The following is a 72,089-nucleotide window of genomic DNA, read 5'->3' on the forward strand; positions in this document are numbered from 1 at the left end:
GGTGCCCCGTGGGTGAACTGATGGTTGGGGGGGGGGGGGGGGGGTGCAGTGAACGGGAGTTGGTGACAGGGTCAGATGGTGCTGTGTTCCCTCAAGCTTCTGCATGAATATCAAGGTAAAATGCAACACATCAGATTTAAACACTACAGTAAGGATGTAGTGGATCATCTCTATTAATTTTATACTAACTATGTAATGGGCCCCCTGACACATCAGCTCTGGTTGGTTGTTGTGCCTGTTGTACTAATTGATACACCAGCCTTCAGTGTTTTGGTGCTCCTGATCTTTCTCTGAAAGGCAAGGAAAGTGCAGCTGAAATCAATACAAAAATCCTCAAACCTCAGGAAAATCCATCTTAAAACATGGGAGCACTAACCCTCTGAACTACAGAAGATTGCAATAAAATATTTTAAGTTGTACTCATTATTTCCTTTTGTATGTAGCCAACTTCCAATCGAACATGGGCTTTAACAATGATTTTACCACTTAAATAAAGCTTAAATTTAAGATAGCCAAAAAAATCTAACAGCAGATGATATAAAAGAATTGTGAGTTTCATAATTTACACAATTAGAGGTGATTTTGATTCCCCAATTAACCCAAAGGCTTAAGTTTACTTGAAAACATTACTTGAACACCTTTGAAACTTCGGCACTGGAAGGTCCCCTTCAATTCTCACTAGAGGCATTATTTGAGCTGAACCAAGGTATTAAAGACCAGCATTTATCTAACTCCTTTCATGGCTGAAGCCAATTAAGCATTTCTTAAACTATTGGATATGATTGAAAATGTAACAGTCAATGAGAGAATATTGATTGATAGATAAACATAAGAAGGACACCAGATTATCCCCACTGCTTTTCACCTGAGCCACAACATTTTTACTTGTGCCTTTAATTAACTTTATTTCCAAAAGAGAACACACTTGAGTCCTGAAAAACAGTGACAGCTTTGATTACTTTACTCAAGACATAGGAGTGGAATTTCAGTTGGACTCTCCATTGAAATTAGTGTGGTTTTGCATCCATCACCAAAACAGAGCACCAGCACAACTAGGCCAATGGAGATCCAGAGTGTTGCAAACTTTGTTTCAGCTCCCAAGTGTGCCACTGAGTGCAAAACTCTCAACTCATGCATGCTAGACAAGGTTTACTTCAGTCTGAATGGGTGAATATTGATGCTGTGTTCAGAACTGTCAACCAAGCTGGCACATTTCAACACACTGAGTACCCTGGCTGGTGTAAATTAGCACTATTACTGGACAGAAGCACAGTTGTCAACAGTTCCAAGAGCATTGATAAGATAAACAACACAAACGGTAAAGAACCTTTTGGCCTCTTCCTCACCAACCTACCTGATGCAGATGAAAATGCATCTGCAAAAGTGAACAATGTCATCTATTATTTATTCATTGAGGGGATAAGAACATCACAGGCATGGCCAGCACTTACTGTCCATGACTGAAACTCCTCAAGGGTGATGGTGATGGTGATCTTCCATATTGAAGAGGTGCATTCCTTCTGATGGTGTTATCTTGCCAGCATGCGAAATAGAATAAATTCATACTGTGCAATAATTAAGTATCTACAAGGTAACAGCAAAACTATATTCCACCAGAAGCAATAACCTCACGTCCTAATATATTCAACCTACTGAAAGCTAAGTGTCACCATGATCAGAACCAGCTGAATCAGTCAAACACATACAGTGGCAAAAAGAGCAGGTATCCAATTGTCGTCCCGAAATTAATTTTCCCCTTCTGTCCGCTGTAAGTAACACAGTGCCACAAGGTCGATTGGAACAAATACCTTTATTAGCAGTGCACCGCTAGGAGAATTCACTTCAGCACTCACACAGAGTCGCTTCCCGAGTTCTCCCCACACAAAGGGCAGACAGACATTTATACAGGAATTCTCACGCACATCCCATGCAAACGGCGCCGCGAGTTTCTGTCAAGCTATAGAGATCCCGAGACAGCCATCACACCTCTTGTCTTAGTATAATTGAGTTATAATCAAGGCTTTCAAAGGCAGGTATCACCCTTCATTGTTTAGACCAAGCCTCGACCTCAACGTTAATTACACCCAGTATCGCCACCGTCTGACATATCGGAATTGTTCGTTACCCGAAACAAACATACTTAACATTCCAACCTAACTAGTGGGTCAGCAGCTTGCTAGAGAAATATAAATGCATATATATACACATATATTTTTGTTTACCAGTTATGGTATGGTTGCAATTCTTAACCCTTCACTTCCTCATTGCCTCCTTTATGTCATTTCATGACAAACCACAGCAGCGCTGAGAACGAGGCCGAGAGCTTATTAATAAGGACCTTGCAACAAGTATTTAGACAGGCCAGCAGCACTCAGCATACCATTATAATCACGATTAGTCCCACAGCTCCATGCAGCAGGTATGATGCCCACGACCCTCCTAGTAGCCACCCCAACGAACTTGTCCCTGTCTGAAGCTATCTATTTGCCTCTGAATGTCCTGAATGACATGGGAGATGTTGTAGGACTCGTCTCTCACATTGGTGATACATTTGTCCCCTCCTCTGGCATATACTCCTCCTTGCTGAGCCAACTGGTAGTCCACAGCATGCCCGGTCTGCTGGGAATAAAGTCGAAGCTCCGCAAGTTCCCGGTTCACTGCCTTCAGGCCCTCCATAGTACTGTTCCCAGTGCAGACAGTCACAAATAAGGTAGTTCCTGCCGAACCCCCCAGAGACAGGGAACTCAGGATTCCATAGCCTAACGATGCTAAGGGAGATCCCAATGACACAGGATCCCTCCAGTCCTCACAGAACTCCTCACTAACTGACCGCACCACAAGTCTTCGTCGGACATGAGCCTTCTGGGGACAGGGGACGGTGACCGGCCCGATCGTTCCTTTTGCAAACCAGGCTGGCAGAGTGGGGGTGGCTGTGGTGTAAGTGCCACTAAAGAGGAACACATACCCTTCCTTAGCCCGGTAGCAGGTTACATTACCCGATTGCCGTTGACTGGGCATCTGAGAATACCAAGAGATCCCAGCAACATTTCTCCCATTCTCCCTCAGGTAGTTCTCCCTGGTTAGCCATTCTAAAGAGACATTAGACAATCTCACGTGGGTCCCGTTCCTCTTCCCACAAACCCATCGCTCTCCTTCAAGTAACGTAGCACACCTAGTGGCAGCGCACTCACAGCTAAACCATCTCCCTTTAAACCCGCAATTCCTTTCTGTACAGGTAGTGGCGGCCCATGCTATCGTATGCTGTACAATCGTTAGCCCACAACCCCACCCTGTGCCGGTGAAGCAGTGGGAGAAGGACTGGTGGTGGGCTGTACTACTAGGTCCTGTTACTGTTCCTTGCAAGCGTTTACCCGGCAGCCCCCTCCTGTAAGTTCCCGTCTGCCCAACACACTTTGTTTTTCAAAATTCATACTTTAAGAGGGCCCTGGGGCTCCAGCTTGGCGTGGCTACAAAAAGGCCTTCCACTGACTCTGCCAAGGGGTAACTAACGATGCGATTCTCATGCAGCTGCATATGTATTTTGTAAAACAAAATATCCTCTAAAGCCCACAAAATAGTACCAGTAATGGAAGGAGTCCGAATTTAAGAAGTATTATCTTTCTTCCGGCGGCCATCGTTTAAAGTCGTTCAGCGTTCCTGGTCTCTTCCTTTCACGGCTGTCGGTGTTTGGAGTAGGGTGCTCCCAATCCGGTATCAGTACCGAGTCTCCGATTTCCAGGTCAGGCAATTCGGTGTTCTGCCCTTCAGGTGGTTTAAAGGCACTCTCCACCTGCGAATGAAGAAACTTTAAAGACAATAGACAATAGGTCTGCACCGCCATTTTGAGATCATGGCTGATCCTCAACTATCAATATCCTGTTCGTGCCTTGCCCCCATATCCCTTGATTCCCCTATCTATAAGAAACCTATCCAGCTCCTTCTTGAAAGTGCCCAGTATAATTGGCCTCCACTGCCTTCTGAGGCAGTCCATTCCACAAATTCACGACCCTCTGGGAGAAGAAGGTTTTCCTCACCTTTGTCCTAAATGGCCTAACCCTTATTCTTAAATCATGCCCCCTGGTCCTGGACTTCCCCAACATCTGGAACATATTCCATGTCTCTATCTTGTCAAGGTGTCTGAAATACCTTTGTAGTTCATCCCCCATGATATTAAGGTCAACCTGTGTGGGAGGTTGGGTGTCAGCGTCCCATGGGGTTCTTCCCGGACGCCCATAGACGATTTCGGCAGCCGATACCCCGGTGGCTGAGTGGGGGGTGATTCTCATATGGTATAATGCTAAGGGGAGAACCTTCAACCAGTTTAGACCTGTCTCCGACACTAATTTGGTTAGTTTATCCTTAAGGGTGCTGTTAGCTGTTACGGACTCAGTGAAAGTCCCTTTAAGATAGAGAGTGTGTGTGTATGTGTGTGTGGGGCGTGCTTACGTCAATAGAAGATAAAGGGCGTAATGACGTGGATGAAGAAGCAGAAGAAGAGGAGGAAAGAGAGAGAGAGAGAGAAGGGAGAGAGACACCAGCCTGCTAGTTTTCTCTATCGATGGATGAGAAACGATAACTGTGTCTGCCACTGAATCCATGTATGGAAGTTGGAAGTAATCCGGTGGAGTTCACTTTGTTGCTGACCTGTAGAAGGAAACAGGTATTTGTGTGTGGACGACCACGATTCGGATGCTTTTCGGGGTGAGGAAGTCACTACCGAGTAAACACTGAAGTGTCATTTGGGTTCCATCGTGGAACATTTGGATTTCGTATGTACTCTCTATGTTTCTCTACGTCTACGTCTTATCTTCAGACAACGGTGGTTGTTGAAGAAGCCCTTGCTCATGTTTCACCTTATGGCTTGAAGAACTGAACTTTAAGAACCATTCCGGAACTTGGAGTTTGGGACTTTGTCACACACACACACGACGAGTTTAGTTTTGGGGTTAACGTTCAAGGTTTAACATTTTTGAATTCTAACATACTAACATTTTTACTTTTATTTTACGTATTATCATAAGTAGTGATTAATAAAATAGTTTTTAACACTGAATCATGCTCAGTGTGTTTCTTTTGTTGCTGGTTCGTGACATAGCTGTCTCTACTACACCCGCTGATTGAGGGTGGTAGGTGCAGTGGAACTGCTGTTCTATATGCAGTGCCTCGCACAATTCCTTATTTATTTTCCCTATGAAATGGGGGCCTTTGTCAGAACTTAACCGTCGGGGTACCCCAAACCTTGGTATAACCTCTGTAAGTAATAACTTTAGCACCGTTGAGGCCTTATTGTTGGTGGTTGGAAAAGCTTCAATCCATCTACTGAATACATCAACAATAACGAGACAGTACTTGTAACAACGTACACGCGGTAATTCAATAAAGTCAAGTTGTACACATTGAAAAGGACCACCTGGCAAGGGGGTTATGCCTGGGGTGCACTTCACCCCTTTCCCAGCATTGGTTTGTTGACATATCAAACACGATCGTATTTTGCCTCGTGCTGCTTCCCCCAATCTGGGGTGCCACCAGGTACGTAGTATAATGTTACTCATTCCCTCCTTGCCAAGGTGGGTGTCAGAATGTAGGCAGTCAATAAGCATCGGTAACAAAGAATCAGGTATACATACTTGACCGACTGGAGTAACCCAGAGGCCGTGTAGCGCACAGTGCGTGCACCCGTGCGCCTTCCACATTTGTTTCTGAGTCAGGGGCGTCCCCCTGTAAGTGCTGCACAGTGACCATGTCTGGGGTGCCCGGCGTTGCTATCTTTGGCTTGCAAACAGCTGCTTGTTTTTCCATAGTGGAAACGATTTTAGACCCCTGGCGTGCTGCCAATTTCGCTTCTGTATCTGCCCTGTTATTGCCTTGGGTTATTAGGGAGACATCTGAAAGATGAGCGGAGCATTTAATGATGACCAATTTGTTTGGGAGGAGGATGGCTTGGAGGAGGTTCTTTACATAAGCCGCATTCTGTATGGGGCTACCTGTAGAGTTCAGAAATCCCCTGTGTGCCCGGAGTTGGCCAAAATCATGGGCAACTCCAAAAGCATAGCGGGAGTCAGTGAAGACCTTAGCTACTTTTTCCTTGGCTAAAATGCAAGCTCGGGTCAGGGCAAAGAGTTCTGCTTTTTGGGCAGATATTGGGGGCTGCAGAGATGCAGATTCCATATTCTGGGAGTCGTTTACCACGGCATAGCGGCTAAGGCGGGTGGCCTCTTCAGAAATGTAGGAACTACCGTCGACGTACAGGTTTAAGTCGGCTGACTTGGATGGCCTTATCTGATAGGTCCGGACGGGGTGCAGTTAAAAAGTGGTTACGCATTAGACAGTCATGAGGTGGATGCGCAAGATCCTCAAGTGGGGCCTCTAGGAAGGTCGCAAGATTAATGATCGTACAGTAGGCAAAAGTGAGGAGTGGGTTTTTTTCAGGATTGCTACCTCGTATCTGTTTAAGCGGGCCTTGGTAAGGTCTTGCGTCTGGTGAGAGGTTAAGAGTGCCGTTACGGTATGGGAGGAATAAACTACCACTGCCTGTTGCAGGGTTATATTGCAGGCTGCTGTTACTAGGGAATTAATGGCTGGAAGCATTTGTGAGAATGGTGGAAGTCCCCTTGCGTCTGGTTCCAGCCGAGTGGAGTAGTATGCCACCGGTCTTTTCCTATCCCCATGGATTGAGTAAGGACGGGTGTAGCGCAGTTCTCTAGGACGTTCACGAAGAGCTGAAATGAGCGGTCATACAAAGGGCGTCCCAGGGCCGGGGCGTTGGCAAGGGCCTGTTTGAGGCTATCAAAGGCCTCCCTTTTTGTTCCTTCGTAATTTCAAAGGTTCGCACAGACTGGCTTGAGGCCAGGGGTGTGAGGTGCTTAGTAAGGAGCGCCACGTTAGGTAGCCGCTGCCTGCAGAAATTTACTATACTGAAGAAGGTGCGCATACACTTTGGGGTAGCGGGAAATGGGGTGGCAATGATGGATGCAATATGTTCGGGAGTGAGCCGCCTGTCGGTAGCACTTAAGAGAATGTCCAGAAATTTCAACTGGCGCTGGTTTCGTTTTACTTTCTGTGGAGGTATTACGTATCCCTAAGGGTGGAGCACGTTAAGTAGTCTATTCATGTCCGCAATGTTGGCTCCGAGGGGCTTGCTAGTAAAAGGTCACCTACATACTGGACAACGGTGAATTTATCAGAAAGGTGCAACCCTTAGAGTTGTTTATGTAAAAGGTGGGAAAAAATAGTCGGAGAGTGTATAAAACCTTGCGGGAGGCGCGTCCAGGTGTATTGCTCACCTGGGAAGGTAAAAGCAAACAGGTACTGTCAGTCGGGAGAGAGGGGAATTGCGAAAAATGAATGCTGCAAGTCAACATTGGTAAAAACACAAAAGTCGGCAGGGATACTGCTGAGAATGGTAGCTGGATTCGGGACCACGTGATGTAGTGGCTCTACTATCTCGTTGACCTTACGTAGGTTTTGTACAAGGCGCCACTCTGTCCGTCCGGGTTTGGGGACGGGTAAAATGGGGGTGTTACAAGGTGATTGACGAGGGACCAGGATGCACTGTTTGCAGAACGAATCTATTAGCTGGGATATTCCGTCGACTGCCTTTCCCCGAAAGGGATTCTATGGGACGGAAGGCAGTTGTGCTCCCGGTCTTACACGGATCTGGACTGGGGTCACTTGGGTGTACCCTACCTCGGACTTCGATGAGGCCCATAAATCGGGGGTGGGCTAATCTGAAGGGAGTCGATGGGGCCGATGATGGTGTAAACAGCCCATCACCGAGAAAGGGACGAGGTAATAAGTCAGGGACCACCCTGACAGAACCTGAGGAACCTGGAAAGGCCTTTGTCTGCCTGTACCTCAAGCCGGTGGGCGAGGAATCCCAGTTCCTTCGGTCTATGTCCCTCGTTAACTGACAGGGTGATGTGAGGGGACATCAAGCCTGGCTGATTCCACAATTCATTAAGCACTTGGACGAGAAGTGCTGCCACCTCCTTTCCCACTACTTCCCCTAAAATAGTCACAGTCACCAGGAGAGGAGCATACAACCCTTCCAGCTCTCTTGAGGCCTCGGTGGGGTCATAAGCTAGAGTCACATGCGGGTCAGTGGTTTTCAAATGTGGGTCAAAGTCGCTGCTCGTGAAGTTCTCCGTCCACCACTGAGGAGGCTGGTGAATCTAGAGGATCCTATGGGTTTTAAGACCAGTCATGGCATTGTATTTTAAGTCGAAGGGAGCAGAGAATGTCCCTCCCGGTTTGGTTAATCCCCAGGTTTGTGGTTACCGCAAACTGGATCAGGCATTCACGATTTTCAAATTTAACTTGAAAGGGTTCAGTTAAGGGGTAGGATCTTTCCTGTCCCTCCAGCCCGCTCAATGGAACTGAAGCAGTGGACAGTTTAAAATCATGCTGGATAATACAAGGGGCTTCAAGGGTCGAAGTATTTGCTCCCGTGTCTATCATAAAGGGAATCGGCTTTCCTTTAACTAAGAAATTGACGATGGGTTCATCGTCCGGGTTATCGGTGAGGGAAGGGTACATGGAAAGTCTACTCTCCACGGCTAGTCAGGCAGAAAACTGGTTGTTGGTTGAAAAAGGTTGTCGTCTGCCGATGACGGTAGTGGGGGCAGTCCCTCTGCCAATGTTTAGGTGCCCCACAAAGGTAGCATCCTGTCGGCCTGGTACTCGCCGATGCGGGTTGTTGGGGTCCCTGGGGCCTAGGTAATGACGAGAGTGTGGTGATGGTGGCCCACAAGGGGGCCCGTACACTGGGGCTCTTAAGTCATTGGGATACAGTGGGTATCCTTTACCGGACCGGTCAACCCCTTCTGGAACACAAAATTGCCGCTCCATTTGATAGCCCGCATTGTCGGAGTAGGAACGTTGGAGCTGAGGGGGGTCTCTGGACCATTTCCTGTTTTACCTTTGTGGATTTCGAATCGCGCCCGTTACTCCAGAAGTGGACTAGCGCCCTCCTCATGGCTTTGTGTGTGGTCAGGCCAGTTCATGTTGTTAGTGCGGATAGCTGAACGCCATTCCCTCAGGGATGCATTGTAATAGCAGGGTGTTAAACTGGGGGGAGGCATTGCCTCTGCTGTAGGCATCGTCCCCCGCATAGTTTCCGTAAAGTGAACAGAAACGGTCCCAAAAGTCTGGGCCGTCCTCATCCTGTTTCGGTCGGCATTCTAAAACCTTAGTTATGTCAATAGGCTGTTGAAGGGTTTTGCGAAGGGCAGTTCTAATAGTGGCCACCTGGTCCTGAGGCCGGACGGCCGCCTGAAAGGCTGTCCATTCGGCATAGTTCCCCAGGTGTTCTTTCCACTGTGCCGCTTCATTAGTTGTAAGGGCCATGCGACAAAGACTGAAAAGGTCTTGTGGGGCGGCCTGATACATCTGAATTGTTCCGATCACATAATCTATGAAATCCTCCTGGTTGGTTTTACGGTTGGGCGCCTGACTCATGATTAAGCCCATCTGCTGAGGTTTCCAAGGTCTGTAAATTTGGATTGTAGGATTAGCGTTGGCTTGGGCTGGATGGGGATTGGGAACACTCCTGTTGGGGAATTGTTTCTTAACCTTGGCTCCTTTAACCCCGTTCAACATGGTGGTGGGCTGGGATCTGTAGGGTCGCCATAATCAGTGGTAGAATCAGAGTCGGTGTCCGTCTGAGAATCTACTGAAGGACTGTCCCCTGCCAAAAAGTTTCGTCGCTTTTCTGTGGCCCGTCTGTGGGCTTTCCCTTCGTCTAAGCTGCATCCTGGTTCGGGACGCAACAGGGCCATGGATCTGTCGCGGAGGCGGGTCTTGGCCAGCTGTCGCTGGTGATAAGGGCGGGACGGCTGGCGGGCTAACCGCATTATACGGGGCGGAAATGGAACGCGGGGGGGGGGTCAGGTAGGGGCTGGGCAGGTAGGGGCTGTGGGTCATACCATCCAATCCTCCTCCTCTTCGTCCGTATCATTACTTTGGGACAACAGGGGAACGCCAGACATGCCGGGAGGTACCTCCACTTTATCCTTATTTTTTCTATATTTTTTCCTGTATGTTTTCCCTTATTTTCTGATTTACCCCTTCTGCGCGCATTATGTTCCGAACTGCTCTGTTTAGATTTATTTGTTAGGTCTTCGGCTGTTTTTCTCCAATTCGACATTAATGTTTTCCATTTTTCCCCTGTATTCCGCTCCCAAATTGCCTTTTCTGCCTTTAGGCATTGATCAACGTCCCATATTACACCCCCCCCCCCCCCCCACCAATAGCCATATTTCGTTTCCCAATTTCTTGTTGATGCAGATAATTTACGGGAGTTACTCTCTTTTTCGGATCGTCTTTACATAGATAGTGGGGTATTGGACCCAGGCTTATCGAGAGTTTGTCCCATTTTTGTATTCTTCCCGATCAGACAGTACGAATTGCTGCCATTACCTATAAGATCGGTCTCTTTCCTTCACCAACTTTAGGTTCCTGACCTTCCCGTGGGGGATTTCCCCTCTTAAGAACCGTTCTAAGGCAGGGTGGTAGTACCGGAGAACCGATCTCAGAACTTAGAGCTCAAAACCTTGAAATTCTCAAACTTAAAACCCCGAACCTGAAACTGGGGACTCGAACCCCGAACAGAAATTAACCTAACTTAAGTGGGAACTCGAACCCCAAACAGAATTTAACTTAACTAGGGACTCCTTCTTTTTCGTGGCACTCGGACAGGTCCGCGAGGAGTCCGTCAGACGATTTTCGAGAAGCGAAGGGATCGATCAGGTGTCCGACACTCTGAAAGGGATCAAGGTGAATCGGACCTTGTGGGCCCTTCCGTCTCAGGTGGCCGTTATTGCCCGTCGGTCGCTCACGCCTCTTTCGAAACCTCGTCTTTGACTCCTGGCTGTCTCGCCAAATTGTCGTCCAGAAATTAATTTTCCCCTTCTGTCCGCTGTAAGTAACACAGTGCCACGAGGTCGATTCGAACAAATACCTTTATTAGCAGTGCACCACTGGGAGAATTCTCTTCAGCACTCACTAAGAGTCGCTTCCTGAGTTCTCCCTACACAAAGGGCAGACAGACATTTATACAGGAATTGTCACGCACATCCCATGCAAACGGTGCCGCGAGTTTCGGTCAAGCAAAAGAGATCCAGAGACGACTATCACACCTCTTGTCTTAGTATAATTGAGTTATAATCAAGGCTTTCAAAGGCAGGTATCACCCTTCATTGTTTAGACCAAGCCTCTACTTCAACGTTAATTACACCCAGTATCGCCACAGTCTGACATATCGGAATGGTCTATTACCCGAAACAAATACAGTTAACATACTTAACATTCCAATTTAACTAGTGGGTCAGCAGCTTGCTAGTCGTTGCTAGAGAAATATAAATGCTTGTGTATATACTTCTTGGTTACCAGTTATAGGTGTGGTTGCAATTCTTAACCCTTCACTTCCTCAAAAGGAACGGAGCCAGTTCTGATAATTTTGAAAACTGTCATTTATATGAATGACCTGAGTGAAAATATCGGTGGTCCAATTACTTAATTTACACAAGATACGAAGCTAAGTGGAGTCGCAGGTCCTGCGAAGAAATTACTTGGATGATGAAGCGCGTCATATGTTGTCTGAAAATTTGAGTGGAACGGTTGAAACTGGAATTTAATCCAGACGAGTGTGAAGAAATACACCTTGGGAAGTCAGATAATGGGAGGACGTACGCAGTAAATGGCAAGGATGTGTGGAGCGTTGGTGATGGAGGGACCATGGTGCACCGATATGGCAGCCTGAAAGTGGCATTTTGTATGCTTGCTCTCATTGTGCGTTACATATCCCAATCACCCGCTGACTGAAAATGTTCTTTCTCAGAACATCTATAAAATTGTTACTCCTCACTTTGAACCATGGTCTTAGGGCCATCTGCCATTAGACAGTTTCTTATCGTCTACCCTACATATACCTCTCATAATTTGTGGCCTCACTAACGTTGAAGAAATGTGTTGCAAGGCGTCTCCAGACTTCTCTTTTGTTCCCCACAGACAGAAAGCAAGCATTTTACCTGCCTTGTTCACCATCCCATCTCTCAGGACTGCCACCTTCAGCGATCATTGTCCCAAATGAACTCGACAGCTGCCGTGTTCATCCTTCCTGAATACAGATAAATGTATCAATTGAAGATCTTGTCACGTCCTCTGCCTCTACATTTGCCCCTTTGGTTCCACCTGGACCCCACAGTTTTTCCCGGTGAGTCTCCTCCTCTGTAATTCTCAGGGCATTTTCCAGAACTCCATCTTCCAGTGATACTTCGTGGTCACTCTTTGTCCCTGCTGTTTCTCATTTGAACAAAATCTGCAGCCCCTTCACCCTTTATACTCCGATGTAGCCCTGACTGGTTTCAGTAATCTTGACCGACACCTGGTTCATATTGAACAATGCACTCGCGATATCCCTGGAGATGCCGGGTCCCCTGTGTTAGGCATTCAGTGGTTATCGAATTATGTGAACATATCAGAAATTAATCCAAAGGACAGCCAGTGTTCAGTTCTTCATGTAAATTGCAATCATAATCAGTTTGAAGTTAATAAGGACTGCTTTGTGAAGAGTTCTGTCGATGGAGCACAGACTGCTGGCCCACTGCAGGGGGCTAGCTGCTCAGGAGATATGGTTTGCAAAGTGATACGACCATTCTCGTTTGCATCAGCGACACCTAAGACAATGGGGTATGTTGATTGGCCAACATCAGACCAGACAACAATAGCAGAGTTGTTTTGCAGCACAGCGACCGAGTTCAAGGAAGGTTCCAGCATCCAATTAGATCTGCAGATACGTCCAATCCATTTTGATACTTCTCGGGACATCCAGTCCGCAGGTCTCCGACCCTTTTCTTCATTTGCTTTGTGAGCCTGTCGTTGTCAACGAATCCATTTGTTCCCAGTTTTCCATAAGTTTCTGAAACCTTTGGAAGATTCACTATTTTTATGACTTTTGATGTAAATGTGTGTGTGGGGGGGCGGGGGGCGGTGGGGAGCGATTGGAAAGTTTGCAGCGGACACACAAATTGCCGGAGTTTTGGATCGTGAAGTAGGTTTCTCGACTCGTCAATTCTGCCAGTTAATTAATGTTTCATTTGCTGTATGTGTCCCCGTTGTCCTCTGATCTGCAGCAAAGTCACATCAAAGTGATCTCCAGCTAACCTCGATGCCCCAGGTCAAAATGTCTTCTGTATATTGAAATACTCAGCGACCAGAACTGGGCACAATATTTCACATCTGGCCCAACCAAAATTCGATACAACTGACACATAACTTGTAACATTTACACTCAATACCTCGACGGATGAAGCACCCAATTTACTTGTTTTGCTACTCTGAGGGAGCTATGGACTGCCACAGCCGTACCTCACGCATTGAACCGTGCATAACGTCGGGGATCAGTTCTTGTCCATCTAAATCGTCCCTCAGAATCCCATGCAGTAACTTTCCCACCACAGATGTCAGGCTCACCGACCTGTGCAAACTTCGCGTCTGTTTGCTCCCTTCATAAATAACAGTGTAACAGATTTCGTTAACGAGGAAATTGGAAAACGTGAACGAAGGAAGTGAGAACCTGAGTGAACTGGTCAGAATGGCGGAAGAACACAGGGCGTGTTAGTTCCCTGAAACTGGAAATATCAACGGTCATATGATGGGATTGTGGGCTATGTAAATCCACTGTGAGGTGCTTTTTTCTGACCTTTTTTCTGGACTCACCGCAGCAGTGCAGAAGGTCGGTATGGGAAAGGGGAATGGGGTTCAACTGACGTGTCACAGGATACCCAAGGCGGCCGTTGCCCACTTGGCGCAGGTGTTCTGCAAAGCGGTCGCCTGCACTCCGCTTGGACACTCTGATGTTCTGGAGGTCACGTTGAGAGCAAGAACTGCAGTTTTCGAGTTTGAAGCAGGTGCACGTCAACTTCTGCCTCCCTGGTTGAGTATGGTGTTGTAGGGGCAAGGGCAGGGTACGGTCAGTGTGGGGGGTGGGGGACAACAAGCGGACCAGAGGGTCACGCAGGAAATTGCTCCTGCGGAATACAGGAGGGTGCATTGGGAGACATTCCTTTTAATGTTGTTTCGTTATTCAAACAGGGAAATAGGGATAATCCTGGAAACTATAGACCGGCGAATCTCACGTCAGGGAAGTTACAAGGGAGGATTATTTGGGATAGCAATTACAAGCATTTGGGAAACCATAGCCTAATTAGGAACAGTCAGCATGGCGTTGTGCTGGGCAAGTCGTGTCTTACCAATTTAGTTGCGTTTTTCGAGAAGATGATGAAGGTGATTGATGAAGGCAGAACTGTGCATGTTGTATGCATGGATTTTAGTCAGGCGTCTGAGAAGGTCCCTCATGGTGTCTCATCTAGAAGTTTAAGATGCATGGGACCCACGGTGAATTGGCTGTTTGGAGACAGAATTAGCTTGCGCGTGAAGACAGCAGGGATCGGTCGATGAGATTTATTCTGACTGGAGGTCTGCGACGAGTGGTGTTCTACAGTGATCGGTACTGAGAACTCTGTGTTTGTGGGATCTATAAATCACACGGATATAAACGTTGATGGGTGGGTGAGTAGGTTTCCAGACGATACAAAGACTGGTGGTGGTGTTGACAGCGTAGTAGATTGCCAAAAAATGCAACAGTGTTTCGATCAGTTGCAAATATGGACGGAGAAATGGCAGATAAAGTTTAATCCGGAAAATTGTGAGGTGTTGCAAGTTGAGAGGTGAAATTTAAAGCGACAATAAACTGTTAAAGGCAAGACCCTTAACAGTGTTGATGTGCGGAGGGATCTTGGGGTCCATGTCCACAGCTCACTGAAAGCGGCTGCACAGGTTGACATGGTGATAACGAAGGTCTCTGGCATTCTTGCCTTTGTTAATGGTTGAATTGAGTTCAAGAATCGAAAGGTCATGTTGCAGGTTTATAATGTTTTATGAGGTTTATAATCAAAGGTTATAATTAATGTTGATAATCAAAGGTTTTTCATCAAAGACCTCACCCACCTGTGTCATTCTCTCTTCTCTCTTCTCTCAGGAGGCAGAAGATACAGGAGCCTGAGGGCACATACCACCAGGCTCAAGAACAGCTTCTATCCCACTGTGATAAGACTGTTGAACGGTTGAGATAGATTCTTGACCTCACAATCTATCTTGTTTGACTTTTCACCTTATTGTCTACTTGCAATGCACTTCCCTGCAGCTGTGACACTTTACTCTCTATTCTGTTGTTGTTTGTACCATGTACTACCTCAATGGACTGTGTACTGAATTGAACTGTACGAATAATACGCAAGACAAGTTTTTGCACTGTGCATCTGTACAGGTGGCAAAAATAAACCAATACCAATACCAATACCAAAATTCAAAGATGTGAAGGATTTGGAGAGGGCGCAAAAGAGGTTTACCAGGTGGTTACTTAGATCAAAGGACATGTACCAGAAGGAAAGGTTGAACAAACTTGCGTTGTTTTCTCTGGTGCAGCGGAGGCTGATAGGAGATCTGATGGAGGATTATCACAGGCACAGACAGAGTAGCGAGCTGGTGTCTTTTTCCCAGGGCTGAAATATTCTATCACCAGATGGTATGCTTTTAAGGTCAGAGGGCCGAAGTTCAAATGAGATGTGCGGGGTAATATATTTAGACAGAGTCATGGGTGTCTGGAATGTGCTACCAGGAGTGATTCTGGAGGCACATCCGATAGATACGTTCAAGAGGATCTTAAACATGCACATGACTGTGCATGAAAAAGGAGGGATGTCGACATTGTGCAGGCGGAAGGGATTAGTTGAGTTGGGCATTTGTTGACGAACTTAATCAGCTCGGCACAATATCGTTGGCAGTATGGCATGTTCCTGAGCTATACAGTTACATTTTCTATGTTCTGTATGACTGGTGAAGAGCTCCCATTGAATGCAACAGGTCAAATATACTTTTGATTGGAGTCCAACATTCAGCGAATGAATTTTGATTCGATATCTTGGAACTCTGCCCGAGTTATTTCCTTGCATGTGCTCGAATAAAGTGATGAACAACTGAACTTGATTTTCGACTGATTATTGCACCGTGCAGATTCTGACAGGACGAGAACCACATCAGGGTGACAGGTGGATCGTTTGCCATTTTTCGTGCAAAAGGTTGCACGAAAATCTTTTCATTGCCACATTGAATGGGATTAACGAAATGACTTCTTGTTGCCAGGGCAACTGGATGTAATGAGATCTCAGCACGGCTGGTAAAGCTGCTGATTCACAGATCCAGGATCCCCTGTTCAGTCCGCACCTCCAGCGCTCTCGGCAGTGCGTGGAGTTTGCACCTTCTCCCTGTGACCACGTGTGCTCCGGTTTCCTCCCACATTCCAAAGACTTGCGCGTTGGTAGATTACTTGGAGCTGTAAATTGCCTCCAATGGGAAAGTGAGTGAGAGCATCTGGCTGGACTTGAATAAGTGGGTGTGGAAGATCCGTACAAATGGGTGGCTGATGGACAGCACGGACTCGCTGGACCGAATGGAATTTTCTCCGCGCTAAATCTCACCCTGACGCGATGAATTTCATACCTGATGGGATAAATAACCATTCATATACTTTTATAGTTCAACCAAGAAGTTACTTGTTGCAGGCTCATTGGATATCTTGCCCTCAGATATCATCAACCGGCCGAAATGTCATCATATCTGCTTGAAATATTTTCTGTTCTGCAGTCCCCGACAACAGTGAGGGGTACTTAATGAAGGACTGGAAAGAAAAGTCAGTGTTCTGTTTCAGGGAGCACGTTTTCCCGCAAGTTCAGCTTCTGGCAACAGATTCACAAGACGGCCATTAACTGGTGGCACTGCACAATGCACGAAGAATTTAATTATTTCGCAGCAAGAACAACTATTCCCGTTGGCCAATAGAACTGTCAGAACTGCCAAAAGTATCGTGTACATTGTATTAAAAGATAATGCACGTTATTCTTGGAACAACAGATTCGGTCAGATTATCTTGTCTCCACATGACAGATTCCCGGGGAGAGAGGAGCGGAGAGCACATGAAAAGAAAGGTTGGTCCTGGAGGTGGTTGGCTTCTCGACGTTGTTCTGGAATGGAGGCCGGTGACGAGTGGTGTGGTGCAGGGGTCCGTGTTGGGACCCTCCTTAGTTGTTACCTACATAAATGATCCGGACGCGAATGAACAACAGTCCATCAGTAGGTTTGCGGATGACATGAAATTAGGAGATGATGTTGATTGTGCAGGTTGTCGAAGATGACAGAGGGATCTTGATCAGTTCGGGAAATGGGTCGAGAAGTGACAAATTGATTTCAATACTTAAGTGCAAGTTGAGACATTTTGGAAAGTCAAACCAGCGTAGGACGTATACAATGAATGGTAGGACACCAGGGAGTGTAATGGAACAGAGGGATTTGGGAGTAAAAGTGTATAGTTAGTTGAAAGCGGCGTCACATGTGGACAGTGTGGTGAGAAAAGCGTTTAGCACGCTGGCTTTCATCAGACAGGTCATTGAGCATGGGGATGAGGGCATTATGTTCCATTCATACAAGTCATTGGTGAGGCCGCACCTGGAGCACTGTGCAGAGTTTTGGTCACCCTGTTATAGAAACGACGTGATTAAACTGGAAAGCTTAGAGAATATTCACGAGGATGTTGTCTGTGCCTGAATTATAGGGTGAGGTTAGCCAGACTAGGCCTTTATTCCTTGGAACGTCAGAGAACGAGGAGCGATCTTGTAGAAATGTACAAAATTATAAGAGTCAGAGATAAAGTGGATGACGAGAGTCTTTACCTCAGGGTGGTGAGTCCAATATTTTGCGGCATTTGTTATGAGTGAGGGGGAAATATTTAAAAGGGACCTGAGGAACAACGTGTTCACGCAGACGGTGGTGAGTAGATGAAACGATCTGCTGGAGGAAGCGGTTGAGGCAGTTAGAAGACTATCATTGAAGAAGAACTTCTCTTGGTACATGGAGGAGCGGTACTTGAGGGAAATGGACCGAAGGCAGGAAATTGGGATGTACTGAGTGGGCACCGTGGTCAGCACAGACTGTTTGGGCCGCAGGGTCTGTATCCTTTCCGTATTGTTCTATGAACGACGTTTCATTAAATTTGCAGTTAGACTCCACGGATTTGTCACCACAGTCCTCAGCTGCTCCCTGAACTTAGTCTGTGTCACGGCATAAATGCACGTGTTTGTGCAGCAACTCTGAAGCTGGAGCATGAAACCTATTTCGGTTACAAAACTGGAGGAATAAACTAAATTGTATCCAAACTCCACAATCAATTCCATATGGAATAAACTGTAAATACTGGCCACAACAGGACGGTTTCCCTAGATACTGGAGAGACTGGGGAGGAGGTGTTGGGGTCTCGAGTGGAGGAGGCTAGGAGTGGGTGCCGTGGGCAGATGATAGAGAAGAGACGTGTTAGGACCGGCTTGAGATGTGTCTATTTTAATGCAAGGAGTGTTGTGAACAAGGCAGATGAGCTTAGAGCTTGGATCGATACTTGGAGCTATGATGTGGTGGCGATTACGGAGACTTGGATGGCTCCGGGGCTGGAATGGTTGATTCAAGTGCCGGGTTTTAGATGTTTCAGGAAGGATAGGGAGGGAGGCAAGAGAGGTTGGGGAGTGAAACCTTTGATCAGAGATAGTGTTACGGCTGCGGAAAAGGTGGACGTTGTGGAGGGATTGCCTACGGAGTCTCTGTGGGTGGAGGTTAGAAACAGGAAGGGGTCTATAACGGTGCTGGGTGTTTTTTATAGGCAGCGCAATAGTGACAGGGTTATTGATGAGCAGATAGGGAAGCAGATCCTGGAAAGGTGTGAGAATAACAGAGTTGTTGTGATGGGGGATTTTAATTTTCCAAACATCGATTGGCATCTCCAGACAGTGAGGGTTTAGATGGGGTGGAGTTTGTTAAGTGTGTTTAGGAAGGGTTCTTGACACAGTATGTAGATAGACCTACAAGAGGAGAGGCTGTGCTTGGTGTGATATTGGGCAATGAACCTGGTCAGGTGTCAGATCCCTCAGTGGGTGAACATTTTGGTGATAGTGATCATAATTCTATCTCCTTTACATTAGCACTGGAGATGGATAAGAACAGAAAGGCTGGAAAGGTGTTAACTTGGAGTAAAGGGTATTATGAGGCTTTCAGGCAGGAAATTGGAAGAATAAATTGGGAACAGATGTTCTCTGAGAAAAGTACGGAGGATATGTGGCAAATATTCAGGGGATATTTATATGGAGCTCTGAACTGACATGTTCCAATGAGACAGGGGAGTCATGATAGGATACAGGAACCGTGGTGTACCAAGGCTATAATAAATCAAGTCAAAAGGAAAAGATAGGCATACAAAAGGTACAGAGATCTAGGTAATATTAGAGATCTGGAGGAGTACAAGGACAAAAGGAAGGAAAGAAAGAGATTAGGAGAGCCAGAAGGGGAAATGAGAAGGCCTTGGCAGGCAGGATCAAGGAAAACCCCAAGGTGTTCTACAAGTATGTGAAGAGTATGAGGATGAAATGCGAAAGGATAGGGCCTATAAAGTGCAGCAGTGGGAAAGTGTGTATGGATCCGGATGAAATAGCGGAGGTACTTAATGAATACTTTACGTCAGTATTCACCATGGATATGGATCTGAGGGATTGTCGTGGGGATTTGCAGTGGCCTGAAAAGCTTGAGCATGTAGATATTAGAAAATAGATGGTGCTGAAACTTTTGGAAAGCATCAAGTTAGATAAGTCGCAGGGTCCGGATGAGATGTACCCCAGGTTGCTGTGGGAGGCGAGGGAGGAGATTGAGGAGACTCTGACGATGACCTTTGTGTCGTCCATGGACGCGGAAGAGGTTCCGGAGGACTGGAGGGTTGCGGATGTTGTTCCCTTATTGAAGAAGGGGAGTCGGGAGAGCCCAGGGAATTATAGACCGGTGACTCTTACCTCAGTGTTGGTAAGCTGATGGAGAAAATCCTGAAAGGTAGGATTGATGAACTTTTGGAGAGGTATAATATGATTAGGAATAATCAGCATGGCTTTGTTAAGGGTAGGTCCTTGCTGACGAACCTGATTGAATTTTCTGAGGATGTGACTAAACACATCGATGAAGGGAGAGCTGTAGGTGTAGTTTATATTGATTTCAGCACGACGTATGATAAGGTACCCCATGCGAGGCTTATGGAGAAGGTGAGGAGACATTGGATCCAAGGGGACATTGCAGTGTGGATCCAGAACTGGCTGGCCCACAGAAGGCAAAGACTGGTTGTTGAAGGGTCGTATTCTGAGTGGAGGTCGGTGACCAGTAGTGTACCTCGGGAATCTTCCCTGGGACCCTTACTCTTTGTGATTTCTATAAATGACAGGGATGATGCTGTGGAGGGGTGGGTGAGTAAGTTTGCGGATGACACAAAGGTTGGGGGTGTTGTGGATAGTTTGGAGGGCTGTCAGAGGTTACAGAGGGATATAGATAGGATGCAGATTTGGGTTGAGAAGTGGGAGATGCAGTTCAACCCAGATAAGTGTGAAGTGGTTCATTTTGGTAGGTCAAATATGTTGGCGGAATATAGTCTTAATGGTAGGACTCTTGGCAGTGTGGAGAATCAGAGGGATCTTGTGGTCCGAGTCCATAAGACGCTCAAAGCGGCGGCGCAAGTTGACTCTGTGGTTAAGAAGGCATATGGTGTATTGTCCTTCATCAATCAGGGAATTGAATTTAGGAGCCGTGAGGTATTGCTGTAGCTATATAGGTCCCTGGTCAGACCCCACTTGGAGTATTGTGCTCAGTTCTGGACGCCTCACAACAGGAAAGATGTGGAAACCATACAGAGGGTGCAGAGGAGATTTACATGGATGCTGCCTGGAATGCGGAGCATGCCTTATGAAAGCAGGTTGAGGGAACTCGGCCTTTTCTCCTTGGAGAGACGAAGGATGAGGAGGGAACTGATTGAAGTGTATAACATGATGAGAGATATTGATCGGGTAGATAGTCAGAGGCTTTTCCCCAGGGCTGAATTGGTGGCCACAAGAGGATTTAGGTTTAAGGTGCTGGGGAGTAGATATAGAGGAGATGTCAGGGGTAAGTTTTTTACTCAGAGAGTGGTGAGTGCGTGGAATGGGCTGCCGGAAACGCTGGTGGAGGCGGATACGATAGGGTCTTTTAAGAAACTGTTGGATAGGTACATGGAGCTGAGAAAAATAGAGGGCTGTTTGTAAGCCTAGTAATTTCTAGGGTAGGGACATGTTCGGCACAGCTTTGTGGGCTGAAGGGCCTGAATTGTGCTGTAGCTTTTCAATGTTCTATGTTCTGTTGTCTAAAATCTCTCTGCCTTCGTTGTCGTGGGCGAAATAATGACGCATTCACGTCAACGAGCTCTGCCATGATCTCAATGGAATTGACTCAATTTTCACGAAATATCACACAGAGGGTTCTGATATCAACGTTTCAGACACTCTTCTGTTAGCGTTACAGTTAGCTGCAAACAGACAACTGTTTCTATCATGCTATTATAGCCGAATCTTAACCAAAATTGCATTTAATTTGTGGATGTGGTCATTCATCCGGCCTCTCCCCAGAGCAGTGAGACGGACTGACTTATTTTCAGGTGTGGCCGATGCGCCCTCGTTGGGTTGAATAGATTTCCTTCCATTCTGTAGCCTTTGTGTTTCTGTGAGAACATCGACTTCCATTGGGCTCATTCCTTCCGTGTCACCTCCTGTCCGATAACCTGCCTGCCGAGTAATGTCCTTCCCGTCCGTCCATCCCCAGCGATCTGTCTCAGCCTTCACGACGTTGAAAGGAAGTAATAATAGAAGAAATACGAGCAGGTGTAGGCCAGCCGGTGTTTGCAACCTGATCTATAATTCTTCGAAACCATGGCTAAATGTCTCCCTCAAGCGCCATTTCCCTACACTGCCCTATATCCACCTTATCCCTGACTTCTTTCTTATGGTAAGTTGATTAAAACTATACACAGCATTTGTATACAGGTACAGTCTCATCAAAGCCCCATAAAACAACTTCACTAATGAAATTTTAATCCTGTTCTCAAATTCTATTTTAATAAAGAGTAACGTTCCTTATTACTTTCTGATCATTTGTGCACCTTCGCTTTCCCGTCATGTATAGACACCCATAATCCGTTGAACATCAACATTATCCAATCTTTCACCACTCAAAGGTTTGGAAGGGGTTCATTAAAGTTGTCGACATAATTCCCCTCCTCAGGATCTCGGGAGCATTGGAGCATGTTGCAGAATAATGTGTCGTCCAGTTGAGACGAAGACGAGGGGGGATCTGATTTCTCCGGTGGCCATGAATCTTTCACCCTGGAGAGCTGTATGTGTCACGGTTCCTATTCAAAGCTAGTCTGGACAGATTATTGGTTTTATCAGGCGGAAAAGGAAATGATGAATAAACAGAAAAGTGGAGATGATGCCGAGATCAAACCAAACACCAAGAATTGAATGATACAACGGTTTCGAGGGACCAAATGGCCGACCCCTGCTCCTTATGTATCTTCGCATCTTTTTATTCCCCCTCTAAGGCGATTATCAATGTACAATAATTGATGCCATTTCCAGAGACACCTACATCCCACACATCAATGACATTGAAATCAAAGCTGGAGTATGTGGAGGTGATAATGAGGGTTCCCGGCAGTCGAACCTCAATCATCATTATTCAGTCACTGGTTCACTGACGACCTTTGCGGATGGGAATCTGCCCTTCGTGTCCGGCTGGCTGATATATCCTTTCGGAACACACAGCAGTGAGACTTATGCAGAATGCTGGAGGAACTCAGCGGTTCAGACAGCATCTATGTAGAGAAATAAACAGCCGACGTTTCGGGACGAGACCCTTCATCAGGACTGGAAAGGAATAGGGCAGAAACTGGAATAATGTCAATCTTTACCTGAAAAGCCCTCTCAAGCCTCCCAAAAGGGCAATTTGGGCAAGTAGGGATGAAAAATATAATGGAGATCCTGTCCGTTAAAGAGGAAACAAAATGAAATCTCCATTGGCTCGGACAGGCATCAAGCAGCCTCTGAGTGTGAGATCAATGCGGAGAGCAAAGTAAACTTGTTACTGGTAACCTTGGGCTTCGGGTGGGTGCTGCCTTCCACATTCTGAACCACCGACCTGCTCCTTTCTGAAGGAACAATCCGACGTTTTCTATGATAATTCCAACAACATTGTGTTCGCGTGAGAGATTGCGCCAGAATATTTGTCTAAATAATTATATAATTACATTACAAAACCTGTTTCCTCACAGTTCCGTTTATCTAACGCCACTTTCTAAACATTATTGAACAACCGCACAAAACAGTAAAACGACATTTATTTGTATTGAAACATTGCATTTACCCGGTATCCCCTCTTTGGGTAGCTTGTGATGTCGGTTACGCTTCTGGTTCCAGAGAGCCCGAACCAGTCAGCGATATGGGTTCTGAGAACGAATGAACACACCATGGATAAATAACAGTTCCATTCCACAGGTCTAAACCAACAAATACCCTTATCAGGAATGTTACCGCGCCCTGCCGAGGAACACGAAATAGTTGCAGTGCTGCAGTACGGAATAAGATCATTCGGCCCATCTTGTCCGTGCCAGAACTACGTAAGAGAAATTCAGATCGGCCCTCCCCGTTCTTTCCATATTCCTACGGATGCATTCCTTTCCGATTTGTTCCAGCTCCCTCTTGAACGCTCCACATGAATCCGCCTCCGCATGTCCCTCTGGCCAGGCAAGCCCAATCGCAGTCAATCGTTGTGTGAAGAGAAACGTTCCCGTGGATCTTCTGTTGCTGTTGCTAATCACTTTCATTCTATGTCTCTCAATTCTCAGCCCTTCCAACAACAGGATTAGTCTCTGTATCAAATGTTTATGCTATGCTGAGTTTGAAAGCCCAGATCCGTGGCATCATTTTGGGAAATTTCACTGCACCCTCTTCAAAAATGACAGCATGCAAAAACGTTCATCACAAACTCCTTGTTTTTGTTTTTGGGCTCTATGCTTCTGTTCTTGCAGTGTGCATCCACTTTTTCTCTCCACCAGTCCCACCTCACTGTGCGCGCCGGCGCCACGCAGACATTTGTACACACACACACACACACACACACACACACACACACACACACACACACAGTCTCAAGTTATTGTTTTTATTCAATGAATTGAATGAATTTACACAAAATGATTCTGCATCTCGTAAAAATAATTATGGTTCCTCCAAAGATCGGTGTCAGTTCATTGACCTCTAACAGCAGAGCAAGGACAAAGTGAACGCCCTTCGATAAAAGTTAAGTATTTCGTTTGACGCTGGCATTGTTTCTCTCCAGATAGTAACTCTGCGTACATTCTGATTATCGCTGTATTAATCGTGGTATCAGTCGCTTTAGAAAACACAACTGATCCAATTCTCCACAGTTGGACAATTTCCAATATACGGTCTACTTTTCAACAAGGGCAATCACTGTAATCTGAAGAAAAATCTCTAGTTAATGAGTAACGTTTAAGTCAAGAGAAGGTCATGTTTGACTGAAGTCCCTTTCGCCATTTTTTCTTTCTGTTCCAGTCCTCGATTAGATACAATGTTGACTCACTGCATGAAAGAAATTTCCCTTTCTCCACAGACCCCCCACCAACTCCCCCCACACACATACATTGCAGCTACTCGGACTAACTTGTTTTTATCCTTCTCAGGTTTGAAGAAGACGCCCTCATTTAAAACTGTTTCTCCTTTCACAGATACTGCCTGAACTGCTGAGCTCATTTATTGCATTCTCCACTTTCTGCTTTTACATCATTCTAGCTCCGTTTCTCTTGTCCATGAAAGCCGCCTCCGCAGCTTCCCCTGTCCTGACAACCCAAAGCACAATCACTCACCTGTGAAGAAAAACGTCCCCATAGCTACTTTTTTCCATTATTGCTAATCACTTTCGTTCTATATCCATTAATGTCTAATCCTTGTGTGAGTCTGATGTGACGCACAGGCCTCGCAAAGTTACCACGAACAACACATTACGCATATTAAGATGCAAAATTTTCTGCTGCACTACATAACCGTTACGTAACCGCTTGAGGTTACCGACCACTCTGCTTGGAGATGCAAATGACAAGTGGAGAGTATCTTGTTTCACTGGCATTATTTTTAATAGAAAGGATTGGGCAAGACATGGCGGCAGGGACAGGCCCTGCTCAAATGTCGGGCTCCAAAGCAACATATTTTTTTTCAGTAAATGTCAGCTGGCCTATAAGAGGGTGACTGAAAGAGGGAGAGGTTTAAGATAGGAGAGGTATAAGAAGTGTGCGGAAGAAGAGGGTATAGAAGAGGTATGTGCATAGGTTTGAGCGTGCATGTGCGTGAATAATACCTGTGTGCGTTTAGATGATCCTGAAAAAACACAGGCTCCAACCACCTTTAATCTCCGCGCAACTGGGAAAAGAACTTCTGTCAAATCTCCTTCTGTCAACTCCGTGTGGAACCTGGTTTACAAATGCACTTCATATCAAATTAACCTCACGGCAAGTTTCTCTTCTCAGAATTGGAGTGTAAGCAAATCATCCATAGCGCAAGGAACTGCCTAAAATGTCGCACTGAAATCTCTGAAACTTTGTCTGAGGTCCCCAGTTGCAGTTTATTTAATGAGGTCAACCCTGAGGCGATTAACAGGTTGGCGCTGCCTGTGACACAGTCTTCAAACTACAGGACTGGTTCTGATCCAGGAAAATTTCTTGAGATGGTGGAGTCGGAAATCAACCCAGGATCAAATTCAACGATTCATTCAATTCAAGTTCAATTCACAATCAGTTCCATGTTTGGCGTATTTAGACATGTTAATGAAGTTTGTGTTAAAATATATAAACGTGGAACGCGCGATGTAAATTACCGGCCTGTACCAATATTGGACATAGTATGTTTTATTTTATTTATTCTCAGGAGGACGACGATATAACGTGAAGTTCTTCTTTTATTTATTTTTTTTAACAAGCATGAATTTTGACAACCTGCGATCATGTAAAACCGGGCGTTGCGAGAGAGCCAAGACGGTTTACATTAGCGATATAAGAAAATAAGAAAGAGAAATAGCAGTCCACTGAGCCCCGTCCTTCTTGCTCTTCCGTTCTAAAAGGTGATAGATGAATATTTATTCAGCTCACCTTCCTGCAATAAGCGTGTATCGCTTGTAATGAGAATGGTAATACATCAATGCAGTTGTGTTCGGAAAAAAATGAAAAATGGATTATTTTTCAGATGAAGCATTCACTGTTGCCATCCCAGTTCCCTACAGATGCGTGCTGCGCATTCGTTACTTGTGAGGCGTTTCCTGGTTCTGATTACTGCCCCGCATGATTTTGAGGAAGTGCTTTTGTCCATCTGCTTGAACCAGGCTTGTTATTGTTCTATTCAATATAAAGCCTCGATCGGGCACTGCAGTGGATAATGACAGAACAGTCAACCACAGAGGTGAACGACCGCAGTTACGTAAGTGCCACACCTTGGGAGGAGAGAGCATTCGTAAATCATGTTCTTATATAAAATTTCGTCAGCTTAATTGTCACTATATTTAGGCTTTTAAAAATAAAGGGAACTTAAAGTTCAAACTGAAGCGGAATTCGGGCTCTTTATGTGATTAATAGTCTCTGGATTAATATTGAGGTCTTTAAAACGCTGACTAGGAGAGCATTTGAACTTAAATCCACTCCGGTTGGAAGATAATTATCAGTTTGCAATTTGTAGCGATGAGGATAATGTATTTTCTGATTTCCAAACATGGACCACCCTTCGTTTGCTTTTCCCAATCTCCAGGCATATTTTTTCGAGTGATCACTGATTTACGGAATTTGTCTGACCGGTTATATTTGCTTGAAGAGAGATGCCAGTCTTTCACTTGCCATTTCCATCGGTCAATATGTGCTGTAATTAGCAAACTCTTTATATCTGTTGACTGTTCTAATCCAGTTGCCATTAATTTTATTTTCAATATTCGGCATAAGGAATAAAATTTTGTTTATGAGAAGTTGGAAGGAAAAGATAAAAGTTTGTCAAATATAAAGCAAACAACAATAAAATTCTAAGACTCCATCAATAATGTAAACTTTGCATCTCAAATCACATTAGCATCAAGGGCAAGATGTTTATCCCCATTCAAACACAAACCATTCTTCGGCATATTGAGACGATTCTCATTTGTTTTCAATTCAGTTTTACAACACCAAATACATTGATACAAATTGCTCTTTACGTCCATCCAGTTTCCTTGAGTTAGTGTCCAGATACAATGAAACCGATCCATTGCCAGAAGGGAAACGTTCCATGTTTCAGCAGACAACTGAAGTGCGAGCTCAGTCACAGGATAAACACGAAGCGCCAAATCTTCCTTGGAATGAAATAATTGTAAAACTTGCATTAAGAACGGAAAATATTGAAGTGCTCAATAGAGATAATATGCACCCAGCATTCGAGAAGATTGAAGATTACAGAACATTACTGAGAAAATAGCTTCCAAAATATGATAGCGAAAAAGACTGCAGATGCTGGAATCTGGAACAAAGAAAGTGAACGCTGGGAGACCTCAGCACATTAATCAGTCATGAAAAGTTCCCGGAAAGAAACGACCCCGCACAGATTTTGCTTCCAATGAAACAGGTTAAACATTAAATAGTTCCAATGAACATATTGTTCGGAAGAATCAGTAAAATTTCTGTCCGATTCTGTGCACCGTCCTCAGGAAAATCGCAGGATGGTATGTATTTGCTGGCACACCAGAAGCACTGTCAGAATTGAAGAAGGCGAAGCGCCCCCGCTAATCAGATCCCGTCTCCTGTCTGAATCCATAAAGAGACTATTTCAGCAGAATATCAGCTCTGAGACGTAAATCTCGATACTATCGTCAAGGGATACCGAGCTAACAGGTTGTATTTCTATTGTGGCCCAGACTGAGCGCACCTTGGGCTATTTTTTGTCCGTGCATTTACCCAGAGCTCCACTGAGAATTCTCCAGCCCTGTCCATTCATCGGAAGCAGCGCACTACGCCTACCGACTGAGTATTTTTTTTCCCAGTGCGGGCCTCAGGCTTCATAACGAGAGGCTGCGCTCTCTCGAATTAAAATGAAAACGATGTTTTGTCCTTCCTTTTAAACACGGAGCATGGGTCTTCAAAGTGACGACAATCAAGGTCCGAAGTATTCATACAGAGGGTAGTGATGCTTTGCAAGGTCTTCACACGACCACTCTCAGTCTGTGCTTTGATATTGTCAGTAACTCCAACTGCTTCTTTCCAGATGAACTGAACTGGTTCCCCCAAAGCCTGAAACAGATTGAAGAATGAGATTGCATCGTTACGATTTCAACAAAACTTATGGATAAATATCGCCAAAAAATCCACGGATCCACATACATTTTAATGCATTAAACATTAACACGAACACTCACGTGATGCGCTCCAGATTCCGGCAGGTCCCCATGAGACGGCAGAGAGCGGGGACAGACCTGTCTGTAAGGGAGTTGTTTCCCAACTCCAGGACCTTCAGTGAGCGAACTTCACTGAGAGCGCAGGCGAGATTCTCGGTGCAAGAATCTGTGAGACCGGAAGCTTGCAGACTGGGAATCGAAGGGAAAAATAACAGGAATGAAGGAATTTCAGAGTTTGGCGCTGATACAAGCGTTGGCGAGGAGCTCCCTCCGGTACTCAGGTCATCCGCCGCCTGATGTGAGATCGTGCCATCTCTCTCAGTGCCACTCTGGACGTAGTATTTCATCGGGAGGCAGCTGCAGGATATTTGGCAGCGGTGGGCATCAGAGCCTCACTCACTAACCGCGCGAACAAACGTGTTTTAGCAACTAATGAGGTCCCGCACTAGCTCGCTGATGTCAGCTGTTCGTCAAACTGAACATTCCGAATCCTGGGCACTCAAACATGCAAACACACGTATTTGAATCAAGAGGAGGCCACTTGGACACTGAATCATCCCTGATGTGGTTTTAAGTTTCGTATACCTTCCAACAGCTCCCTTCCCTGTAGTTTCCATCCTCTTCCTTATCCGTCATTTAACCCACACTTTAAAAATATTGAGACACCCAACACATTCGGAGAAAACATGTTGCTTTATTTCCATGGGCGATCCCTATTTCCAAATTCTCTCTTGAGGAAATGATCTCTCTACATCCACCTCTGAAGACTCATAAGGATCTTAACTATTTCAGAGATACAGATTTACGCGGAACTGTGAAAAAACCTCAGTGATTAAGACGGAAATCATTCCCGCGCTTTAATAAATCTGAGTTGAATGAGCATCAATGAAAACATCCCGCTGACTGTTCCCCCGGCTGCTGATCCTGCTCATTGAACTCACTGGCGCCACTGGACGTGCCGGGTTGAAGCTGCCGCAGAATTAGCGGACATAATTTCCCACGTGTGAGCTGGGAATTCGAGGAAATCTGGGTTGCCTCTTGGACTACAAGGACACTGCTCTGTGGCTCCATAGGGGCAAAAGAAAAACACAGGCGATAGAACAGAAGATGGTGCTTCGGCATTTGTCAGACACACCACCGGAATTCGGGACTTGAGCGAAGAAACATGGGTCATTACCACAGAACCGCTGGCGTCTCCAAGGAGAATTTGTCCGAGTGTTTAGTATCAGTCAGTGTGGAATCGCGAACACAATTTCTCACAGTCTGTTCCTTACCTCAGTTTCTGTATTTTACACTCCGCGTTCCTTAGTGCCTCAGACACCAGTTTCACTCCCGAATCTCCCAGTTTATTATGACCTAAGTGCAGCTCCGTCAGTAAGCGGTTTGCACTGAGCGCTTGGGCGAGATTTTCGACACAAGCAACTGTCAGACAGTTATCGTCCAGCCTGGAGATCAGAGAAAGTGAAGGTAAAGGACACATACAGAGATGGAAGGCAGTGTAAATCCGAGCTGTTTATTAGTAACATTATTACGGACAATGTGACGTTCAGGTATCTATTGATCTTTGGCATAATGTATCATGGTCTGGTACTTACCACAGTTTTTTTATTCTACAGTCCGTTTTACTTAGAGCATTGGAGACCAGATGTACCGCTGGATCTTCGAGATTAATTTTACCTAGACTAAACATAGAAATGTTGAGATTGAATTTGATTCAAACACGGGGTCTGATATAGCTCCTCTCACTCAGATATTTCGGGAACCAGCAAACACTTCAGGAGATTAATAACCAGTAACAATTAACCTCACAGACCAACTCCCAGTTATTCACCGAATGTCAATAACTTATCCAATAAAGTTCAATCAGCGTGAAGCCTTCAGAAGTACCTCATTTAGTCTCACTCCCAACTGAATCAAATTATCCTCCTTAAGATCACTGACCCTTCACATTTGGGAGAAATTGTCTCAGTTCTGCGTCTGATGAAATGCCGTATTTTATGTGAGTGGAACTATTTACCAAGGCTATATCATCGCGGCATCAATCCAATTTCATCATACAGTGCACTTCATTTTAATCCTTATTATGTGTGATTGTTATTATGAAATGGAGACAAGTGCCTCGCCGTTGGTTGGTGTGTGTGCTCTCGGAATGAAACCCAGACCAGTGAGATGAAAACAATTTACTGGCAAAATGTAGCTTCCAAATTTCGCCCTGAACTGTAACGTTCTTTTGATTTCACGACCATCTTACTCAGAGAGGAAATAGCTTCCCGCTGAGTAATGGTTGGATAATGTGAAGGTCTGTGTCATTGCTCAATCAAGAAGCCTATAGGGAAAGCTCAGCTCGCCTACTGACAGCTGAATTCCCGGTGGTCTCTAGACCCGCTCGTTCTCAATATTTAGTTCTTCTGCTCCTTTTCCTGCTCACATTGACGGTTCGGTTACCCTCACTAGTTCTCCCTCCTGAGGAACAGAGTAGGATGCGCCGACATCTGACTGCTGCAGTTATTGTTAGCCTGTGAGGCAGCAACACAGAGAACGAGCCTTGGCGATTGGCGTATTAAGGCAGTGAGAAACATTGCTACAAATGTGGCTCACACCAATTAAATCGATGGACCCTTCACTGAACTGCTAATGATCTCTACATAAAAAGCTAACTTAGGTCCAACATTCCTAACAGACCCTCTTACGTCTGTGGCAATTGTACTCAAACAGGTTTTCCAAAGTTTAAACAGAACGGTATTTTTATTCTTCATTTCAAAACAACGCAAAATAGAAAAAAAAATCAGACTTAGAAGTAAACTGACGGTTACCACAAACTTCGGCATTTGTGCAGCACGGGTCCTAGCCGCTGTACCCCTTCAAACAGAATGTGGCAGCCCAACAGATCGAGGTGGTTTATTGCATCACAGAGCCCAATGACATGAGACAGGACGGCGCAGTCAATCGGGGTCAGTCGAAATCCACTCAATGAAAGTGTTTCCACAGATCCCAGTGCGGCCTGAGTCAGTCCACGGTTCTGAGACTCAAACAGGTAGTGCAGTGTATTTAGGAGTCTTCTTTTACCAGCTTCACTCCTTGTGTTTCCACTATGACGTTTAAACTCCTGCTTCACCCAGTCAATCACTCGGCAGGTTGTTTGATGAGGAAATGGACCCAGAAACTCCTCCAGAGCCCGAGCTGACCCTGGGGAGGAGAGACCAGCAACAAAACGGAGAAATACATCAAATTTCCCATCTGTCGTGTTGTGGGCTTCAGTCAGGAATTTCAGAATATGCCCATGATCTGGAGTCAGGAATTGTGCGAGTGCGGCTACAAACTCTTGGATGGTGAGGTGTGGGAATGTGTGCACCACGCTCCGGCCAGAATCCTCTCTCTCCAATAGTTCCACCAGGAACCCGGACAGGAACTGGGAAGGCTGCAGATTGTACTTGATCAAATCTCCATCTGTAAACACAATGTGCTTCTCGGAAACTCCTGTGAAGGCCATCTGACCAACCCTCAGTAACACATCACGGGGGCTTTCAATCTCACGGCCGTGGTTTTTCAGGATGTTGTAAATATAGTAGGAATATAGTTGGGTGATGGTTTTAGGAACACTCTGCGGGTACCTATCTCTTTGGGTGAAGAAGGGGCCCAATGCCAGACCGAGGATCCAGCAGTAGGAGGGGTTGTAGCTCATGGTGTACAGCATCTCGTTCTCCTCCACATGTTTGAAAACAGCTGCTGCCACCGCCTGATCTTCAAAAAATCTGTGGAAATATTCCTTCCGTTCCTCACCAACAAATCCCAGGATTTCAGCCCATACACTGATCTTCGCCTTTTCCAATAAATGTAACGCTGTGGGACGGGTGGTCACCAGCACTGAACACCCTGGGAGCAGCTTGTGCTGGATTAAACTGTACACAATGTCAGACACTTCACACCACCACTCTGGATCTGGGCACATGTGCTGAGCTTCTGTGGCTCTCCGACTGTCAGCAAAATCGATTCTATGCTTGAATTCATCCAAACCATCGAATATAAACAGCAATCCCTCTGGGTTCTTCCAGACCTCTCCCAGGACATTCCTCAAGGAAGGATACTGATCCAGAATCAGTAACCTCAGGTTTATTCTACAGTTTATGGAGTTTAAGTCTCGGAATTTGAAACTGAAGACAAACTGGAAGTGTGGGTATATTTTCCCCGTGGCCCAGTCATAAACAACCTTTTGCACCATGGTTGTTTTTCCGATCCCCGGGACTCCGGCCACTGCTGCCGAACTCCCAGATTTAGATTTGCCCTGGGTAAAGCAGCTATTGAATAATTGATCAGGTCGGATTTTTTCCAGCTCTCCCCGGAGATGTTTCTCTCTCCACTCCTCATGGTCCCGGCCTCTTGCCAGCAGTTCATGTTCCACGAGTCTCCGATCTCGAACAGTAGAAATGACCGTTAGCTCAACGTATCGATCAACCAGCTGGAAAACCTTCACCTTCTCCCTCATCAGGATCGTGTTCACTCTCAGTGTTTCAGTTTGTGCCCGCAGCGTCTCCTTGTGTTTCTGTTGAACATCTTCCATGGAAACAAGCAGTAAATGGTCAAAAAGTTAGATGGTTCCTCTGAACTCAGTATTTAAGATTACATGAATTATTCCAATACTCTTGAATTACGTAAATTCTCTAACGTTTTTAGTGTAGGAATTTAAACAGTTACAGACATGCTCGTTGAAAGTGAGCAATGGTTGAAAAAAGTCACACCCTCAAACTGACATTAACTGCGTTGTGAAGGTGACCGTTCCCCTCATGGTTCACTGATTCCTATCTGACATTCATTACCCGCTCCTACTGAAACCACAGCCGCATTTCTTTTCTTGCAGGACACATGCGGACAACGCCAGTGTTGATCTGGTGGAACTTAACAGATTTTGTCTGATCTGTTGAGTATTTTCAGCACATTCCATTTGTATTTTGAAACAATAACGGAACACCTGCATGTTGGATTTGTCGATGTTCCACTGTTAGAGGTTCAAAATAAATACGGAATGTGCTAGAAATAATCAGCAGATCTGGCAACGTCTCCCGATGGAGAGAGAGAGAGAGAGAGAGAGAGAGAGAGAGAGATGGAGAGAGGGAGGCAGACAGACAAAATGTTAACGTTACTGGTCTCCTTGTTTGATTCGAAGTTGGAAAACCACCGTGTCTTCGGACACAAAGAAGGGAGACCGGTAGAGAGACTGGATGCCGTATAGCGCTGAAAGAGGACCGGTCGGTCCTGCATGCTTGACGATAGGAGGAATAAATCGACGGGGAAGCGTCGAAGGAGAAAGGACAAAGCAACTGAGTGAATATTCCAGGTTGACGACCTGTCATCAGAAGAACAGATCTGGCATCGACTGAAGAGACTGGGTACCTGGGGGTGCTGTGTTCAATGTTGAGCTCAGAAGGCTGTCATGTGCCTTATGGGGAGACGAGGTGATGTTCCTTGTCTCAAGCTGGGGTTGTGTGGAAGGCTAAAGTCAGAGCTGACAGAGTGGGTCTGCGATGGACAACTGAAGTGGAATACAACTGAAAGTTCAGAGTCACCTTCACTAACTGAATGGGGGCGGAGAGGGGGAGTCATGTTGTAACGTGGTCACCACTCTCCGTTTGTAGCGTAGGTCACATCGTGAGAGCCTAACAATGAACTGTAATAAGTACAAGTGAAACCCTGCTTCACCAGGAGAGTGTTTGTTTCCCTGAATTTCTGGAAGGGAAGAGGTAAAATAACAGGAAAGCTGCTGCTCGCAGGTGAGTCAATGTTAATCACAGAGGGAACGATCCCTTCTGGATGGTAAATGGAGCGGGAAGGGGAAACGTGTCTGGTGCTGACATCACATTTACGGTGGTGGCTGTTGCTTCACCCCTTGGGCAGATTATCTGGGGCCCTCTGTGAATGGACAGGGGTTCGACTGGGACAGTATCAGTGAGAGGTTTGGTTAGATGGGTTTTCGGGGCACTAGGTGAGGAAGAGACAATGGATCGTTTTCAATGAGCCTCAGCTGAGTTCCTGATATCGTATCCCCCGATTGTGAGTCTCGTCCAGTTCCACCTCCGTAATATCGTCCCTCCTGCACTGTCCCTGTGCTTAACCACCTTTCATTCCTTCCTGTTGGAGTTCTGTTTTCTTCGTGTCGGTCTCCTTCTCTCAAGTTCACTTTGTCTGAAGCGCTGGTGACGGTCCCGTAACTGTCACCAAGTCTCCTTCACCCAGCAACTACACGCATCTCCCTACCTTTGCCACCAATCCACTATAATCCTGTTTGAAACTCGTAATTCCAGTTCATGAACCATTACAAGCCCACCGTGTTTCTGTCTCCTGCTCCAGCGGGCACCACTCAGAGCCTCCAATTCAGCCATGCTGCCCCTCCCATATTTCCACACCTCCCCTGAAGCCGTGCCTTTCAGCTTCCGAGGATCTAAATGCGGACGCCCACCCCCCCAACCCAAATCTTCACAGAATCCACGTTATTAGTTTATCCAGGACATGGTCTGAGATGCTGGATCTGGAAAGAGACAGGTTGTCAAGAATTTCAGGACTGACAGAATTTCTGTGGAGTATTTCATTTAACTCTGCAGCCACTGACTCATGCGCAAACGTTCCTGCTAAAGGGGAAAAGAGAAATTAGGTCGAGGGAAGCCTGAAGTGTATTGTGTTTGACCAAGGGTCTGGACACACATTGGAATGTTGAAATTAAATTCCCTACACTGGAGGAAGAAACAGGCAAGCCCACCATTCCCAAAAAAACTAGGAGACTTTTTCAACAGTAGAAGCACAAGGAGAAATAAAGGATAACTGAACTGGAATGGGTGAAAAGACACTGATATGACGGAGACATATTCGATGGGATCAAGGAGAAAGTAGATCATGTGTCAGGTCCCTCCCATAGGGTGAGTGTGGTTGCACTGTGCATCAGGAGCCTGTCACGGGTGTGGATTTCCGGGTATATGGAGGCTGCCAGGTTTATAAGTTTGTGGTTTAGCAGTGTATCAGGATCTTGGAACAACCGTATTAGTCGTCATCATGCATCAGGACACAGCCAAATGTGTTTACATTTATGTCATCAACTTAGCGTGGAGCTAGGGAGGCAACTGCAGTGACTTGGCGTACAAAATGCAGTCACGGTTTCTCAGTACTCATACATTCAATGCATTAGGGCAAGATAGGGACCATAAAGAAGCAGGGATTGTGGAAATTGTTGCTCAAGAGAATACGGTGGTGTTAGAGAGAATTTTCTTCAATGACGGTGGGGAAAATCTGTTTTGTATTCAGAAACGATCGTGAGGGATTTAGACTACCGTGTCTGCTCTCTAGGTAAGCAGCAGGGAGGCCAATGAAGAACAAGTCTGCAGGCGAATTGTAGAGATGTACCAAATCCATGGTGGAGTGAAAGTGAGGGAATTCGATGTCCAAATGTGGACTGGAGCAGCAATAACAGAAGGGACATACTGTAGATAGGTATTAGCTTTCAAACTTCTTTGTCAGTATGTTTCTGGTCCAAGAAGAAAGGTCGCATCTCTGGACTTGGTTTTCGGAAATGAGTGAGGATGAAGAGGGGTTGTGGCAGGGATTCCTTGTGTTTCTGTTCCAGACCTTCAGATAATCAGACCAAACATGGCCTACTGCAAGATTAGGTTCTGCAGTCTATGTCGTCCTTTCCCTGTCCCACCTGTCCTGGTCTGCACCTTAAACCATGCTCTCACCTTGCTTACTTGTCAAGTGGAGTATTTCAACATATTCTGCAGATATGAAGCCTTCCAAACTCTTGAGCTTACGCACTGCACCGAATTCCATTTACACAGACACCTTGTGTTTACTGATGGACGTCAGCTTCCTGCCCAGACTGTCTCGGTTTGGTTAATCTCACGGTTATTTGCAGATTTCTCCAAGCCTTTCCTTGGGCCTTCATTTCCCCAACCCCACAACACTCGGTGTGTCCGCACTAATTCACAGCCCTTGCACTGCCCCAGTTTCCATCACACACCAGCGGCACACATGCGTTTCAGCTTCTGTGGACTGGGCTCAGGATAGTGTTCCCCATCTCACCCTCACCAACTCTGTCTCCTGATGAACTTCCCAGGATGATTGAGTTGGACATTAAACTGGATAACGGTGGCATTGTTTACACGGAGGGCCTGCAGAAATGAACAGAGTGGAGTTCATTTGCTGTTTGGGGGTTGAACACATTAGCTGGGGTGTCACCTGTTCTTCTTACCAAAGGGACGCTGTTTCTGTTAGTCCGTGACATGAATTTCCATTGATTCCTGACCCTAGGAAATGCTGATACGAAGGAACTGAGGGAGTTTAGAAAATTATTTAAGGTGAGGGCCATTTGGAATGGGTTGTGGGGAGGAGTTTGTTTATTTTGTGTGAAGAAATTGCCCAGTTTCTCCCTCCTCCAGATCCGCCCCCTTGTCCGTCACCAACATGAATCGCTTTGATCCTAGTGGAGGAAGCTGCAGTTGCAGTCTCCAGAGAGGCGTGATCCCTTTCCTCAATCTCCCCAACTCTCTGCTTCGTTCCTCATAATCATGCCCCTTGAATGCTCTCCCTTCAGCAGTTTGTTTTCCACGTGTCCCACTATGTGCTGTGTCACAGCGCCAACATTTACCTGATCAAATCCCCGTGGCTCATCAACTTAATGGCGCCACACAAATATCACCCTTTGGTGGAAGCAACCGTTTCTTCCCTTACCTTTCAGCTCACTGGGCACCCCCGGTAAACCTTGAGCGATGTTTGTTCGATCGTACGGAACACACCCTGTTTCAATGTAAACAATATGAGGAAACCAAATATGTAAATTCCTGAAGTGTGCAGTGTTTGTATTCAAAATCGAAATCCTATTTGATATTATCTCACCATATCCCTGTATTTCCTTCAGTATTTTGTCCAACTTTGGGACCCCATTCCGCATTTTCACAAAGGTTTTCCACATCACCCTCCGGGCCCGGGAACCTTTCTCCGTCACCAAGTTCAGGAGGAGTTTGGAACTGTCCGCCCGCTCTCCCTTATCAGCGAGCTCAGTAACTTTCTGCGAAGAGTAACAACGAATATGTCAATGACTGACAGAATCACACGGAGAATGAGAGTAACTAATGTGCTGTGACGGGCTCACATTGAGCAGCCACCGGGATGAATTATGATCCTGTCTGGGATCAGACCGCGGGGAAGGACATTCACTCTCGTGCCTGTTCAACCAGTCAATGAGATCCTGGCTGATCCGCGACCACTTCGTTGACGTGACTCCAAATCCTTAAATACTGGAAAACAGTCCCGCATGGGCTTTGATAGTGTCAAACAAAATTCAGAAAATCATGATCACAGATGAAGAAAGTTCGGAATATATTACTAAGAGAGTGGGCAGTCTCAGATAAGCTACTGAACAGATGATGTGATTCATCACCTCAGTCCGCTGGTGTCCAACATGACAGCGGATTACTGGCTCAAAGACAATACTTTATTTTCCTTTTCCAAAGGAAGTTTATGCAGTGATTGCAGCATCACATTATTAAAATATTGCAGTATTCCACGTTTCACACTGTTTACAGTTTCAAATTCGGACACAATCATCTCCAGCCATAACACACGAGACCCTGTGGCACCCTCAGCTGCTGTCCCGGTTCTCACTGACATCTTGCTGTTGCACTATACGATCTTCCCAAACCGAAGTGTTCCATCATATTTCCACTTAAACTTTATTCTAAACTCATACAAACTTTACCTGCTTCCTCTCCATCTGAACATTGGACAACTACCACCAGTCGACGGGATATTTTCACGCCTTTTTATTATTGCTTCAGATTCACTTCTATTTTTCAGTTTTATACAGCTATTCCTCAATTCTTTGTTTACCTACTTTAACATCCGATAGCTCTGATTTCCGACATCCCTTCAGTGTGAATTACCCAAACTTGACCTCCCTCCCTCTCACTCACCCGATGTTCCCGACCACTAAACAGATTCTCGTACGTTAACGCCAAGCTGACTCCGTGCACCCCTCCTTCCATCGCCTGTTGCAGCCTGTCCCTGTAGAAGTCCGTCAACTGCAGCAGCTTGAAATCGTTCCAATCTGCCAGGAGCTCGGTGATCTCCGAGTCCGGACCTGTGAGGGAAAATGGAGAAAACTAAAGAAGTTGTTGACGTCCTTTTAGGCAGCAATATTCTCTGTGGAACTCAACGACGGGGCTGCCGTGCGCCACGTCACCAATCGCAATCCGAAACACACGCAGTCACAATATCTTTGCTATTTCACTGCTCCACCTTGTTTGTGCTGAACAAATACATTTCAACCTCACACAATGAATCCACATGTAAACCATTCTAGACCCTCCTGGATAAGCTTTGGTTTCACTTGCTTCTTACTACTTACACCTGCATTGACCCACATCAGCAATTTTCCTTCAACAGGCGAAGGACGCTGCAAAAAGTGGCCGCAGTGATAATGGAAGACTCTGAGACAGTTCGAATGTTTTGGTGGGTAATTTCCTCAAAGACAAGGCAGAGCGAAAATTAGGTAGTATACTGGTTCGTCTTCATCAGTAACGTAGATAATTTGAGACTATTGCAGAAGCTGTAAAAGGAGAACACTGAAAGAGTTGGACAAATTCGACAATGATTTGTAAAATGGAATTCATGCGGACTGAATCCACTGGAATGTTTCAAGGATGTGTCCAGCAAAATAGAATAAGAGGGACCAATAATGTAGTGCATTTGGAAGCTCATTGAGATCCCACATTAGAGATTAGCAAACAAAGCTGAAGTACATGGGCTTGGGGATAAGATGATCATTGGCTTGGATTGGTCGACAGGACATCGAGTAGGAATAAACGGATTGTTTCCCAAATGGTAGATAGTGACTAGTGGGGCACCACTGGAATTAGTGTCAGGACACCAGTGATTCAAAATAGATATTAATGATTTTCATGATGGAATTAAATGTAACATCTCCAAGTTTGCGGACGACCAAACTCCGTATGCGAAAGTGATCCTTGAAGAGGATGCGGAGATGCTGCCAGTTGATCTGAACTGGTTAAGAAACACATGGCAGATACAATGTGGATAACAAACGTGAGTTTGTCTAATTTGGTAGCAATAACAGGAAGGTGGATGATCCGCATGGTGCTGTCTGAAAAGGAATATGCAGTGAGACTCGGGAGTCTTTGATCTTCGTCGATAAAGGTAATTGTGCAAGAGCAGCAGGCAGCAAAGAAGGCCAATGTTATGCTGGCCACCGGAGCGAGTGGATTCGAGTTCAGGAACATGAATGTCTTGCGGAAATTATGCAGTGTCCTATTGAGACCGCACCTTGAGTATTGTGTGCAGTTTTGGTCTCCTTATCCGAGGAAAAAGTTCTTGCTATGGAGGGAGTTCAGCATTAGTTCAACAGATTGATTTCTGGAATGGCAGGACTGTTGTGCGAAGATAAATTGAGCCAATGGGGCTTAAAGTCATTCGCATTTAGAAAAATGAGAGGGTAGTTCAGATAAACTGACAGAATTCTGAAAGAAACGAACAGAATGGATGCAGAGAAATGCTCCCGATGACGGGTAGATTAGGACAAAAGGTAATAGTCTTATGATAAAGGGAAGCCACTTCAAGTAAGATGAATTGAACTTATAGATTTCTCCACCACATAAAGTCAAATAATTAAATATATTCAAGAAGGAGTTAGACATTGCTCGGTGTTGGAGATATCAAACGAAATGGGTAGAAAACTGGATAATGGACGGCAGTAGTGAATGGTGGAGCTGGATCAGAGCATTGAATGACATACTGCTGCTCCTGTTTCCAAGGTTTCTGGTTACTCAGTTCGGCAATTCTTCTGTAGTAGACTTCTTCTGTAGTGGGCACTACCATGACAGCTGGAACATTCAATTAATGGAACTAAATACATCTGCCAACATCTGCAAAGCTGAACATGAGGCTACGCACCATATGGAAGACCGCAGACAATTTGGACTGAGATCGAGTGGTATGATGAATTAACATGGTAGGGAAATGGAAGTTGAGGGCACTCCTGTAAACCGATTGCAGGGGCTCTGCACAGCGGTCCCACAATCTGCGCTAGGCTTCTCCGGCGTGAGTTCGCCGCAGAGATCCCCAAATGCTATACATTAGTTTGAAATCGCTGCTTCACCTGGAAACGTTGTTTGGGGAGAAGGTGATGGGGGTGGTAAAATGTCAAGTGTTGCTGGTACATAAGAAAGTGATATAAGGGGATTGTTTAATGGGGAATGAAGAGCGTACTGGGAAGTTGAAGAGATCCATCTGTTTACAACGCTGAAAGGCGAGAAGAGAATGAATGTGTGTGCTGTATGAAATCATGTTGAAGTTGTCAGAAATTGTGAAGGATGATGCATTGAATACTATGCTGGTAGAGTGGAAGGTGATTACGAGGGAACTTTTGCTTTTGGTCTGTCCAGGAGGAGAGCGGGTGAGAGTAGTGGTGTGGGAAATAGATGAGATGCCTTCGCGGGCTCTGTTCGCTTTAACAGACGGGAAGCCACAGTTGAGGAAGAAAGACCTTTCAGAGGCATCTGTGTGAGTCTCTCTCCACGGATGCTGCCCGACTACCTGAGAGTTTCCGGTATTTCCTGTTTAATGTCACACATGTATTGTGTCCGAATGCAGTTACCTCACACATTCATTGTCTCCAAACCATCAGCACTGACAGAACTCCAGCCACTATGTAACAAATTCTCCATCTGAGGGCAGTCGTCGTTCAGAGGATCTGGAGACAGGCACATAGGGAACGATGGCAGCTTTTGCTGCACACAGTTGCAAGCCTTCTGACGACAATCCAGCGGCTGCGTGTTCATCATAACTAACACTGGTATTTTGCTACAGGTTTATTTTATCACTTCGCATTATACTCAATCATTAGAGTGGGATTCGAACGTTTCGCTGATCAGGATACAAACTCAGTACATTAATCACCAGGTCACTCCATCCCTTATTACATTTAAACTCTCCACATCTGTCTTCCTTTAAGAAACCACATTTTAATTATTTGACCAACTCTTGAGTGACCTCACCTGATGTGTCCAAGGACTGGAGGGTGTTTGGCAGTGAAAGTTACCATATTTTTTTTTGCACCCTCATGAAGCTTTGGCTGGGCAAGTATTCCGTTGGTCTGTGGGAGGCTATTATTAAACCTGCCCTCGTCAAAACGTCCTGTGACTGATCAAAGCATCTCAGGACCATTCTGCTGCGAGTCTGAGTCAGACGCAAACACTATCTTCTGGATGCAGGGTTATATTTCTCGTCCTTTCAATAGATCAATTACGTTATAATGACTTTATTGATTCAGGTCAAGGGGGATGGCAGAGAAGGCGGACATTCAGCCCGTCACACGCTACTGCTTCCAACCACGGCTACGCTTCTTTCTACTTCCCTTCCCACGGATGGTCCTGAGCAAGTGAAGGGTTAAGAATTGCAACCATACCTATAACTGGTAAACAAAGTACATATAATATGCATTTATATTTCTCTAGCAAGGACTAGCAAGCTGCTGACCCACTAGTTGAGTTGGAATGTTAAGTATGTTAACTGCCTTTGTTTCGGGTAATGGAACATTCCGTTATATCAGACTGTGGCGATACTGGGTGTAATTAACATCGAGGTGGAGGCTTGGTCTAAACAATGAAGAGTGATAACTGCCTTTGAATGTCTTGATTATAACTCAATTATACTGTGATAGCTGTCCTTGGATCTCTATAGCTTGACCGAAACTCGCGGCGCCGTATGCATGGGATATGCGTGACAATTCCTGTATAAATTTCTGTCTGCCCTTTGTGCGGGGAGAACTCGTGAAGAGACTCTTAGTGAGTGCTGAAGAGAATTCTCCTAGCGGTGCACTGCTAATAAAGGTATTTGTTCGAATCGACCTCGTGGCACTGTGTTACTTACAGCGGACAGAAGGGGAAAATTAATTTCGGGACGACAGTCCCACCTGTTGAAGCCTCCTTTTTCCTGTCTCCCGGAATATAGAATATCCACTGGGGACCTGTGCTTTGTGAAGACACAGCTTATTCCCGTGGAAGTAGAAACCCATCACTCTCACTCTCCTGTTACTCTTCAACCTGCCCAGCAGCACCGTTCTACTCTGGGTTACCTTCTGCTTGCTTGGTCACCCCGTTCCTCAGTAAATCTCCAGAGTCTCTTACTGTTTTAATGCGAATCCGCAATAAGGAGCACGAATCAGAGAGTAATTTTACCTCTTCCACGTGTGACTGTGCTGCGTTAACAGTCTCCCGTCTCTCTGCTTTGTCCCTTCACAAATCTTTTGTGAACTGCGGCTCCGGAATGAAATCCGGACCCACAGTCAATGCAGTAGTTATAATTCAAAAGAATTCTCTAACATACCTGTGTCCTTTCCTGTTGAGCTCGCTGGAACGCATCCCCTGCCCGCTCCTTCAGCCATTTTGGGGACGGGTGTCAGATTCTGGTGCTCTGTAATAAACACGGAATTAACAGTCGGGTCAGACATTAAATGAGGTGAAAAGAAGGACAATACTTTGTGAACTGAGCCACGCACTTCCAAATAACTTGGACCCATCCACTCGGGTCATGACACAGGCTGGTCCACCTGCGCCCATCCAGCTCCAGTCACACAGTGCCCACAACGCACTACTTCTAAATTATACCCGGTGCCTGTACTTTCTGGGGAATCTGATCGCGGAATTCCCACCAGTCCCGTTTTAAGAACTAATCTTGCCGCCTGGACCAGGAGTACGGAGTAAAACCGGTTTGTGGGTCATCGGAACTGCAGGGCAGGTTGGAGCAGCTGAGAAGACAGCGCCAGCTGCTTCGGTCCTCCTGAAACCAGTGGGGCTATGTTGAGCAATGGACGCCTGTTCCAGCAGCGCAGGCTGAAACCATTTTGGTGGCCATGAAACATCGATTCCTCTCATCATTGAACTCTGTCGCAATTGGTTCTTTACAACACTGGTGCTGATGTTATGTGCCGGGAGTGTGATCGGTGGGGAGGGACGAGTGGACATGGGAGAGAGCGATCCCTGTGGCAAGTAGAGAGGCGGGGAGAGGAAGATGTGCCTGGTGATGGGATCCCGTTGGAGAAGGGGAAATTGTGGAGAGTGATGTGTTGGATGCAGAGGCTTGTGAGGTGGTAGATGAGGACAAGGGAACCCTGTCCCTGTGATGTCAGGGGGGATAGGTGACGGCAGACGAGGGGAAATGGAGGAAATGCGGGTGAGGGCTGCAGTGATGGAGGTGGAAGGGAAACCCCGTTTACGGAAAAAGGAGCAGGCACTTATCTCTGCAACCGCACTGAGTGACACACGTGTCCCTACACTTCCTCCCTCACCAGCATTCAGGGCCCCAGACAGTCCTTCCAGGTGAGGCAGTGCTTCATCTGCGAATCTATCGGTGTCATTTACTGCATCAGGTGCGGCCTCCGCTGCATCGCTGAGACCCGACGCAGATGGGTGACCTCTTCTTCAAGCACCTTCGCTCCGTCCGCCGCAAAAGCAAGGACTCCCCGGTGGGCAGCCACTTCAATTCTAAATCCCACTCCCACACTGACATGCCTCAAACATCCCGTATCCACTCCCCTCGTCCCTCTTTTTTCTCCGCTTCTCGCCTTTATCTTCCCTCATCCCTGTGGTCCCTCCTCTTCCTTTCCCCTGCCCTTATGTCCTGCCCACCTATTCCTTCCCTTTATTCCATGGTCCACTCCCGCTGCCGGATTCTTTCTTCTTCAGCCCTTTACCTGTTCTACCTATCACCTCTCAGCTGCTTATATCTTCCCCCTCCCCACCCACCTACCTTACCCCTCTCCCCTGGACTCACCTATCCCCTGCCTGCGTGTGCTCCTCCCCCTCTCCCCACCTTCTTATTCTGGATTCTGCCCTCTCCCCCTCTAGTCCTGATGAAGGGTCTCGACCCGAAACGTCGGCTGTTTACCTCTCTCCATAGATGCTGCCAGACCTGCTGAATTCTTCCAATATGTTGTGTGTGTGTTGTTGAGTAAAGTTCAGTTCCATTTGATAATAATTAACCAAACCACAGCTTTATTAGTTGATGCCCCCACGCCCTGTTCCCTGATTCAGGGCTTGTTCTAAATCACCCGCTGTTTCGCGCAATTCGGTTTGCTGGAACAAATTGCTGCGTTTTCTCGCCTTTATTACCTCCGTGCCTGGTAACAGTGATTGTGCTTCCCTCAACTCTCCTATCTGCGCTTCATAAGAGCTCCATGAGCTGTGGCCCGATGTGATATTACGCCTCAGTTTAATAATGTTGTTTACCACATAACTCGTTTATTGCCCAACAATAAACACCAGAGAGAGAGCGACAGAGATCACTTAAACGTCTTCGGCCTCCAGTAACCAATGAAAGACCGCAGTTGGAGCAGTGAACGCTGAGGATTTGAAATAATCTTTTGTCTTGCACACTGCCTGTTCCTTTTCCCAGATCTTGCCTGTACACATTCATATTGTAGCTGCATTAATCGATGCATCAAGCCTTCTGTCGAGCAAATCTAATCTTAGTGTCCTGACTGGATTATTGCTGTTAAGAAGTACCCAGTTTTTGTAAAAAAAAATGCAGATGTTCTTCTAGATCCAGAAAGCTCCACAATTTACCGACAATATTGAACTGCTGGACATACCAGAAATTCTGCCGTGACTGCTGAGCTTATTAAAATGCTCCAACGTTGTCCTTACCTTGCGCTGAGCTCCTGAATCTGGTCCCAGCGAATCCGAGCACCTGAATTTTATGGGTGCTAACAGTAAGTGAACACACTCTGGGTGAGGTTCAGTTGATAACACATTCACAGACATGGACTGCAGCCTCATCAGCAAAGACCGCCCACCCTGTTCCCTGACGCTCGTTCTGAACCACGCAAAGACTCTTTCAAGCCAATATTTCTGAAATGTTGTTCGATCCAAAAGTACTGTTTCAGTGCACGGTGACAATGATTACTGTTCTCTCCGCACTTTTGTCTGTTGCAGAGAGCAGTCACGACCGGCATCCTGGTTCGGGTTGGTTGGTGCTGTCGCTTTGATTTGTCGTTCATTTTGCAACCCGTTTATTGTCAGACTACAAAACCCCAGAGACAGCTGAGGACAGAGATCGCTGTGGGTTTATTGGACAGAGACAGCGGAAGGAAGGGCACTGTGAACTCTGGTGAAACGTTACACATTTGGAATAATGTCTTCTTTTGAACACTGGACATTCCTTTCTCCAGATTTAACTGCGCACCCGCTGCTTGGGGCTGCATCAATCTCGGCATCAGACCATTTACAAAGGTATCTTTAAGAGTTGTGCCGAATTGGATCATTACAGTAATGGGCAATGCAGCAACTGTGCTGAGATCATCATCATCTGGAGATAACCACGTCTAAAGTCCACAGCAAGATAAGAATGTCCTTCACCTTCAGTTATGTGTTCACTGACTGGAAATGTTACCATATCTCTGCAGCAATCAAAAAAATTATGACCATTGACTTTCCTCCCGTTGGTGTATTGCCCGGATATCACATTTATTTTACAGATACATCAACTGTTTCTTGTTAGTAATCGAAAACCCCTGACATTAAATTCACTGGGTGTCATTTTGTAAGAAGTTGCTGCTGACATATTGAATTAGGAGCAGGACATTCGGCCCCTCAGTCCTGCTCCACCATTCACTATGATCACGGCTGATCTGTCAGTGATCTCAGCCCCTCATTCACATAAATACCAGCGGTTACAATCAAGTGCCTCTCCGTTGATCCAATACCAGCGCATAAGATCAAGTCACCTTTAATTCTTCTAAATCAGCGAAACTACGCCAAGGTTGACACACATTTTCTCACAAGACAACTCACACAGTCCAGGTATCTCTCCACTGAACCTTCCTTGAACGACTAATGACACATTCACGTCCTTTCTGACACAAGGAAACCGACACTGCATACAGTGATCCACAACACAAACAGCCTGCATACTGGGAGCCTCGGTTCCCTCTGTCCGGGATCGGTAGATCCCAGAGCGTGAGATCGGTGCGGGTGGATGGGTCAGGGTACCGCTGTGGAAGCACTGGGGTTGGGACGGATCGGGGCTGCGGTAAACTCTCACCTCCCCAGGTTATGATCTTTATTCCTAATTGGGCAGAAAGTGCAGCATTTTCAATAACACCTCCAACAGCATCAGGTTTCCGCGGGACTTGGTCAGAAAATCGTTCGTTCTCCAAAGAGCGAATTTGCTACAGATCCAGCATTCAATAATTTCCAGTTTTAGTGAGGAGTTCGAAAGCATACTTTGCCTTTTTCCTGCTAAATTAAAGTTTATTTTCAGTATATCCAGGGTCCTACCTGGTACCGAGGATCCAGATTCTGTGTCCAGCGAGTCCCAGCGAGGCTGCGTTCTGGGTTCTGCAGGTAAATGGACACACCCTGGTTAAAGATCAGCTCCTGGTGATAATCATTAACTAAACCCTCAGCTTTATCAGTGGATTATTCCGTGTCCTGTTCCTTGGTACATAAGAAGATAGGAAATTGGAGCAGGAGTTGGCCATCTGTCCCGGCCAGCCTGCTCCGCCATTCTGTAAGATCATGGCTGATCTGGTCGTGGACTCGGATCCACCGACCTGCCTTTTCACAAGATCACAAGATCACAAGATAAGGGAGCAGAAGCAGGCCATTCGGCCCATCGAGTCTGCTCCAAGGAAAAGGGAAAAAGAAATGGGGTGGGAAAAAAAGAGAGAGAAAAAAAAAACTATTCTAATCCCATTTGCCAGCCTTATCCCCATATCCCTTGATACCCTGACTATTTAGATATCTGTCTATCTCCTCCTTGAACACCCCCACTGATCTGGCCTCCACTGCTGTGCGTGGCAAGGAGTTCCACAATTTCACCACCCTCTGGGTAAAGAAACTTCTCCTCATCTCTGTCTTGAAACTGTACCCTCTAATTCTAAGATTGTGCCCTCTGGTCCTGGACACGCCCACCAAGGGAAACAGCCTAGCCACATCTACTCTATCCTTACCTGTCAACATTTTAAATGTCGCTACGAGGTCCCCTCTCATCCTTCTGTACTCCAGCGAGTACAGTCCAAGAGCCGACAAACGCTCATCGTACTTAAGCCCTTTCATTCCTGGAATCATTCTCGTAAATCTCCTCTGAACCCTCTCCAACGTCAGCACATCCTTCCTAAGATGCGGGGCCCAAAACTGCGCACAGTATTCCAAATGAGGCCTCACTAGCGCCCCGTAGAGCCTCATCAACACTTCCTTACTTTTATACACTATACCTCTCGAGATGAATGCCAACATAGCATTCGCTTTCTTAACCACCGATCCAACCTGGTGGTTAACTTTTAAGGTATCTTGTATAAGTACCCCCAAGTCCCTTTGTAATACCGCACTATCAATCTTCTCTCCTTCTAGATAATAATCTACCCGCTTATTTCTACTTCCAAAGTGTACAACTGCACATTTCTCAACATTGAATCTCATCTGCCATTTTCTTGCCCATTCTCCTAAACTGTCTAGGTCCCTCTGCATTCTTTCTATTTCCTCTATGCTCCCTACTCCTCCACTTATCTTGGTGTCATCCGCAAACTTAGCCACACAACCATTTATTCCATCATCCAAATCATTGATGTACAAGGTAAAAAGGAGAGGCCCCAACACCGACCCTTGCGGCACACCACTAGTTCCCCCAAACCCTTAATTATGCAAAATCTATCCGAGTGTGTCTTAAATATATTTAATGAGGTAGCCTCCGCTGCTTACCTGGGCACGGAATTCCACAGACACACTGCTCTTTGGGAAAAGCAGTTCCTCCACATCTCCGTCCTATATCTGTTCCCCTAACCTTGAGGCTATGTACCCTAGTTCTAGTCTGACCTACCAATGGAAACATTTTTTCCTGCCTCTGTCTTATCTATCCCTTTCATCATTTCATATGTTTCAATAAGATGCCCTGACATTGTTCTGAATTCCAGCGAGTATAGTCCCAGACGACTCACTCTCTCCTCATATGCTAACCTCCTCATCTCCCCTCAACCTCCTCTGCACCTCCTCCAAAGCCAGTCCATCTTTCCTCAGGTAAGGAGAGCAGAACTGCAGGCAGTGCTCCAGGTGCAGCGGCACCAGTACCCTGTAGAGTTGCAGCATAACCTCCCTGCTTTTAAATTCGATCCCTCCAACAATGAAGGCCAACGTTCCATTTGCCTTCTTGATAACCTGTTGCAGATTCAAACCAACCTCTTGCGATTCACAAGATCACGACAAGGGAGCAGAAGCAGGCCATTCGGCCCATCGAGTCTGCTCCAAGGAAAAGGGAAAAAGAAATGAGCAATGGGGGGGGGTGGGGAGAAAAAACTATTCTAATCTCATTTTCCACCCTTATCCCCATATCCCTTGATACCCTGACTATTTAGATATCTATCTATCTCCTCCTTGAACGCCCCCACTGATCTGGCCTCCACTGCTGTGCGTGGCAAGGAGTTCCACAATTTCACCACCCTCTGGGTAAAGAAATTTCTCCTCATCTCTGTCTTGAAACTGTACCCTCTAATTCTAAGATTGTGCCCTCTGGTCCTGGACTCGCCCACCAAGGGAAACAGCCTCGCCACATCTAATCTTATCCTTTCCTGTCAACATTTTAAATGTCGCTACGAGGTCCCCTCTCATCCTTCTGTACTCCAGTGAGTACAGTCCAAGAGCCAACAAACGCTCATCATACGTAAGCCCTTTCATTCCCGGAATCATTCTCGTAAATCTCCTCTGAACCCTCTCCAACGTCAGCACATCCTTCCTAAGATGTGGGGCCCAAACCTGCGCACAGTATTCCACATGAGGCCTCACTAGTGCCCGGTAGAGCCTCATCAACACTTCCTTACTTTTATACACTATACCTCTCGAGATGAATGCCAACATAGCATTCGCTTTTTTAACCAACGATCCAACCTGGTGGTTAACTTTTAAGGTATCTTGTACGAGTATCCCCAAGTCCCTTTGTACTACCGTACTTTCAATCTTTTCTCCTTCTAGATAATAATCTACCCGCTTATTTCTGCTACCAAAGTGTACAACTGCACATTTCTCAACATTGAATCTCATCTGCCATTTCCTTGCCCATTCTCCTAAACTGTCTAGGTCCCTCTGCATCCTTTCTATTTCCTCTATGCTCCCTACTCCTCCACTTATCTTGGTGTCATCCGCAAACTTAGCCACACAACCATTTATTCCATCAGCCAAATCATTGATGTACAAGGTAAAAAGGAGCGGCCCCAACACCGACCCCTGCGGCACACCACTAGTAACCGGTAACCAACCAGAACGAGATCCTTTTATTTCCACTCTTTGCTTCCTGCCAACTAGCCAATGCTCCACCCATTCTGCTATCCTACCCGTAATTCCATGACCTCTCATTTTATTAATCAGTCTCTTGTGAGGCACCTTATCGAAGGCCTTTTGAAAGTCTAAATACACAACGTCTACCGCCTCTCCCTTATCCACCCTACCTGTGATTTCTTCAAAAAACTCCAATAGGTTGGTCAGACAGGACCTCCCCTTCACAAAACCATGTTGACTAGGTCCAATCTTGCCTTGAGCCTCTAGGTATTCGGTAACCTCCTCCTTGAGGATAGATTCCAATAATTTTCCTACCACTGACGTCAGACTAATAGGTCTGTAATTTCCTTTGTGCTGCCTCCCACCTTTCTTATACAACGGAACGACTTTCGCTACCCTCCAGTCATCCGGAACCATGCCAGAATCTATCGATTCCTGGAAAATAATCACCAATGCCTCCGCTATCTCTACATCCACCTCCTTCAGAACCCAGGGATGCACCTCATCCGGGCCGGGAGACTTATCAGTCTTAAGCCCCTTTAATTTTCCTAGCACCTTCTCCCTAGTAATCTCAACTGAACTCAGTTCCAATTCGTGAGTCTCCTGACTAACCGGCACATTGCTTATGTCTTCCACAGTGAAGACCGATGCAAAATATTCATTCAATTCCCTTGCCGTCTCACTATCGTCCATAACAATACCTCTTGAACCGTTATCAATTGGTCCTATATCAGCCCGCGTCTCTCTTTTATTCCTTATGTATTTAAAAAAGCTCTTAGTATCCTTTCGAATGTTGTCCGCCAGCTTCCGTTCATAATTCATCTTTGCTTTCCTAATGACCTTCTTAGTGTCTCTCTGCAGATTTTTTAAAACTTTCCAATCTTCTGTTTTCCCACTAATTTTTGCTACTTTGTTCGCCGCCCCTTTTGCTTTTATTTTGGACTTCACCTCCCTCGTTATCCACATCTGTGCCTTTTTTTCCCGTCAAAACCTTCTTTTTTCTTGGAATATATCTATCCTGCATTTTCCTTATTTCCTGTAGAAATTCCTTAGCATTCATGCACAAGCTCTCCCAAGTCCCTCTGCACAACAGCATGGTGCAGTCTTTCACCATTTAAACAATAAAGTGTCTTTCATTCTTCCTTCCAAAGTGGATGACCTCGCATTTACCAACCATAGAACCATAGAACAATACAGCACAATACAGGCCCTTCGGCCCACCATGTTGTGCCAACTATCAAGCCATACCAAAGACTATCTACATATTCCTCTATATTAAATTCCTCCATATGCTTATCTAACAATCTCTTCAACTTATCCAATGTATCAGCCTCCACCACCTCCCCAGGCAGCGCATTCCATGCACCAACAATTCTCTGGGTGAAAAACCTCCCTCTGACATTTCCCTTGAACTTCCCACCCATTACCTTAAAGCCATGCCCTCATGTTTTGAGCATCTTCCAGACGCTTAGCCTCTTGCTTAACCCATCTATATCTCTCTGCACACTCTCTGCATCTTCTTCACAATTTGCTTTGCCATTCAACCACACACTGTTGTGTACAAACAGAACTGCAGTAACAAGTTACCGTTTTTCCGCTGTTACACAGTCGGTGCTCCGAAACAACGACAATGAGGCCGTTAACCCTTCCATCTGCGCTTCAGAACAAACACCGTGACCTGGAGCTCGATGTGACCCCATGCCGCTAGTTTGTTATATTTTTCACTGTATTTGTTGGAATATCGAATGTTGTTCCTCTGTTTCAGAAGGGAAATAGAGACAAATCAGGAAATGACAGGCAGGTGCGCTTTCCACTGTGGCAGGGAATTTGTGGGATAAGATTCATAGGGATAGGATCCACTCGCACATGGAGAAGCAGAGAGTTACTGGGGATAGTCAGCATGGACAGCCAGGATCTCCGGTGACCAGCCATTCTAATTCCATTTCCCATTCCCACACTGACATGCCTGTCACTTTACTGACAAGTTGAGGCTAAACGCAGATTAGAGATACAACACCTCATACTCCGTCTTGGTGGTGTCCGACCTGACGACATCAACATCGATTTCTCCCGGTAACCACACCCCGTTCTGCCCACTTTCTTTTTCCCACATCACGTGGCCCTGGCACCCCTTCTCTTTGCCCTGCCTGCCCTCATGACCTGCCCTTCACCCACACCTTCCTCCCTCTGGTTCGCCAGCTCCTTCCCTTTACCCCGTGGCCTGCTGTCCTCCCCTATCAGATTTCCTCTTCTTCAGCCCGTCGCCCTTTCAACTCTCACCTCCCAGCTTCTCACATCATTCCCACTCCCTCCCCCACCTACCTACTTTCCCCCTCACCTATCAGCTGCCAGCTTGTACTGCTCCCCCTAGACCCCCCCCCCCCCACCCTTTGTTCTGGCTTCTGCCCTCTTTGTTCCACTGCAGATGAAGGGTTTCGTCCCGAAATGTCGACTGTTCACTTCTCTCCCTAGTGACCTGCTGAACTGCCTGACCTGCTGAGTTTCTCCAGCAGTTTGTGTGTGTTGCTTCAGATTTCTGGCGTCTACAGCCTCTCTTGTTTCTCCGTAAAGTTATTCGGGACAGTCAGCAGGGCTGTGCGGGGGACGTCAGGTCTAACAGGCATGACTGAGGTTTTTCAGGAGGGGACAAGGATGACTGATGGGGATAGAACAGTGGACAGGGGGTTTACTGAAACTTTCGATGAAGTCTCTTCATGGCGGGCTGATCCAGAACATTGAGGCACATGGGATCCATGGAGAAGTGGCAGTTTGGGTTCAAACCTGGCTTGGCCAGAAGAGGGACGGCGGTGGTGGAGAGTGTTACTCTGGACGTCTGGGACCAGTGGTGTTCAGTGTTAGGATTCCTGATGTGTGTGACATTTAAATTGAGTGTGCAGCTTTGTATCCTGTCACTGACACAGAATGTGGTGGAGTTCTGGACAGTGAGGGAGGTTGTCAAAGGATTCAGTGGTGCATCGAACAGTTGGGAGAAGGGTCAGAGAAATGTCAGATGGAGTTTAATCCGGACAAATGTGAGGCGTGCACTTTCGGCAATCAAATGTAAGGGTATACCGTAAATGGCAGGGCCCTGAGGAACACTGATGTACACAGGGAACCTGGGGTGAAAGTCCTTTGCCCCCAGATAACGGCAAGACAGGTAGGTAAGGTGGTGAAGGAGGCGTACGGCACACTTGGTGAGGATAAATGTCGGGAAGTCACCTTGCAGTTGTGTAAAGCTTCAGTCTGACCGCATCCAGAGCATTTTATGCAGTTCTGGTCGCCCTGTTACAGGAAGGGTGTGGGGGCTTTGGAGAGGGTGCGGAAGAGGTTCACCGGGATGTTATCTGTATCAGGGAGTGTTCGCTAGAGGGAGAGTTTGGAAGACTTAGGTTGTTTTCTCTGGAGCGACGGAGGGGGAAGGGAACCTGACAGAAGTCTATACAATTGTAAGGCTACAGTCACAAAGACAATCGGAGTCTTTTACCCAGGGTGGAAAATTCAAATACTATGGTTTTCTGTGAGCGGGTGAGTTTAAATGAGCTGTGGGAAGCAGGATTTTGGACACAAAGGGAGGACGGTGCTTCGGACACACTGCCGAGGAAAGGGGTGGAAGCAGATCCGACTGCAACGTTTCAGAACCATTCAGCCAATCACATGAACAGACAGGAATAGAGGGATGTGGATCATGTGCCAGCCGATGGAATTAGTGTGGGTGGGCATCATGGTACAGCACAGACATGGTGGGCTGAAGGAGCTGTCCCTGCACTGTTCTATGTTCTATGTTTCCCGACAACAAAGTCCGGAGAGAGACTGTCAGAGATCAGTGGGACCAAGCACCGGTTGGGCAGTGATGCCACTGCCCCACTCCCCAGTGACGGGAAACCATCGCTTCTCCTTCCTGATGCAGCTTCCTTCCCCCAGAGCCGGACTCTGGGCACTGCCGGCCTGGGGCTGTGTGAACAGGGACATCCGACCATTTCTAAAGCAGCCCCGAACACACTGCCCTGAGCGGACACTTGCGGTGCAGACGGTGCTGCAGCAGCCCCGGGGACACCAGCTCCTGAGCTCAGGGCCCGGCCAATGGGCAACAGCAGGAGCCCACAACCTGCTCCTGCGTTTCCTGCCTTTAATGGTCATTGTTTGCTAGAGAGCGAACGTGAACTGATCCTGTGTGGTTCTGTGATTTGGTCCCTGCTTATGTACTTCACATACAATTGAACATTAAAAACAGCAGCCAACACATTCATGCTGTGACAGAAAGACAACCGCCGAGAGGGAGCCCAATAGGACGTCCAGCACTGAACACGACGTAAACAAAGTTCAGTCCCCGAGCTGCAGCTGCCCACAGCTCCTTCTCCTGACGGGACACCCTGCTGTCCCGGTGATTTCACAGACTGCCCCGCCCCTGGTTAATGGCCAAGTGCCCACACCCTCCACCCTGATGTGGGTTCAGTGTGGGGCTGGGTAACGGCCCACATTCCCCTTCACTACCCCCTGAGCTCAGGTAGCTCCTTCCCCGCCCCCACCCCCCACTTCTGGGCAAAGCTGCTCCTTCCTGCTGCCTCACATCCCCAGGGGATGTGGCAATGGGACCTGTCCCGGGGGAAATGGCCCTGAGCCCAGTCCAGGGATTCCACTTCTGTTACTGACACAAAGTGTACATTTGTAAAGTGTTAGTGACACAGAATTCTGTAATTTATGTTCTATGCGTTGTCTGAACCCACCTGCCTGTGATGCTGCTGCATGGTTTCCATTGGACCTGTCCCTCCCTGTACTTGTGCGCCCGGCAATAAACCCGACTGGACCTCACACAACCCGGAGAGTTTGGAGCGGTGATGATCATGTCCAGAGGGTTCAGGGTGATGTAGGGAAGGTGGGTGAGTGGGAACAACAGGTCAGCTGGAGTCCAGTGTGGAAAATGTGAGCTCCCCCACTTCTGTGGAAGGGACAGAAATGCTGAGTGTGTTTAAATGGTGAGGCACTGAGGTGCAGCGGGCAGTGAGGGACCTCACATGGAGGTTGTATTTACTGCAGGAGTTACTGGGTATAAAAGTGAAAATGACCGCGCACCTGTTATTTAGAGCTTTGTTGAGACTGCAGCTGGAATATTGTGTAAAACCTCGGTCTCCTTGTGTAACATCAATGATACAGTATTTGCGACAGAGAAAATGCCATGAATGTTTACTGGTGTCTGGAATGGTGGGTTTTTAATACATGGAATGATCAAATAGGTTAAGCCTCTGTTTTTTTTAAAGAATTTAGATTCTGTTGGTTCCAAAGGGAACTGCTAGAAGAACCCAGTTGGTCAAGCAGCATCTGTGCAGACCAAAGGATGGTGGATGTTTTGAGTAAGACACTTGGATCAGGGCTGAGAGAGAAGAGGAAAGGGTTGAAGTATGCAGAGGTCTGGGGGCAGGGGAAGTTGTACACAGGCTGGTAGCTGATGGGTGGACCAGACGGGGAGGAAATGATGACCAGATTGAACCAGTTGGGGCAGGCAATGAAAAAGGAAACACTGGATTTTCAAATTTAAGGTAACTCCCGCCCTGATGTTCCCCTCCCACACATTCACCTGTGCACTGAGGTTTCTTCTCCCTTTGTTGGCCATTCCCATCCTATCCCATCCACCCACCTGGTTCCATCTTCCCACGATCCCTTCCCCACTGGGTTCCACCTGTCACCTGCCAGGTCTATCTCTCCCCCTCCACCCCTACTCACCCACACAATGCCATATACTGCAGTCTTGCTGCATCCCTGAGTTCTGTTGCAGGGTCTCCGCTCTTGGTCTGAAATGTCGACTTGCACCTTTTGTTTCCACCGATACTGCTTGACCAGAGGTCTTGCACGGTTCTTTTTTTGCTTCAATGCAGGGACGACTGTGCCCAAGCGAATTTGGCCAATTTAGAGCTTTGTTCTAAAAATACTTTGGTAGACTTTCTCGATGATTCTTTGGGTTCATCACTGAGTTCACAACATTTAGAGAATTGTGTTCAGTTCTGGTCGCCTCATTATAGGAAGGATGTGGAGGCTTTGGGAGGTTTACCAGGATGCTGCCTGGTTTGGAGGATATGTGCTATGAGGAGAGGTTAGACATGCTGGGGTTGTTTTCTCCAGAGCAGAGGCTGAGGAGAGATTTGATAGAAGTTTATAAAATTATGAGAGGCATCGATAGAGTAGACAGTCAGTGAGGGGTAAGTTCAAAGGAGATGTACGGGGCAGGTTTTTATATGAAGAGCAGTGGGTGCCCGGAATGCACTGCCTGGTGGTGGAGGCAGATACTACAGAGGCGGTTAAGAGACTGTTAGACAGGCAGACGAATCTGCAGAGAAGTGAGGGACATGGTCAATGTGCAGGGAATAGGAATTAGATTAATTAGAAGTCATTGATTTAGTTAATTTGACACAATATCGTGGGATGAAGGGCCTGTCCTGTGCTGTACTGTTCTATGTTCTATGAATTCAGAGTTGAACGATTTAAAGTCTCCCTAAAGACCTGTTGTGTGCCCGGCCGTGCCGTGTTCTTGGTGGACTGGGCAGTTGGTGTCTGTCTCGGACTAGTTCACACATCCACAAATGTTCCTGGGGAGGACTTTACAGCGTGGTCTGACTTGCGGAGGCTTCGGTCAATGGATTGCTTAATTTATAATAATTGACTAAATATGATCTTCATGTTATGGTTGTATAAACAAGGAAACCAAAAGGGTTTCACCACTGAAGCAACACACACAAAATGCTGGAAAAACTCTGCAGGTCGAGCAGCATTTATGGAAGTTTAGCCGGCGTTTCGGGTCGAGACCCTTCATCAGGACTGAATTCAGGATGGTGTGATTGAAATGAATCCCTAATATATTTTTGACAAGGCACGTTAGCAGCAGTTTTATTGCCCTACGTCTGTGTCTGTGGCACAACTCAGTGTTCTGTTAAGCTGGACTGACAGCGGACTTACTGAATGACTGAAAGGTGCGGGGGAAAACATTGGATTTGCTTCACACGAGAGACTCCAGGTGCTGGAAATCTGGAGCAACACGCACAAAATGCTGGAGGAACTCAGCGGGCCAGGCAACATCTGTGGTGGGAAATGAACAGTCGACGTTTCAGATCCAGACGTTTCCTCAGGACTGGAAAGGAAGTGGACAGAAGCCGGGAGGGTCTCGGCCAGAAACGTCGACAGTGCATTTCCCTCCATTGATGCTGCCTGACCTGCGGAGTTCATCCAGCACTGTGTGTGGGTTGTATTGGAATTGCTTCTACATATTTAGAAAATGTGTCAGAATCTCAGAAATTGTTTTTGTCATAACGAAGCTCGGAGGACGTGGTTCAATGTGATTTTGTTTTGCAGCCAGTTGTTCTGAACAAGACTCACACAACAATGTGACAGCAACCAGATAATGTGCTCAATTTAGCTGCGAAAGATTGGTTTCAAGATCTGACGCGGAAGTCAGAGGGAGACCACTTATCCACCGTTGGCTGAGTTCGGGACAAGAAGCTGCACTGTTTAACACAGAACTGGGGCTTTCACGGATGTCGTCAGACAATCACTGCGCAGTGAGAAACTATAATCAGCAGCTGAATCTACATTTAGTATATTAGAACACTAAAGACGGTAACAATGTGGACCAGAGGCAGCCATTCCTCTGAAAGGCAGCTGTGGCTGACTAGTTAGACAGCTGATTGTTGATAAGAATAATGTTTGCTGGCCATTAAAGTTCTTCAAGGGTGACTTGGGTGTGGAGCTTAAGGGAAAATTGTGGGTGTCCCATTGAAGGGGACGAACGGCCGGACTAGCTGCATTGTCCCTCCGGTACTCCAGGCACTGGTGGAGCTGTGGGGACCTCCGGCGTTGCGCAGGCGTAGTGTCGACCCTAAGATTGAGGAGCAGCTGTAACTTACGGACGGCGGTTAGGGGGTGCGGAAGGAGCTCGGATAAATCGGGGGAGGGTTGAAGTGTAGAAGCACTGCAACCGAGCTCCCTGCTGACCCACAGCCCGGTTTTACAGTAGAAACAAAGGAATGCAGATGCCGGACTGCAGAAGCAGAAGCCAGTTTTAAAGACAGGGTCAGTCAGTTCTGGTTCGGACTGGCGGGCAGACCGTGGCAGACTCTCGGCGGAAGATGGTGCCGGAAAAGCCCAGGCCCTGGTTAAGATCAAGGGATGGAGTTTCCGCGGATGCGCTGGAAAGAACCGCAGGATGCAGGGGCAAAGGCGGGTGGGTGAGCAAAAATACTTGAGACAGCAAATTGCGCAGGTACTCCTCCGTGACGGTGAAGTCCCCAACCTCCTGAACCCCATGGATAATTTCGTCTTTTTCATTGTGTTTCACATTGCAGGAGTCGGGACATGGAGCGGGAGACTTTAAAGTCTCAGTGTGAGGAAGTTTCATTTTAACATGAATCGGGACGGAGAGAGCGCGGGAGACTTTAAAAGAGGCAAGTCTCGTTGATTGTTTCGCCGATTAACAGCAGCCAATAAAAAGAGGTTAAGGTCAAGAGGAGCGGTTCATTGTCAGGAGCAATACACTAAAAGTGCTGGAGGAACTCAGCAGGTCAGGCAGCATTCATTGGAGGGAAACAAACAGCCGATGCTTCGGGCCGAGACCCTTCAGTGTAAGAGCGGGGAGCTGAGGCTTTGGGGAGGATGCACAGGTGACGAGCAGGAAAGGGAGGGTCACTCCAGTGGGGCTGTCCCTCCGGCCCTCCAGCCACTGGTGGCGTTGTGGGGTCCTCCGGCGTTGTGTGGCAGCAGGTTTTCTGCGCAGGCTTAGAGCCAGACCACCCCCCCCCCAGTCCATCCATCGCGGGAACTTGAGGAGCAAGTTGCAGAGGAATTGCTCATAGTGAGAATAATAGGGTTGTGTCATTAGCCCTTCACTCGGGGTAGGCTGGATGGTAGTTCGGGCAGTGGAATGCTCCTCCTGCAAGAGGTGGGAAGTCAAGGAACCTTAGTTTCCCTGATGACTTCATCTGTGGGAAGTGCACCGAGCTGCAGCTCCTGACAAACTGGGTAAAGGAACTGGAGCTGGGTTTAGATGTACTCGGGATCATCCAGGATGCTGAGAGCATCCCTCTCAACAGTATCCACTGAGGTGGTCACACCGAAGGTGCCTGCTTCAGAGGGATGGGTGATCACCAGAAAAAGTAAAAGGAGTGGGCAGAGAGTGCAGGGTTCCCCTGTGGCCATTGCCCTCACTAACAGGTAACCTCTTTGGATACTGTTGAGGGGGATGTTCTTTCAGAGGCGAGCAGCAGCAGTTAGGTTTCTGACACTGTGAGTGGCCCTGAGGCTCAGAGGGAGAAGGTACAGTCAGAGGACGATAGTGATAGGAAACTTGGCAGTGAGGGGGACAGACAGGAGATTCAGTGGCCACAGAAGAGACGCCGGAATGATGTGTTGCCTTCTGGGTTCCAGGATCAAGGATGTCTCTGAACGGTTGCAGAACATTCTCAAGTGGCAGGGTGAGCAGCCAGAAGCCGTTCTAAACATTGTTACAAACAATATAGGTCGAACAAGGGATGAGGCCTTGCAGAACGAGTGTGGGGAGTTAGCTCAGAAAAGAAGCAGGACCTCCAGATGACTCCCGGTGCCATATGCTAGTGAGGCCAGAAATGGATGGACAGGCCAGGTGAATGTGCAGCTGAGGAGCTGGTGTAGGGGGCAAGCATTCAGGTTTTTTGGATCATTGGGATGACTTCTGGGGGAGGGGTGATCTGTACAAGAGGGACGGGTTGCACTTGAACCAGAGATGGACCAGTATCCTTCCAGGAAAACTTGCAAGTTCTGCATGGGAGGGTTTAAACTAGATTGGCAAGGGGTGGGAATGTGAGCAGGAGCAAGTCATGGGATAAAGCAGTAGACAGCTAGAGCAAGTTTTGTAATCAGGAGTGCAAGGGGCACAGTAAAAAGAGGGAAAAGAATACTCAAACTGCATTTATTTTAATGCACGAGGCTTAACAGGTAAGGCAGACAAACTCAGTGAGGCTCTGGGGACTGGGGTGTTATACCCATAACATGGCTGAGAGAAGGGTAGAACTGCAGCTCAAAGTGTGCCAGGATACAAATGGTACAAGTGTGACAGAGGTATAGGTAAGTGAGGAGAGGGTGCTGCCTTTTAATAAGGTGGGCAGGGGGGAAGTAACAGCAGTGCTGAGTAAGACATTCTTACATTCTTGGGGGATTGTCCAGTGAGGCTATATGGGTAGAAACAAGAAGGGGAGGGTCACTTGAGTGGGGCTGTATTATAGACCCCCCCCCCATAGCAGGAACCTGAGGAGCAGGTGTGTAGAGAAATTGCTGATATTTGTAAGAATAATCGGGTTGTATTAGTAGGGGGTTTTAATTTCCCCAGTATTGACTGGTCCACCCAGCGTATTAAGGGCCTGGAAGGGATGGAATTTGTGCAGGAAAGTTTCCTGAGGGCCCTACTCTGGAGGGTGCATTACTGAACCTGCTCTTGGGGAATGAGGCAGGGCAGGTAACTGGAGTGGCAGTCAGGGAGCACTTTGGCTCCAGTGACCGTAATTCTATTAGTTTTAAGATAGTGATGGAAAAAGGTAGGTCCACGGGTTCGGGTCCTAGACTGGAGCAGGGCTAACGTTCATGGAATTAGGCAGTATCTGGCAGAGGTTGATTGGATGAGCCTGTTTGAAGGGAAAAGAACAAATGCTAATTTCAAGGCTTTTCAGTGTGCGATATCAAGAGTTGAGGAACAGCATGTTACTGTTAGGGTGAAGGGTAAACCTGGCAAGTTTAGAGAACCCTGGCTGATGAGAGATGTTGAGGCTGTGGTCAGGTAAAAGGAGGCGTACATTTGGTTTAGGAGATCAGGGAAAATGAGTCCCCTGATGAATATAAAAAGATTAAGAATGCAAATAAGAGGGAGATCAGAAGGGCAGAAAGAGGGCATGAGATGGATCTGGCAGGCAAGCTTGAGGAAAATCCCAAGAGATTCTATAACTGTGTGAATGGTAAAAGGGTGGCTAGGGAGAGAGTAGGTTCCCTTAGAGATCAGTAGCATTGCCTATGTCTTGAGCCACAAGAGATGAGTGGGATTTTGAATGAATATTTCTCCTTGTTATTTACTGAGGAGATAATCATGGTTGCTCAAGAGGGAAGGCAAACATGTGGAGATGTTTTGGAGAACATTCATATTCCCAGGCAGGAAGTATTTGCAACCTTACAGTGCATTACGGTGGATAAATCCCAAGGGTCTGACTCAGTGCATCCTCAGACTTTGTGGGAGGCCAAGGAAGAAATTGGGGAGACCCTTGTGGAGATATTTGCTTCATCGTTAGCCACTGGTGGAGTCCCTGAAGGTGGATGGTGGCTAATGTTTCTTCATTCTTTAAGAAGAGTAGCAAGGACAAGTCAGGGAACTAAAGGTTGGTCATCCTGATGTCAGTGGTGGGGAAGTTACTGGAGTGAATTGTGAGGGACAGGATCTACCAGCATCTGGATAGAAAAGTGATTAGGAGGAGAGCATGGCTTTGTGCATGGAAAGTCATGGTTGATGAAACTTTTTATTTTGAAGAGGTAACCAAGAGGGTAGATGAGGCATGGCAGTGGATGTTGTCTACTTGGACATTAGCAAGGTCTTCCACAAGCTCCCACATGGTTGGAAGGTTGGGTCCAATGGAATTCAGGGAGAGTTAGTTAGGTAGATTCAAAATTGGCTTGGAGGTAGGAAGCAGAGGCTGGTGGTTGAAGGCTGTTTCTCGGAATGGAGGCTGGTGACTAGTCGTGTGCCGCAGGAATCGGTGTTGGGACCTTGTTTCTCATTATTTATGAATGATTTGGATGCCAAAGCTCGAGGCTTCATCAGTAAGTTTGCAGATGACATGAAATGAAGAGGTGTTGAAGGTGAAGAAGGTTGTCGTAAAATACGGGGATCTTGATCATTTGGGGAAGTAGGCTGAGGAGTGGCAAATGGATTTCAATAGAGATAAGTGTGAGGTGATACATTGTGGAAAGTCAGACCAGTGTAGAACTTCTACTATGAATGGTAGGGCACCAGGAAGTGTAATGGAAAAGAGATACCTCAGAGTACAAGTGCATAGCTTGTTGAAAGTGGCATCACAGGTAGACAGGGTGGTGAAAAAGGCATTTAGAACACTGGCCTTCATCAGTGAGGGCACTAAGTACAGGAGCTGGGACATTATATTGCAGTTGAATAAGTCACTGGTGAGGCTGCACTTGGAGGACTGGGTACAGTTTTGGTCACCCGATTATACAAAAGACATGGTTACACTAGAAGGAGTGCAGGAAAGGTTTACAAGGATGCAGCCAAAACTAAAAGGCCTGAGTTACAGGGAGAATTTGGTCAGGCTACGTCTTTATTCCTTGGAACGTAGCAGAATGAGGGGTGACCTTATAGAAATGTTTAACATTATGAGATGTACAGATAAGGCGGATAGTAACAGTGTTTTCCCCAGGGTAGGGGGTCCGATACTAGGGAGCATAGGTTTAGGGTGAGAGGGGAAAATTTAAACATGATCCGAGGGGCAACTTTTTCACACAGAGGGTGGTGAGCACATGGGATGGCCTGCCAGAGAAAGTTGTTCAGGCACGAGGACAAGTACATGAATGGGCACAGCCTGGTGGAATGAGGGCCCCGAAGGGCCTGTATCCATGCTGTATTGTTCTATTTCTCTGTAGAAACCTCCAATGGTCAGGCATTGGTGGGTAAATCACGAACTGTAGTTGCAGGCAAAGTGTGGGGTTCAGACAGTATATGACCTGCAGAAGGTGGGCCTGGGGTGATCAGACAGTGTCTGTGTGTGTTGATTCACAAGGCAATGTTTTCCTTTTCATATCAATCACTGTCTAATGCTCCTGTTAATATTATTTACTACAGATCACCACAATTTGTGAACGTTTGTCACCATCATGTCTGAAGGTGTCAAAAGGAGAGGGGATGCAGGGACTTCTGCATCAAAGAAACACACAGGTTTGCGCAGTCTTCTGCAAAATATAAATGTGGTCATAACGGTGAGTCCAGATCTGGTGCAAATACCACAACTTCACAAAGGAAGTGGTCTCGGGGAAGGGGCTGAGCACAGAGAGAAGAGGCATCTACAGGGGCAGCACAGTCACAGGGGGAGTAACAGGAACTGGCTGATAAATCACTGGTACTGGCTTCTTTGATAAACATAAAGACAGTGAGTGAGGAGAGAGGCTACATGAGGAATAGAGTGAGCCGGGAAGCAGCAGGATACCCCTAGTGTTATTCTGAAATTAATTTCCCCCTTCTGTCCGCTGTAAGTAACACAGTGCCACGAGGTCGATTTGAACAAATACCTTTATTAGCAGTGCACCGCTAGGAGAATTCTCTTCAGCACTCACTAAGAGTCGCTTCCCGAGTTCTCCCAGAACAAAGGGCAGACAGACATTTATACAGGAATTGTCACGCACATCCCATGCAAACGGCGCCGCGAGTTTCGGTCAAGCTATAGAGATCCCGAGACAGCTATCACACCTTTTGTCTTGGTATAATTGAGTTATAATCAAGGCTTTCAAAGGCAGGTATCACCCTTCATTGTTCAGACCAAATCTTCACCTCGATGTTAACTACACTCAGTATCGCCACCGTCTGACATATCGGAATGGTTCGTTACCCGAAACAAAGGCAGTTAACATTCCAACCTAACAAGTGGGTCAGCAGCTTGCTAGTCCTTGCTAAAGAAATATAAATACATATATATATATATTTTGTTTGTCAGTTATAGGTATGGTTGCAATTCTTAACCCTTCACAGTGGTGGGAAGCAGATCAGACACAGTATTAGGAGAGTGATGGTGATTGGGTTTCCTGTGTCACAGGAATACAGTCTTCTCCAGGCAGCAGCCTGGGAAGGGCAGTAGGAGGGAAAGCCGTCATGGCTGTTGGGTCTTGGGGTTGAATGTGTCGTATTCTTCAATATAAAAAAAAACATTCCAAGGAGATTCCAGAGAAGGTTTACAAGAGTGCTGCCTGGATAGGAGAATATGAGAGGCTGAGCAAGTTGGGGCTTTCCTCCTTGGAGAGATGGAGGATGAGAGGAGACTTGATGGAGGTATATAAAATTGAGAGGCATAGACAGAGTGGACAGCGGCATCTTATCCCCAGGGCAGTAATGGCCAATACTTGAGGTTACCTGTTTAAGGTGCATGGAGGAAAGTTAGTGGGTGGGGTATGTCAGGAAGGCTTTTTGCCACACAGTGGTGTGTGCCTGGAATGCACTGCTGGGGGAATGGCAGTGGAGGGAGGTGGTAGATCCCGATTAAATAGGGTCATTTTAGAGACTCTTAAATAGCATATGAAAGAAAAATGGAGGGTTATGGGATGTGAAGTAGAGAGAGGGACAGTTAGAATGTGGGTAAGGTTTATATCGGTCAAAGGGTCTGTACTGTGCTGTACTGTTTTATGTTCTGTGATATTTCAAATGTCAGAAGCAGGAGAGATGAGATCTCATGTGCAGAGTGCAGGGACTGGCTCATTATCGAACTTTCAATTTTTATTGTGTGGATGTGAACATGGTGTTGAAGGACAGATTTATAAAGTGATTCTGACAGAGAGATGAATACAATTTTGCAAAAGAAAACAGTGGAAAAGCACAGAAGTTTCACCAGTTTTTCAAAAGTAGTTGCTTAACACTGTCTCTAGTGTTAATACCTTTCTGGTTGTGTAGGGAGGTATTTGCATTGCGTCCAACAGAATTGGTCCAAGAGTAAAATATGGTTGATTTTCAATGAGGTAAGCGATATAGATTTTTGAAAGAAACGGTGTGTGATGTTACTGTGGTTCAGTTAGAACGTTGGTGTTCAGAGTCATAGATGGAACAGGGCAGAAACAGGCATTGGACCCAGCACATCAATTCACCCATCAATATATCTGTACTCATCCCATTTACCAGCCCACTGTACCTCTGCACTGTGAATGCTCATCCAGATGCATGTTATGACAGTGTGTCCAAGGCTGCAACTACCCTCTGGGTGAAAAATACTTTACATTGGTTTATTATTGTCACGTAGGGAGGAACAGAGAAAAAACTGTTTCAGATGTCATCCATACAGATTATCTCATCACATCAGCACATTGAGGTAGCATAAGAGAAAACAATAACTGAATGCAGAATAAAGTGTTACAGTTACAGAGAGTGTGCAGCGCAGGCAGACAATAAGGTGCAAGGTCATAACGAGGTAGATTGTGAAGTCGCGAGTCCATCTTATTGTACTAGGGACTGTTCTACAATCTTATAACAGTGGGATAGAAGCTGTTCTTCAGCCTGTTGTTACATACTTGCAGACTTAAGAATCTTCTGCCCAGTGGGTGAGGGGAGAATAGGGAATGTCTACGTTGGGTGGGGTCTTTGATTATGTTTTCTGAGATCCTGCTCTAAACATACTTCTCATCTCTCATGCCTTCTACCATAGGGAAAGTTTTTTTTTACGGTCTACTATACCTCGTCCTCTATCATATCTCCCACTGTTGGTCCCTCCTGCAACTAAAATGAGCTCAGTCAATCCGGTCTTTTGTAACTGAAATGTTCAATCCTAAGCAATACCCTGATGAATCTCCTCTGCACCCTCTCAAGTGCAACCACATTCTTCCTATAGCATGGTGACCAGAACTACACACACACTTCCAACTGGTCTAATCAACATTGGATGAAGCTGTAACCAGACCTCCCTGCACTTGTATTCTGTGCTGCACCTGGTGAAGACAAACATGCTGAATGTCACCTTCATTACATTATCTGTCTGTGCTGCTACTTTCAGTGATCTTTGGATTTGTCCACACAGCTGAATACTCCCCAGAGCCCTGTCATTAATGGTGGATATCCTGCCCTTATTGGGGCATCCAAAATGCATCACCCCACGCATCGTGACTAAATTTGATCTGTCATTGCTCCAGTTCAATAATGGTCCCCAAATACAGGCCAGTGAGCCTAACGTCGCTGGTGGGAAAGTTACAGAAGGGGATTCTGGGGTCAGGATATATCAGCATTTAAGAAGGCAGGGACTGACTAGGGACAGTCAGCGTGGTTTTGTGTGTGGGGAAATCGTGTCTCGCAAGTTTGATTGAGTTTTTTGAAGAGGTGACCAGAAGGATTGATGAGGGCATGGAAGTAGACATGTTCTACATGGACTTTTGCAAGGCTTTTGACAAGGTCCTGAATGGTGGGAAGGTCTGGAAGGTGAGATCACATGGAATCCAGGGTGAGCTAGGCAATTGGATTCTAAACTGTCTTGGTGAAAGGAATCAGAGGGTTGACAGTGGAGGGTTGTTATTCTGATCGGAGGCCTGCGACCAGTGGTGTGCTGCTGGGATGGGTGCTGGGTCCACTGTTTGCTATCTATATTAAAGATTTGGAACATAAAATTGTTAATGTGGTTTGTAAGATTGCAGATGACATCAAAATTGTTGGTGCTGTGGACAATGAAGAAGGTTATCTAAGTTCACAAGGGGATCTAGACCAACTTGGAAAGTTGGCCAAGGAATGGCGGATGGAATTTAACTCAGCAAGGTGTTGCTGTTAAAGCTGACCCGTGCTTCTGTAAAGAATTAGACATCAACAGAACCAAAGAACTTATGATAAATGCTTCATTATCTTTTGCTAGTGGGAGCGGGGGAATACAGAGACAGTAAACCATGTAACCCTAACTCTATACCGAAACTCACTCAAGGAAGACTTGGTTACAGCGTATTTTTATACTCATTTTCATGGGAAAGTTAGGTGGGAAGTTACACTGACACAGGCAATTGTTTACATGAAAATTCTAGAACAATATATGTCTAAAAAACTACTACTTTCCCACTTGCACCTGCCATTAAAACTAGACATAACTAAATCACACCATAGAGATCATTTTTTTACCTTGAGAACCCTTTTACAATGATAACCATACCAAGAAGCAGACTATTAACTCTTACACTGCCAGTCATTAACCCTTGCGTTCCCAGCTATCTTTCACACTGCACTTTAAGGTAAACAAGGGCAGGATTTGCACAGTAAATGTTAGGACCCTAGAAAGTATTGTAGGATGGGGTGACACGGGTACAGGTGCATAGTTTCCTGAGACTGGATCTACAAGAAGAAGGTCTACAGCTTGTCTCCCTTCATCGGACGGGGCACTGAGTACCAGAGTTGGGACATAATTTTAGAGCTGGACAAGACTTTGGTGTGTCTGCACTTGCACTATTGTGTGCAGTCTGATCACCTGGGTGTGGGAAGGAAGTTGTCATTAAGCTGGAAAGGTACAGAAAAGATTCACAAGGATGTTACTAGGACTGCAGGACTTGAGCTGGAAGGGGAGACTGGATAGGCCTGGACCTTTCACTCTGGAGCGTAGGAGGCTGAGGGGTGGCTTTCATGAAATCTATAATATCATGACGGGCACAGATAAGGTGAACGATGACTGTCTTTTTCAAAGGACAGTGGAGACTAAAATGAGAGTCCACAGCTTTAAGTTGAGAGGGGAAAAGATATTAAAGGGATATGAAGGGCAACATTTTCACAGAGAGGGTCATGGATACATGGAACGAGTTGCCAGTGTTTTAAAGACATTTAGACAGGTACATGGACAGGAAAAAGTTTTGAGGGATGAGGGGTAAATGCAGGCAAATGGCTGATGCATCCAACCTGGTGAGTAGGAGTTGAGCCGAACAGTTGATTTCTGTGCTGTACATCTCTGACTCCGTGATTCAAATCCAGCCGGGGTGGGTGAAATAGTCAAGTAATTAAAGTAACTTTGGTCGCTAAATGTCAAAGGCTAATGTCAGCAATGGAATAAAATGATCAGCTTATCCAAAATAACAGGCAATAACATTGTGGAATGGAATTCTGATCTTTCTCCTGCATGTGAGTGGCCACTGGTGCCAATTCTCCTGCATGTGCGTGGCCACTGATGCCAATTCTCATCTGCTCTCCCTGGCCTTTACTCTATTAAGTCAGGATTCATGTGTCCTTATCTTGGGGGAAGGAGCAGGAAAAGCACAGAACTTCCCATCAGTGGGGATGGAGAGTATCGGGGGTGCATTACATCTTTCTGACTTTCCAGATGGTTGAAGTGAAGGGAGAATGTGAGCCTGTGGTAGTGGAGTGAATTTTACAAGTCTCTGGCCTCACCGATGATGTATGGTGGCCTTTTAAACAGAAAGTGAGAGGAGATCTGTGTAAATTTTACAAATCCACATGGTGGTGCAGTGGAACTGAAGGTATCAAAAGACATGTTAAAATTTGGAGGACTTAACATATGATCACAGGATGTGGATGTCTTAGCGAGAAGGGTGAAGGAGATTTCCAAGTGTTTTGGCATCATTTTAGCCACTGCAGGGGCTGGATTTTTCCCCAGAATTATTTAATGATTTGAATTTAGCTGTGATGGAGACCTCTGTGTAATCAGTGACCAACAGTCTCCATCTGCGACAGGCAGTGCACTGAACTGTGTGATACCAGGTGGGGTGAGTCAGAGTTGTACAGCATGAAAACAGGCCCTTCAGCCCAACTCATTCATGCTTACCAAAATGTCTTTCTGATGGCCTTGCTGTGGGGGGGGGGGGGGGTGGGCAGCAGAGGAAAGAAAATTGGGTGGCAGCAGAGGAATATGGTACATGTGGTGTGTGTGTGTAGGGCAGGTGGGAGCATGGAAATGTTGGACCTGCTCTGAGGATTTCCAGGATGTGAATTAAGGTAAATGTAGCCACCTGGATGGAGAGTACCACTGGGATGCAGGATCATTGACAGTGCCAGCATTAATTGCTCATCCTGGATTGAACGAGATGAGGGAGGGGATGGGGAATGGGTTGTAGTAAATGTGGTCCTTCTGGTGAAGTAACTTAGCATTATTGAGTCGGCTGTAAGGCCAGTGTTGACAAACAAAGAATGATGGGGGGGGGGTGACCTATTGGTGGTCGGGGTTCCCATGCTTCTATTGTCCTTGGTGTGACCACTTGAGGGATGGGAGGTGCTGTCTGCATATCCTCAGTGATTAACTGCAGTTCATTGTGCAAATGCTGCATACAGATTTCACTGTGATGGTGAGGAATGGGTGGAGGCATGGGGCTTGGGCATGGCAGGTGAGGGCTGGGGCTGGTGGTGGGGGTACAGCAGTGGGGACTGGGCTGGGTGCCTGTGGGGAGGTGATGGTGAGGACTGGGCTGGCGGGTGGTGATGGTGAGGAATGGACTGGGAGCTGGTGGGGAGGTGATGATGGTGAGGACTGGGCTGGGGGCCGACGGGGAGGTGATGATAGTGAGGACTGGGCTGGGGGCTTGCGGGGAAGTGATGATGGTGAGCACTGGGTTGAGGGCAGCTACATCTCAGAATCAGGGTGCATTGGGGCCATGGATGTGTGTTGGTGTTTTGGGGGCTGGAGGCAGTTAAACATTGGGTCTTGGGCCATGAGTGTGTTGTTGAGTGTTGTGTTTGGAGGGAGAGTGGTGGTGGTGAAGGGTATCTGAGTTGATCTACATTTTCTCCTTTTTATATTCACAGCTGCAAAGTCAATGATCTGAGCTCCTGGCACAGTGGGATGATTCTCAGCTGTTCCAGCTGACAAAGTTCTACTGGGAGAGACTGAAACAAGTGATTGAAGAAAGGGTTGAAGGACTCAGCTTGATGTTAAGACAGGAGGGACATTTCAGTGGACAAGAACATGAGTTGAGTGGGAGGAACACTGAGCTCCCTTTAGTGTATTGTCACAGAACTATGGCATCAGAGGGAATAGAGATCAAGGTTAATCTCTCTCACATTCCAGGAATTCCAAACTGCAATTGAGTCTTTGATCTTTGACTTGTCTCCAACAGATCTGGCATCAACTAGAAAACCAGTTGAGGTGGGGAGCACTGCGAACTGCAGTCTCAAACTTGCTGCATTTAGCACTGAGGTCTGAGAGCACTGGCTGCATATCCGGACTGCTGAACAGGCATTCAATCTGCGATCCACTTTGCATCCCGTCACGGTATTTGGTCAAATTCAGTTGAGTTAAATAATCCACAAAGAACATAAAGCTGTTAGATTGTCAGCTGGACAGCCTGGCTTCACTGTGGTCATTTAGGGAGGGAAACCTGCGAACCTCACCTGCTCTGCTCTACATCTGAGTTCCCAAACAAATGGGATGTTTCATGACTCCAGAAATCACTTGGTAGTCCTAAACAGTTTTAAAAGGGTAGAATAAAAGACTCGTTTATATCAGATTAACAAGAGACTGGGACAAACCATGACAGGTCACCCTCCAGGGTCCTCACAGACAGTGGTTGTCATGTACTAAATCTGTCCTACCCAGCCATGAGTGGTATTAGAACATTGAGAATATTATAGCAGTGAGTGACTCTGTTCGTATTGTAAATCATTAGCGCTGTAGTATTTCAGACAGGCATCAGCCAATGGCTCCTGCTCAAACAATAGAAGTAATCTGTAAATGTGGATTTATAAATTCATCATCTGAAGAATTGAACTTTACTGGTATAGAACTTATATTCTTAAATCCTTTTCACAATTGTAACTCCTCAGATCTGGTAATAGTGAACCTGAGGGATTGTTTCCCAGTTGAAGGGGAACATCAGGATATTATGCTAATTTATTCTGTTTTTTTGTCCCCTATTCCTGTTATGGAAAATCTCTCCATATCTCTACTGGTCTCCATTCTTGGAGATCAATCATCCTAGACCCAGGACATCTACAGGCATTGTTCAGGGCAGTGTCCTAGGCCTATTCATCTTCAACCGCTTCATCAATGACCTTCCTTCTATCACAGGGTCATAAGTACATGTCGGTTGAAGTCTACACCATGTTTAATTCACAGTTCTTCTGCAGATGAGGCAGCCTATGCTTGCATTCAGCAAGTGACCAGCATTGTTACCATATGAGTGCCAGGCAGTGACCATCTCCAACGAGAGACAGCCTGACCACCATTCCCAAATATTCAGTTGCCTTGACACATCAATCATGTGATGGAGGTGAGAGGTTTCCAGAAACTGGACTCCACCTGCCACACATAATGTGGCCGCTCAGAGCAGATCAGGGGCTGGGGTCACTCTCCTTTTACACTCATCTTTCCACCATCTTCAAGATGCAAGTTAGGAGTGTGATGGTCTCCACTGTGTTTGCCTCAGTGAGTACTGCTCCAGCAACACTTGAAGCTAAACATCATCCAGGAGGAGGCAGGTTCTGGATGGGTATTTCCTCCAATAATACACTGTCTACAGTATATATTTTCTACAGCACACTCTGCAGTTACTTGGCTTCAGTAACTCTGCCTGCATCTCCCAAACTTGCAAATTCATCCACCAGAACAAGGCAGTATGCATATGGAATCACCACCTTCTTGTGGATCCATTTCAAGTCTTGGACCATCCTGACTTTGGAATGTGTCTCTATTCCTTTGTCAAGACTGGGACTTGATCCTGGAGCTCCCCACTCATGGCTTTGTGTTTTATCTTCACCAGGTCTTGTACCTCTCTGCCACCTTCTCGAGGGACAGTTGGGGATGGATAGTCAATAATGGGCTTACTAGTGGGAGCTATATCTGGAAAATGTATAAATCAAGTATTTCCCACCCCTCCATCACCCCTGCCACTGGGAATGCCTGTTATTCTGAATGTGTACTCTTCTGATTAGCTTCATTACAACTGCTGAGAGTTAAATTGTCTTCCTTTATATTCTGAGGTTCTGCCCCTAAATCCATATATTGCTCTCTCACCCTTCCCCACCCTCCTTCCATTCTTGTTGCCATGCACCAGTTTACTCTGCATTCTTTCTGCACCATTCTGCCCATTGCTGATACCTTTGGGAATGTGTCTTGGGAAGTTGTTCACTGGATGAAAACATGTTCACAAGTCCTGCCTGCACGATTCCTGCCAATGTTGTAGCAGGATATGTGGTGAGGGGTTTTATATCAGCAGTTGTTGAGCCAAAGGAAAATACCTGGCATGTCAAATATCCATCCTTGGAATTGTTCAGTCCCTCTGATTCATTCACCAGCAGTTGATAAGATCATGTGGGGATCATTTCTGTTTGCTTGCTGCACCCTCCAGTAAAATGTTTACCCCTTTTGAGCCAGTGGAGCTGTCACTTGCTGCTGGGCTTGTTTGTAACTAAATTTTGAAGGACACAATTGTGAGAAACAGGTGGATCATGTTCTGAACTTGGCAAATGTTGGAATCTCTTCTGGTGGAAGATCTGAAATGTGAACCTTATTCCTTTGTCCATACATTCTGCCTGATCTGCTGAGAATTTCCACATTTTGTCCTTTCTTTTGTATTTCCATCATTTGCAGCATTGTAATTTTGTCCACCTGTGTCTTGCTGCTATTTAATAATGTGAGTTTATGTGGACGTTGAAGGACAGAAGAAACTAATAACATTGCATCTGGAACAGAGTGTCTGTGA

The 72,089-nt window shown here is 46.4% G+C and overlaps 1 protein-coding gene across 1 annotated transcript; it reads right to left on the reverse strand.

Annotated features, from left to right (window-relative positions):
* Positions 1 to 12,334: 12,334 nt before the first annotated feature.
* Positions 12,335 to 31,900, reverse strand: LOC127587581 (NACHT, LRR and PYD domains-containing protein 3-like). The gene is made up of 7 exons (XM_052045992.1): positions 31,224 to 31,900; positions 29,685 to 29,855; positions 28,432 to 28,599; positions 23,359 to 23,440; positions 21,586 to 21,773; positions 13,782 to 14,027; positions 12,335 to 12,434 (listed from the first exon to the last, which is right to left on the reverse strand). The coding sequence occupies exons 1-7, from the start codon at positions 31,898 to 31,900 to the stop codon at positions 12,335 to 12,337; spliced, it is 1,632 nt and encodes a 543-aa protein (XP_051901952.1).
* Between the last annotated feature and the right edge of the window lie 40,189 nt (positions 31,901 to 72,089).

Source organism: Pristis pectinata, chromosome 41 (genome assembly GCF_009764475.1).
Source record: "Pristis pectinata isolate sPriPec2 chromosome 41, sPriPec2.1.pri, whole genome shotgun sequence".
NCBI classification, from domain to species: Eukaryota; Metazoa; Chordata; class Chondrichthyes; order Rhinopristiformes; family Pristidae; genus Pristis; species Pristis pectinata.

Coding starts and splice junctions, on each gene's coding strand:
- LOC127587581 (XM_052045992.1), bottom strand. CDS start 31,900: ATGGCCTTCACAGGAGTTTCCGAGAAGCACATTGTGTTTACAGATGGA. Junction 28,600..29,684: donor TGTAAAATACAGAAACTGAG/GTAAGGAACAGA, acceptor TTCGATTCCCAG/TCTGCAAGCTTCCGGTCTCA. Junction 12,435..13,781: donor GTGGGCAACGGCCGCCTTGG/GTATCCTGTGAC, acceptor TGCCTAACACAG/GGGACCCGGCATCTCCAGGG.